At 64.2% G+C, this 68,288-nt stretch overlaps 1 protein-coding gene across 8 annotated transcripts; it reads left to right on the forward strand.

Moving 5' to 3' along the window:
* The first annotated feature begins 4,239 nt into the window (after positions 1 to 4,239).
* Positions 4,240 to 51,231, forward strand: SH3TC1 (SH3 domain and tetratricopeptide repeats 1). 8 transcript variants are annotated; one of them, XM_032593019.1, is made up of 20 exons: positions 18,627 to 18,798; positions 19,255 to 19,344; positions 19,675 to 21,005; positions 24,328 to 24,549; positions 26,196 to 26,270; positions 28,315 to 28,442; positions 29,171 to 29,276; positions 30,029 to 30,175; positions 30,838 to 31,042; positions 31,835 to 31,911; positions 32,644 to 32,839; positions 35,398 to 35,531; positions 37,075 to 37,116; positions 38,810 to 40,468; positions 42,443 to 42,623; positions 43,630 to 43,780; positions 45,480 to 45,602; positions 46,271 to 46,421; positions 47,220 to 47,416; positions 49,788 to 51,231. In XM_032593019.1, the coding sequence occupies exons 4-20, from the start codon at positions 24,360 to 24,362 to the stop codon at positions 50,043 to 50,045; spliced, it is 4,020 nt and encodes a 1,339-aa protein (XP_032448910.1). In that variant the 5' UTR covers positions 18,627 to 18,798; positions 19,255 to 19,344; positions 19,675 to 21,005; positions 24,328 to 24,359; the 3' UTR covers positions 50,046 to 51,231. The 8 variants fall into 8 exon arrangements, with proteins under 8 accessions (XP_030170150.1, XP_030170154.1, XP_032448910.1 ...); XM_030314284.1 differs by lacking the exon at positions 19,675 to 21,005; XM_030314290.2 differs by lacking the exons at positions 18,627 to 18,798; positions 19,255 to 19,344; positions 19,675 to 21,005 and adding an exon at positions 4,240 to 4,365.
* Positions 51,232 to 68,288: the final 17,057 nt, after the last annotated feature.

Below are 68,288 nucleotides of genomic sequence, written 5' to 3' on the forward strand. Positions count from 1 at the left end.
TTTCTCTTCTCCATCACTCAGCTCGCTGCCCGTCTCCAGCGGCTGGGGCTAGCATGCGGCTGTCACCGGGACGCAGTCAGCTGACGACCCTGTGATCCCCACTTTGTGGCTGGTCCCGAGTCCTACCTGTGGGGTCCTGCCTGTGGGGTGAGTGGGCCCCACTCACCAGCTGTGTGAGTTCGGGCTCCCTGCGTCCTCTCTCCACCCTTCACTCTTTTTTTTTTTTAATTTTTTTTTTCTTCAACGTTTTTATTTATTTTTGGGACAGAGAGAGACAGAGCATGAACGGGGGAGGGGCAGAGAGAGAGGGAGACACAGAATCGGAAACAGGCTCCAGGCTCCGAGCCGTCAGCCCAGAGCCCGACGCGGGGCTCGAACTCACGGACCGCGAGATCGTGACCTGGCTGAAGTCGGACGCTTAACCGACTGCGCCACCCAGGCGCCCCTCCACCCTTCACTCTTAAGAGGGTGAGACCAGAAGCCCGACCTCCAGGGGGGCTTTGTGGACAGGTGGGGTGACCCATGTGAGCCCAGGCCGGGGCATTCTCATCCGTCGTTAAGCTAGTAATGCCGTTGTGTGATAAGAGTCGGGGATCCAGGGCGGGGAGAGAACCAAGCGAACCCCAGCCCGCCACTTCCTGGGTGAGCCATTGCTGTCACCAAGGAGGGGCGGTCACAACCACAGGGCCTCCGGCCTCCCCATGGGGGTGGCCCACAGGGGACCCAGAGCCGGTGACCAATATGGTCTCTGTGCTCCGTCTTCTGGTTTTCCACTAGAGGGCAGTGGTGAGTAGGAGCCGTCCCTCTAGGTTTGGACAGACATGGGGACATGGGACCTGCAGAGAGCTGGCCTGATGTCTGGATCTGGACGGGGAATACCGAGGCCCGGTTGCGCGGGGGATTCGTGCCAAGCCACTCGGAGAGAACCGTCCCCCAGGCTCCCCGGGCTCACCCGTGGGCTTGCTCACAATGGTGTCGGGGGCCTCCAGCCTGGGGCCACTGAGGCCGCCGGCTCCAGGAGCCCGAATTTCAAGTCCCTGCTGCATCCTCAGGCTCACAGACCTGCTCAGATCCGCCTTCGTTCACAAACCTGGTGCAAAAGACGGTCTTCATTCTCAGGCTGATCGCTTTCCCTGATGACAGAAATAATCACCTTCAGGTTACGTTGTGAATGTTGTTTTCTCCAGTCTGATTTTGCTGCTTCCTCTAAAGAGCATTTTCAAAAGCAGAAAGGGGCTCCAGTCGTCCGCGGTCCGCCCCACCCCGGAGGATGCTGAGGAGAATGTCCTCCTGGGCTCAGTGACGGGCCAGCCAGGACCCAGCACCCCCGCCCCTCCACTGAGAGTCCCCGGCCCCCGCACAGGGGTGTGGGGAGGACAGCCCTGTGGCCCCATCAGAAGCACCACGCTCCGGCTCCTTGGGGCGTGCAGAACACCCTTTCAAGTGTACAGGTAGTTGTCCCCCTCGTGGTCCCCTGTTCCCGGCCTGTTTGTCTCGCTGGCCGCAGGGAGCTCAGCGCTGTGTATCCCACAGGAAAACAGGTCCGTGCGGCCCTTTCTCCACACACACGCTCATTTCCTGGGATCTCCTGGCTTCTGTGCCTCTCCCTCACTCCGACGTGACCGCATGGGCCCTCAGGGCTGCCCCGTCCAGTCGTGTCCCCTCGGGGGACAGGTGGCCGGGCCAGCCCTTTAGGGCCCCGGCTGCGGAAAGGAAGGTGCCCTTGGCTTTACTGTTAATAAGCAGGATTTCTAATATGGTCTCTAAAGGACGGAGACAATAAATTTAGAGCTTAGGTGACTTGTTTTCAAGGGAGTTCTGGGCCCCCTGGCGCCTGTGCCCGAGGCGAGACGGCGGCCGGCCACCTCATCCACACCAAGGAGGCCCTGGGGCTTCTTACACGCGTCCTCAGCCCATCAACACTAGGTCAGAGGGCCTGTGGGACACCGCTGTGTCGCCGACAGAATTCTCTCTCCAAGAGCAAGGACAGGCATTGGGCCACCCCACACGGGCCCCTCAGCCAGGACCGCGCACGCGCAGATGAGGAGGAGTCGTGACCCCCGTGGTCTGACCCACAGGGCTCCCAGCACAGACACTTCCAGCTTGCAAACAGGGAAACTGAGGCCCAGAGATGGCTGTGTATTGTCTGTATGGAGCCGGGATTAAAATCACAGGGCCCCTGGGGCGCCTGGGGGCTCCGTCGGTGAAGCGTTCCGACCCTTGATCTCGGCTCAGGTCGTGATCTCTCAGTTCGTGAGTTGGAGCCGCACGTCGGGCTCCTTGCTGTCCGTGCAGAGCCTGCTTGGGGATTGTCTCTCTCTCCCTCTCTCTCTCTCTGCCCCTCCCCTGCTCTCTCTCTCTCAAAATAACAATAAACATTAAAAAAAAGTACAGGGGCCCTGACCCAGTGTGGTCCCGTGAGAGAAACTGCGAGGCCGGGGTAGGGGGTGGGCAGAGCTCCTAGACCCCAAGACTCCAGCAGGGGAAAGTCCCACAGTAGGACCCCTGCTTGCAGACTTTCGGGATCAGACTGTATCCACATTGCTGTGTGGCCTGGGGCCTTTATTGTCCCAGCCGGCAGCAGGCCCAGGGCAGACCCGGTGGGGTGCTCAGAGCCTTTGAGATCAAAGGCGTGAGTGGGGTGCTGGCCCCCTGCAGGCCCTCACCCTCACCACCTCTACGCCCCTCCGGGCTGGTGACCGGCATCCTCCCCTGGGCACCGTCCGAGAGCTTGGAGGATCCCCACGGGCCCCAGGACGCCCGACAGGTTCCTGGGGACAGAGCCACGGGGCTTAGCCGCTGGGCCCCCACTAGGCCCGGGAAAGCGGGGTCACAGCTCAGTCCCTGCAAGATGCCACCTAGTGAATCAGTGGAGCCCCCACGTGACCGTGGGCATTGGGAAGCTCCCCGGCCCCGAGTGGGCCAGGCCGGAAAGCCGCCCCATGCAGCCAGGCTCTTGGAGTTTCCGGAACAGCCGGGCGTCTGGCTTCCTCGTGTGATCTCTACCCCCTGGATCCTTGAGAGGAATTCAGAAGTCTCTAGGCTGCACGTGCTGAGGGCAGCTGGCGGTGGGTGGCCCTCACGGGGGTGGCAGCTCTGGGACCCAGCCGTCCTCCCTGGAAGGAGCCCCGTCCTGGGGCAGCACCGGACACACGGACAAGCCCGTGAGGCTTTGCGAGAAGGTCTCTAGACTGGACAACGTCGGGGCCGCCCGGCCGGTGCCATCGGCTGTCAGCCGGCAGGGCCGTGCAGAATCCTACCCCGCGCTCTCGCAAAGCGGAGAACGCCTCAGACACTGCCTAGGTCATTCGTTCACGCGTCCCCACGGGTGACGAGGACGGGCGCTCAGGCCCCACAGCCCAGTGTGTCCCGACTCCTGAGCCAGTGACTCCCTGCCCACCTCTGCCCGTGACAGCAGGAATCACCTCCCGTGGCCGAGAGTCACCGGGATGCCTGGTGAAAATGCACAGCTGGGGTGCCCGCCCCCAACAGTCGCGAGCCACTTATCCTCACGAGCACTGACGAGGTAGGGCAGGTGTCTGCCTCCCTTCGTGGTCAGGGGTCTGCGGAGGGGCCGGGGCCGGGAGGGTCAGCGCCCACCTGTCGCTTAATCTGAAGGTAGGCGTGCCCTTTGGGGACACGGGTGTCAAAGGTCACTTGGGAACTTGTTGAAAATCCAGATTTCTGGGCCGGACCTTGGAGTCTAGACTCCAAATTTAAGGACACGGCAGGTGACTCATCATGAGCAAATATGGGCTTCTCTGGACCCCACACGAGAGACCCTGCCCCCCTTCGCTGACCCACTGCTGGCCTCACGCTGGGCCCGGCACACAGTAGGTGTCCAATAAGTGTTTGCTGAGTGCCCCGGCTGGCTGCCCCCAGGCCCAGCTACAGGAAGCAGGGCCCCCTGGAGGGGCGAGCTCTCTTCAGCCCAGCTAAGCGGTGGGTTGTCCCCGCCCCCTGCAGCCGTGCAGGGGCCAGGCCTCCCTCCTCCTTGAGGGTCCCCCCCCCCCCCTCCTTCCCGCACACCAGGCCTGGAGCCTGCACTTCCCCCCAGGCCACCCCTCCCCTCCCAGCTCGGGAATGCTGACCGGGGACTTCCGAGCAGATGAGGAGGAGGAAGGTCAGGGGGGAGGAGACTCGAGGGGCGGGCCGTAGTCGTGGGCGCCACCAATGACCTGGGCGACTATCGGGCCACCTGATTGGAGCCTGGGGGCCTAAAGCGTGTGCCTCCTGCCCCGGCCGGACCCACCGACCTGTGGGGCCCGGGACCAGGAGGCAAGTGTCCGCGGCAGCCGCAGGTGAGGGACCCAGGCGGCCTCCCTCCCTCCCTTCCTTCGCCGGCAGCGTCTGCCCCCTGGCAGGGTAAGTCCCCAGCCACTGGGCTGCATCTGCCCCGGGAGGAGCCACCCCTACGCGGCGGCAGCCCCCGGCCTGCCTCCGGCTCACCTGTCTGGACAGGTGGGGTCAGGGGAGGGCGTGCGTGGGGCGTGCCCTCCAATCCCGCCTGGTCGGGGAGCAGCAGGGCGGGCGCTGCTTCAGGCCGGGATTCAGGTGGCCAAGAAAGGCCAGCCTGGTGTCCCCACGCCTGAGAAAGGAGCTGAGAGCCGGCAGGTGACGCTGGATGTTGTCGCGGTGGCCACTGTGAGGGGGGGATGTGCCTGCCCCCAGGTTGGGGCCCCGGAGGGCTCAGGAGACAGTGGGCCCAGGGGTTCTGACCCTGGCCCAGCACCTGGGAGCTAGTGACCCTGCCCCTCTGTACCTCAGTGTCCCTGTCTGTAGGGTGAGAGAGTCACGGGGGCCCCGTGCAGGCCCACACTGGGTCAGCGGCCTCCGTCTGTGCTGGTGACCATGGAGAGGAGCCACAGCCCTGGGCTGGTGGCAGGGGCCGGGGTCCTGGCTTTCCCTCGCCCTGGTGCGGCCCTACCTGCCTGGACTTCAGCACCCTGCTCTCTGCCCCCCCTCTTTCTCCAGCCCCCATCTCAGCCCCCAGGGGCCAAAGTCCCTGTCGCCCCGCCGGCCCCAGGGACGACAGCTCCCTCAGAGGTGGGCCTGAGAGAGGCTTGGAGCAGGGAAGGGCCGTGGGGAGAGGAATGGGGCCAGATATGGACGAGACCAGGGAGGGGCCTTGCCCCCACAGTCCTGCGACCCCCGCTGTGGACTTGGCACAGGCTGACCGGGGCGAGGGGCCCCTCCGTGGCCCCAGGTGCTGCTCTGCTCTGAGCCTCAGTTTCTGCACAGGCACAAGGACCCTTGTGACCGTCCCCCTCCCCAGTGGCTGCAGGGTTCTCGGGACGGACCGTGAGGGTTCCTCCTCCTTGACTCACACGGAGAGGCCCGAGGCTCTGGGTGCCGCAACGTGGCCGAGACCCCTGGAGGGTAGCGGCTGGGCTAGGATGGGCCGCCCAAGGCCTGCCTCGGTGTCCTTGAGCCCCGCTGAGGGAGGTGCAGGTGCGGCGCTGGGAGGCTCCTGGGCTGGCCCAGGGCCACAGCAAGTGGACCTGGGACTTCGCCCCAGGCAGTCGGCTGCAGGCCCGGCTGTACCCCCAGTGTGTGTGGGTCTTAATGGTTCCCTCTCCACCCGCATCCTGGTGTTCCACCTTTTTCACCTTTCAGAACAGTTTTAGATTTACAGAACCACTGCCAAGCCAGCACAGAGTTCTCATACCCTCCCACCCAGGCTCCTTGACCGTTGACATCTTACATCAGAAGGGTGCGTTTGCCTCAGCTGGTGCACAAGTAGGGTCCATTGTTCTTTTTTTTTTAATAAACAAAATTTTTTTTGAGAGAGAGCAGGGGAGAGGCAGAGAGAGAGGGAGACACAGACTCCAAAGCAGGTCTCCAGGCTCTGAGCTGTCAGCACAGAGCCCGACACGGGGCTGGAACCCACGAACTGTGAGATCATGACCTGAGCTGAAGTCGGACGCTTAACGGACTGAGCCACCAGACTTTATTCTTAAGTAAAGTCTATCCTTGGCTCGGATTTCCTTACTTCCCCTAATGTCCCCTCCCTGCCCAGGAGCCCGCCCAGGACGTCACGGGACGCTTTGTCCGCCCGTCTCCCGGCTCCTCGGGGCTGGGACGGCTCCTCAGACTTGCCATGTTGCGACGATTTCTGCGAGGAGTCCCGGCCAGGGGTTGTGTGCGAGGTCCCTCGGCCGGGACTCGTCTGATCGTCTCCCGTGCTTACACGGGGATCGCGGGTCCCCGGGAGGAAGACCGGGGTGGTGGAGTGCCCTCTCCTCGCGTCCCGTCAAGGGCACCCGCCGTCACCGGGATGCTGACCTTGACCCCCCGGCCGCGGCCGGGTTTGCCGGGCTTCCCCACGGCACGGCCCCCTCCCCGCCGTCCCGCGCTGCGCTCTTAGCGGGGAGGTCACGGCGCTCGGTGCCCACGTGAGGACTGGGGAGGGGGCCCCCCTCCTCGGGGGTGGTGTCTCCACGTAGATCACTGGAGGTTCATCTGCAGGGGAGAGACCTGTCCCTTCTCTCTCCTTTATGTATTTGCTCATGGATTTATCCTGGATAGACTCATGGATATCTTATAATTTGGGTTCTAATCTGACACTAATTAATTTTGTTACTCTAGCTTTGGCCATTGGGAGCTCTCTCAGTGGGCTCCTGCGTCCCCTCGACTCACCCCGTCCTGGTGGGATTTCATCCATTCGCTCACCCACTCATTCACTTCCTTCCTCTGTGGCGCCACAAGTCAGGCCCCACCCTGGCCCTTTGCTGGCCTGGTCCTAGAGCCGGCCGTTTCTCCAAGGGTCCTGATTCCCTCAGTTGGAGGATGGTCTTAGGACCCAAGATCTGTCCGCACTCTGGGCGTGCTTGCGGCTACCTAGGTCTTCTCTTTTTCACACAGATCTGCAAGTATGAGCGTACTGACCCGTGCGTGTGCACGTATCTGCAAGTCAGCGCGTGCGCGTCTAACCCGTCTACGTACGCGGGTCTAAGTACTTTTTACACACACCGATGTAAGCAGTTCCGTATGCAGAATGTGTCTGTATTAACTGAGACCTGACGTCCCCGCCCGTCATCCATCACCGTATGGATTCTTCCAGCCCCTCTCCTTGATTTTCTGTAACCCTACTCCAACAGTGACAAACCTGGCTTTCACCATCCACCGTCCATTTACTTAATTGTTCAAATTCCAGCGGCTCGGCACCTGTACAGAAGTCTGAGAATTTGTCACCCCTGCCCCGTGCTGAGCGGCGATATCGGCTGGCGCCCGGTGAGAACGCGTGGCTCCTTTTGGCTTCGGTCTGGCCCACCCGCCGCCGCCTTTGGGTGGCTCACGCCTCGGTAACACGGACCCCTGCTCCGCCCCCTGCACCCGTCCCGGCGGCCCCGACCTCCTACCGCGTCCTTATCCGCACACGTGGTGTGCACAAGGTGTCACAGCACCCGGTGACGAGGTTCACCGCCCGGCAAAATGCCCGCGCTTCGCCTACTGAACCCCCCTGCTCCTTTCTTCCCCTCACGGTTTCCCTCCACAAACGCCAGCAAACGCAGATGCGTTCCGACCGCCTTTAGAGCCCAAGACGCAGCATGACGCACATACCCCCGCGCCTCAGTCTCCCCCCTCGCTGGGTCTCGGGGACCTTTCCCTGTTGGCCGCGGGGAGCTTCCCGTTCTGTGCTGCTGGCCGCTGGGTGCTGGCTGGAGCGATGTCAGTCCCACGCCCGGGCTATTCCCCAGATGCAGCTGTTGTAAGGAGCCTGGACGCCCTGGCAGCCCCGACATCTCCTTGGTGGGTGGCCGTGTGCCCGGGGGGAATTCCAGAGGCGGGGCTGCCACTCAGGGCCGCGGTTTTGTTGGTGGCTCGCCCGCCCTCACACTGGTCCCGGGCACCGGCTGACCGAGGCCCGGTCTCGCTGAACCGGGAGGTGACCGAGTCCCTTGGGATCGTTTTGCACGCCTGGCTGGGGAGCTTGAGCATCATTTGCTCTGTCTTAACAGACAGGACCCGGTCCCACTGCTCTTCTGCGGGGTGCTCGGTCTTTCCTCTGGCGCGGCGTAGGGCCCGCATTGAGAGGGCCGGCGCTTCTCAGGCGCGCTTCGGCTAAAAACAGCCGCTGGCAGCGGGGCCCAGGCCTGGCCCGACTCAGCGACAGGTCAGCAGCAGGTTTGGTTGTTGGAAGTGAGAAGGGGCGCCTGGGTGGCTCAGCTGGTTAAGCATCCAACTCTCGATTTCGGCTCAGGGCATGATCTCGCGGTCCGTGAGTTCAAGCCCCGCGTCGGGCTCTGTGCGGACAGCTTAGAGCCTGGAGCCTGCTTTAGATTCTGTGTCTCCCTCTCTCTCTGCTCCTCCCCCCGCTCACACTCTGTCTCTGTCTCTCTCTCTCTCTCAAAAATAAATAAACATTAAAAAAAATTTTTTTTCGGGCTGCCTGGGTGGCTCCGTCGGTTAAGCGTCCGACTTCGGCTCAGGTCGCGATCTCACGGTTCGTGGGTTCAAGCCCCACGTCAGGCCCTGTGCTGACGGCTCGGAGCCTGGAGCCTGCTTCCGATTCTGTGTCTCCTTTTCTCTCTGCCCCTCCCCTGCTCTCTCTCTCTCTCTCTCAAAAATAAATTAAAAAAAAATTTTTTTTGAAATGGGGAAACACCAGACCAATCGCGACGGAAGGACATTCCCCAAACAAGGTTGTGGCCAGTCCTTCCCAAAAGTAAGGTCATGAAGAGCAGGGACACTCAAATGTGGTGGTGCCCTCGGTGGCTCTGAGGACTGGAAGGACATCAGGGTAAAACGGAGGCAATTGAACCAAGTGTGGGCTTTGGTGAATAATGACGAGTCAGTGTGTGACTCGTTCACCAAGTGTGACAAGCGTGCCACAGGCATGGGACGCGTTAACCGCAGGGGACGCCGGGTGTGGGTGTGTGGGAGCTGCGTGCTTTCAGGGCGACGTTTCTCTAAATCTGAACTGTTTTAGATACAATTAGATAAAAAAAGAGGCTGTGTCTGCAGGTGCCCGGCGCTCGGGCCCTGAGCGTGGCCCGGCGTCACCGGGCTCTCTCCCGTAATTATGGGGCACCCACGCCCCCGTCCCAGACCCTGTCCTGCCCACGGATAGGGTGCCTGAGGCTGACAGGCAAATGACTCACCCAAGGCGCCCGTTAGCCTAGGATTCAGGTCAGTGAACAGGACGTCGCCGAGCCCCCGCCAGGCACCGGGCACCCTGTTAGAGGGCACAGTGCCTGTCCGCCCTCAGCCGGCTCTGGGAGACTTGCAGGGGTGCGGTGAGGGCTGAGCTGTGGGAGGGTCGGCTGGGCCCAGGTGGACAGGGCAAAGGCAAAGCGCTCCCTCCCCTCCTCTGCCAACCCCTCCCACAAGCGGGAGCAATCCCAGAAGGCTCCCAGAGGCGGTGAGGGCCGAGTCGTGTTTGGAAGGAGGCGTGAGAGTTCGCCGGGGAGGGAAGACTGTGCTCCAGGCAGAGGAGCATCTCGTGCAAAGCCCTCGCTCACGGCGGGGAAGGGCCGAGAGGGGTGATGTGCGGGCAGCTCCCTGTCCTCCCTGATGGGGTGAGTGGGGTGGGCGATGATGGGGACTCAGAGGAGAGGCCAGGCCCAGCTGAGGATGTTTATTTTATACCTTGGGTTACAACCCGATTCTACTTTATTTTGATGCTCCTAGTGCTCTCGCTTTGGCCATTGGGAGCTCTTAATTGGCTCCTGTGTCCCTTTGACATCATCCCACCAGGGTGGGATCCATCCATCTGTCTGTCCTTTGTCCCTCTCTCCCTCCCACTTCCTACTTTCTGGGGCTATAAGAAGCCCTAGGCTTTGTGTTTAGCTCAAGCTGGGGGATGTAGCTCACGTGCCCAGGCTTGGCTCCGAGCGCCTCCTCCAGGCAGCCTCCCCGGCTGTCCCCAGGCGGGATCCTGGCCGTGTGGTGGCCCCGGCCTCTCTGGGCATCCCCTGTCACGGTCGCTCCGGCTGTGCTGTCCTGTCTCCATACGTTTCGTTGGCTCCTGTCACCAGTAGGCTGAGGGCTCTGCAGGCGGGGCTGTCTGACGCCCTGGGCCGGGCACCGAGTAGGGCCGGCAGGTGCGGGGCTGGGCGGTGCTGCAGCCCCCGAGCCTTGCCCTCATTGTATAGTAATGACCGTAACAGCTCTGCTTTGTGCGACCCTCTCCGCACGCTGCGCACAGCCAGCGTCGGGTCCACGGGAACCGGTGCATGGGGTGGCTGGACCCCAGAGCTACGCTCTCTGCACGCTGGAGAGGGAGGGGGAGGAGGTGCACATCCCACAGCAAGTGAGAGGGGACCCTGGGGGTGGCCGCTAGGCTGTCACGGAAGCCGTGACACGGCCCATGAGAGCTCGCGGCTGGGAGGCCGGCGTGGGACGGGCACAGGTGTGGGGCTCAGAGCCCATGGCGGGCCGTGCGGAGGAGGCTGTGACCCTGACCCCGTCTCTGTGACATGGGTCAGAGGGCACAAGTGCTGTGGCCAGGGCCCGCCCGGTGCCGTTCACACTCGCTTCGGGTCTCGTCCGCCCAGCTGGCCCCCCCCCCCCCGGAGGCCAGGAAGAAAGGGAGCCCCTGGGTAATGGGCAGGTGGAAAAGGTCAGCGTCTGTAGGGCTCAGGGCCTCCGAGGGGCGTCGTTCAGGGATCCGCCCCTTCTGCGCGCCCGGCAGGCAGATCTGTGCTCCCAGGCTGGCGCTCAGGGTCCTGCGGGGCTTGGGCCGCCCACCGCGCCCTTCAGCAGCTCTGTGTCTCCGTCATTTCACAAGCGCGTGTGGGGCCCATCGACGCCCCTGAGGCGCCCCCGTTGTGGGTCCTCGTGTGTTAACCAAGCGACAGCCTCTATGGAGACCCCAGTTACAGTGCAGACGAGCTCAGGGCGCTGGGGGCTGGGGCAGGGGGGGGCTTGTGCCGCTCGGCTCAGGGAGGCTGGAAGGAGGCAGGGCCAGCGGGACGCTTTGGCGAGTGGCGGTCAGAGCCTGGTGGAGAAGCTGACCAGGGAGAGGGACGTGCAAATGCAGGGCCGGGGCCGGGGGCTCAGATGGCCACGAGTGGGGGGCCGTGGGGGGCAGGTGTCCAGGTCCCCCCAAGAGGAGTGCCTTGTGCTCCAGCTCCGCCCCCAGGGCTCAGAGATGGCACCCTGGAACCACCAGTGTGGACAGACAGACGGCTCCAGAAGTCCCCAACTGTGTGAGCGCACAGGGCCGGTGCGGGCGGAGAGGTGTGGCCGGTGCAGGTGCAGAAAGAGGCCTTCGGAGGGGGCATATGGTCCATTGGACCGAGAAAACAGGGAGGCGGACGTGGCGGGAGCCGGTGGCCTGGACGAGGCCGGTTTTGAGGCAGGGGTGGGGGTGGGGGGGCGAGGCCGGGCTGAGCAGGGAAGGAGGTGCTGCTGGGAAGGGAGCAGGAAGAGGGGAAGTAGCCAGACAATACGTGCCCCCCGGATGCCCTCAGCGACCTGGGGGCTGACAGGGCCACCCTCCTGCGTGTCCCAACACAGGCCAAGGGGGCCTCGGGAGTGAGTCCTGCGGAAATTCCCGCCTAAGCCTGCCCCCCCCACCCCCCCAACTGCCCCGACCTGGGCCTGGTTTCCAGGGAGATGGGTCGGGGCTGGGAGGACTTCACCTTCACGCCCGGGAGGCCTTTGGGAAGTGTGTGCTCTGCTGGGTTAATGTTTGCGTAAGCGAGTTTCCAGATCCGCCCCCTGGTGACTGGGCTCCGGGGAATGTCCAGAATTCCAGCCGGGGTCCCACACCCAGAGTCAGGAATGCTGCTGCTCTGGGGAGCAAGGTTCAGTGGGATCAGGGTGTCCCTGGGGTCTCGTCTGTAAGCCGGGGCGACTCGGGCCGCTACTCCCGCCTCCTCCGTGCACCCCGCCCTGGGTCACCCCACGGCCCACAGCCAGACGGTCCTGTGGGTAGGACGCGCCTGTACCGCAAAGGGAGAAACCGGGGTGCTCCTGAGACTTGGCCACTCGCAGCCGTGTGGCCCCTTGGGACCCCATCCCTCGTCGAGGAGGGGGCTACTGAGAGCTGGCGGGCACCGTGGCGCCCCTGCAGGCGTGAGGCACAGGCTCCCTAGGCGGGCAGTGAAGATAGTCTCTATGCCTTCTAACCGGCTTCCTCTGAGGACCCAAGGCGTATTATTTGGGGTGCAAGGAGGGGCACCCCACTTAAGTCTCCGTTTCTGGAAGCACCTGGCCTCCCTGGCCACTCCAGATGCAGGAGCGTGGTCTGGAGGAGCGCCCGGCCAGCTCTCGGGCCGCCCTGCCCGGCCGAGTCAGCGAGTCCCTGGCGTGAAGGCCGGATGGTCATGACCTGGGGGGGGGGGGGGACGGGAGGGAGGAGGCGGGGAGCGTCATCAGTCCCGGCCGAGGCTCGGCAACTGCTGACAGCTTCCTACAGCCTGTGACCCGGCCCGGGGTGGCCGTCAGTCATCACAGGCCTGTTTGGTCCCAATATCCTTGTTTTGCAAAGAGCAGTTCCTGAAATCTCGCCGACTCGAGCTTTGCTCATCTTTGATTGGGGCATTTTCAGCCGCTGAGGCCAAAAATAACAAACACAGGCGGTGCCTTGCTGAGCACGGCCCCCGTTCTGGCCCTTTCTGTGTGGCCGGTGGCAGCTGGGTTGCCAGGCTCCAGGCTCGCGGAGTCTGTCTCCATCCCCGATGCATCTGTCCTCAGACCCGGGCGTGCCGACGGGCATGTCCAGCCCGACCTTCCGGGTTCCTAGACCCGGGTGGGGCTCAGGGACATGGGCCCCGGAGGGTGCGTGCTGCCCCGTCTGTTTGCCTGTCTGGAAAATTGCATTAGGCCGGGTCACATCTGCATCACACAGGTGGGGAGCCAGAGACCGGGAAAGACGACGGGGTGTTCTTAGCGTGGACCACGGGAACGCTGGGGACCCTGTTTCCCGCGACCTTGGCTGAGGGGCGTTCTCTTCCTGAGTCTCGGTTTCTTTCCCCAGTCACCTGGGTTTATTTGACGCTCCTCTCCTACACGCGAAGGACTGGTTCTCGCTAATACTTGACAATTTAACTGTGTTTGCAGGTACAGCCACGACCAGGGGTTGGAGGGGGCAGGACGCAGCTTCATGTACTCTCCCCTGTGGCAGCTCCAAGCCTGTGCCCCGTCCCCGGCGCCAGGACTGGCCCCCACCCCGCGCCGCTTGAACCTTTGTACATCCCAATCCCAGGGCGGCAGGGAACGCCTGTGGGCTGGCTCCTTCCTGCCTCGGGTGTGGGGGGGGGGGAATCCTGAGATGCTTTTCCACGTGTGCCCACCCCACCCATTCTCCAGAGCAGGGCCCACTCTGAGGGCCGGATCCAACCCCTGTTTTGTATACAAGGTCTCACCTGCACAAGGTGCACCTGTTGTGGACCATTTGCGTGAACGCCGCCTACCGCCTACGTGGCATCCTCTGTTTCACGCTCCCCTGGCCTGGACCCGCCTGATGAGAACGCGTTGTCACCTCCGCTCTAGAACTGCCTGTGTGGCCTCAGCGGGTCTTGTTTTCTACCGCCCAGGGCGGCTGGAGAGACCCGGAGCCCAGGGAGTAGGGAGAAGTCGCGCACCCTACCCTACCGCCCCTGGGGGCCTCTGCATTCCTGAGATTCACCATTCTGACCGGCTGTGGATTAACCCTGGGGGCAAGAGCGTGACCTGGCCTCTCCAGCTTCCATAACGCCGCAGAGCTACGTGTCTGGATACGGGTTGTCTAGGTGGAGGCTGGGTTTAAGGGCTCTTCTGTCTGGCCCTGGCCCCGGGAAGACCTCTGCAACACCCCCTCTTGGCCTCGTCTTGAAAGACTCAGCCCAGAGGCCTCCACTTCCAAGAAGTCTTCCTTGATTCTCTCCTCCTCTCCTTTCCGTCCCAGGCTTCCCTTTGCCCCTGTAAGGACCGTGCTACTTTGTCCCAGTCTCTTTCCAGGTCTGTCTCCCCAGTTTGCCTGTGGGACCTGATGGCCGGGAGCCTGGAAGGCAGAGCGGAGATGGGAGGGCCAAGATCGTTGATGCGGGTGGGGGGCGGGTAGCGTCGAACCCCAGAGAGCAGAGCTATCTCAAGATCGAGTAGGGGATCTAGCAAGACGCCGGGCCACGGGCAAGGGAGGGTGTCCTGGGGAGCCCAGCTGGGCCGGGGGAGGCCTGGGTCGCAGTCCCAGAGAACTGGAAATACCTTAGGAGGACGTGACGAAATTCAGAATCGCCTTTTATCTTCACTTGACCACAGCTGTTGCTATCTGCCCCAAGAGCTAAACAATAAGAAATAAGCGAAGGGTGAAAGGCACGGCCCCCTCAGCCCCTGGCGTCCCAGCTCTGGATTGCAGCCCGGGGTTCCATCCCCCCTGAGCAGGGGTGAGTCAGCGCCCCGGGTTCGGCAGGAGCTGCCTAAGGGCTCGGAGGAAAGAAATCTCTGCCTGTATCACAAGGTGGGGTCCAGGGTGGAGTCAGGCGGATTTAGGGCGGGAGAGGGGCCGCCAGGAACCCTGGGAGAGCATCCTGGAAGTTACAGCCGCTGGGCTGGGCTGGGCTGGGCTGGGGGCTTGTAGGTGCAGCTGGTCCCCTGGGTGGTGCAGACTTTCCCAAGGGAAGGACACATAACCGGTTTGGGTACTTCCCAGGGCCACCTGGGACAGCCTCCATCTGGAAGGAAGCCTTAGACTGTCTTCCCTGCAAAGGACACTGGGGAGACAGGGACCGAGTGACAGCGTGTGGTCAAGGGACGTAGAGTGCCAGGCTCCGTGTGCTTCAGCATAACCGTCCACATGACCCCTCGGGGAGGCCCTGCCCGTGCGGCTCCTTCCCCCCGTCCCCTCTCTGAGCCTCCGTGTCCTCCGAGTCCTGTGCGACTCCCCGAGGCCGCACAGAGGACACAGGCCAGGCCAGCCTCCCACCCTGGGCGTGGGCTGTGGTGTGTCAGGCCCCGGCCTTCCGCGGACACGCGTGCTCTCCCGGGTGCGGGGAGTCGTGCCCACGGCTTCCACACTGGCTAGAACACGTGTCTCTTCGTCCCGAGCGGCAAAATGCGGGACACGAGCCATCCCGCTTCCCAAACGTGCTCGCCCCTCTGTCGGGGAAAGCGCCGCCCTCACGGTTTGGTTTGCTTTCCGCCCAGGACCCTCATACCTGCACGCGGGCTTCCTGGAGGAGGGGAAAGGCGGGCCCCAGAGGCAGGTGCTCGGAAAAGCTCTACGGACACTGGAGTCTGTGGCCAGCTGGGCAGCTTCCAGACGTGCCCCCCCGGCACCTTACGATTCAGCGAGACATCGGCCGGTCCCTGTGATGTGAAAAGGGGCAGAATTGCCGTCCGAGAGAATTAAAATCAGACTGTGGTGCTCGAAGCATGGGGTCTGATGACTTGGCAAACGCCGGCCTCGGACCGGACTTGCTCTCCGGGTTCCTGGGAGTCAGGGCATCCACCCCGGTGCTGGGTGGACCTGAGACCCCGGCTGGCGCCACTGCCTGCGGGCCCCGCGACCCTGGGCGGGAGCCGCCTCTGCGTCCAGCGCGTGGCGGTAACACTCACGCCAGGAGGGCTCTAACCCACGCATCTAGCATCTTCTTGGCAAGTGTGATGGGATTTATTACCGCAGCCTTGTTAGGCACCAGAGCCATTGAGGCGTGGGTGGGTGGGGGGAGGGCACTTAGAGACCTCCACGTGGGACTCCACCTTCTGCAAGGGGGGCATCAAGACCCCGGGAGTGACAGGCTCTCCCAGAGGGACTCACAGCCTGGGCAGTGTGGGCCGGCCGCATACCCAGCCTCCACGAGGGACCCTTGTTTGCAAAGTCCCCTGACCTAGAAAGCTCGTGTTCTTCCTCTGGAGGGTTCCTGGGGTGCACTTGCGGAATTGGGGTGCACTCCGGAGTTGGGGGTGCACGGTGCAGAATCCGGCACCCCTGTGCTTAGGGCTGCATTCTCTGGGGTCGGTGCGATCAGCAGAGTCCGGGTGCGCCGTGCAAAGTCGAGACACCGGATTGGGGTGTGCCGTGGGGAATTGGGGTGCATCTTGTGGAGTCTGGGTGCTCTGCAGCGCGGACGAACGCTGGGCACGCTCGGGGAGGCCCTGGGAAACCCCCGCCCCCGGCCTTGGACCAAGAGCGTAGCTGCGGAGACAAACAGGATGCGGGGTCTCGGGCCGCAGCGGGGGACAATGGCCAGGAGAGGAAGTGTGTCCAGACCCTGTTATGGATGTGGAGCCCATCTGAGACCTCGTTCAGCACAATTTCCAGAAAAACAAAGGGAGAAGAGGCCAAGCATCTGGTGTCGTGCGCACGGTGGGGTTCTGGAGCGCAGGCTGGAGAGCCGGGGGTCGCACCTCACGGGCTCGGGGCGGAGGCTGAGAGGAGCAGGGGGATGCGTGGAGGGCACGCAGGGGGCGGAGAGGGAGGTCTCCGTGCTGGTGCCCAGGAGCAGCCCCCGGGGTCCCCCGGGCCGTGGCACAGGCCAACCCCGGGCTGCGAGGGGCATAACGAGGGGTGGGCAGCCGAGAGCTCTCGTTTGCCTGGAGAGCTCTGCCCCTGGTGCCCGTGGGCCTCGGCCACCGGAGAGCCTGGACACGGGCATTTGTAAAATGAACAGACATTTACGTGCAGCTGTAGCAATGGTCTGCACTTGGTCTGTTAGAGCAATTCCTGCGTCTAGTTTCATCCTCACGATGACCGAGACTAAGACCGCAGAATAGCATCTGACCCCGTCTGGGGCTTCCGTGAGAATCCAAAACGCCAAGGTCGTGTGGCCAGCGCGGCAGAGCTGACCTTCAAGGTGCTGTCCACAGATGCAGGTGCCCACCTCCTACCCCTTGTGGTAGGAGCTCTCCCCTCCGGTGAGAAGGCCGGAGGGGTGACAGGGGGGCCCGGGGGTGCTGTGGGCCCATCCGTGGGCATCCGCAGGTGGCCAGCTGCCCTGCAAAGGGGGCTGGGGCCCCTGTGTCTGGATGGGGGAGGCAGGCCCGCCCCGGAGAGTGGCCGCAGGGGAGGAGCACCCATCCTGCAGAGGGGGGGCAAGGAGAATCCAACTTCCAATGCGCGGTGGGTCCTTCACACGGACGAGGGCATCACCGGTCCCCAGGGCTGTGAGGGCAGAGGCACAGGGCGCTGGGCAGGCCCCGCTGGGCTGGGCAGTTTGGAAGCAGAGCTGGAGTGGATGGAGGAGGGTGGGGAAGGAGCCTCGGGAGGGGGCGCAGGCCCGCCCAGGCCTGATTTAGACTTCTGGCCTCCAGACGGGGAGGGACCGAGGCAGCCGGTCTGTGGAGCTCTGTCACGGCAGCCCCAGGACACTGGCAGTGTGACCCTCACAGCTGTCCCGCCAGGGAGACAAGGCCACACCTCCCAGAGGGAAGGAGTTGCCCGAGGAAGCAGCTGTACCCCCTGCTCCGGCCCCTGGGACCCACAGAGGAGCGTCAGATCTGCCCGCGGCCAAGGAGACCGTGAAAACGCCTCCCCCTGACCCTTGGCTCCCGCTGTGGGGTCTCTGTGCAGCGGGCGGGGTGGCCGGGCTGGGCGTGTGCCGGGCATGGCTGTGCCCGTGACCTGCTGGAGCCCCCAGAGGGAGCCCCTCGCCCGCTCTCGGCCTCAGTGGCCGGCTCCACCCAGTGAGTGAGGCACTTGGGCTCTGGCCCCGCAGGGAGGGAGGGGAATTGGTAACTTTTGGTGGCTGTGGGTGACACCAGGAGCTGGTGAGAGGAAGGACAGGTGGGCAGGAGGGTGAGGACCGTTGTCCCCAGGTGACTAACGTCTGGAGATGTGTGTGGCCGTCACAGCTGGGCTGTGGGTGCTACGGGCATCTTGCTGGCCGGGCCGGGATGCTGCTGCAATCCCACGTCTACACAGCAGCCACTCCCCACGGCAAAGAGTGATCGTCCCAAGTGTCAGCAGTGCGGCCCTTAGAAACCCCGGCCTCGGGGCTTTGGCATCTGTCAGACCCGTTCTGGGCTCTTCTAATCGTCACTGGCCTTGGGCATATCACGTGACCTCCCTGAGCCTCAGTTTCACTGTGTGTGAAACAGTCACATTTCTACTGAATTGGAGATTTTTTCCTGGTCTGATCCAGGCCGGTGTGAAAGCCTGGCCCGTCTGAGCACAGGACAGGGGAGAAGGTGGCTTTCGTGCCGTGATTCTTGGGGCCCGGCTGGGGCCGGCGACTGGAGCCGTGCCCCTGCCTCAGTGAGCGCACGGGAGGACGGGGCTGCGGGCTGACCCCAGTTCATTCCCTGCTTAGCTCCCCCCAACCCCTGGTGAGCGGAGCCCAGGTCCCTAGGTGGGGCCCAGAGCCGGTGGGAAGTCAGGGAGCAAGGAGAATTGTGGTCCGACCCCGATCTGTCCCTGGCGAGCCAATGGGCTGGGGTAGCACCTGGCAGAGGGACGGGGCTGCACGTGTGTCCGTGCGTGTGTGTCCGTGTGGGGCAAGTGGAAGAGGAACAGAGCAGGGCTGAGGTTTGGCGGGGCCGCTCGGCCAGCCGCTGGTGCACTTCCCCAAGCCCGGGGCCCAGGCTGGAACCTGGGTGGTTCCCCGGCTCTCACAGCCTGGGGGCTGGGCGGTGGGCAGGCGGCCGGGCCTGGAGCTGGTCCAGGGAGGAGCTAATGATCAACGCCAGGCGCGCTGGGCCAACCTCTCGCCACCGGCCCGGGGCGCAGGGAGGAAGTGTGGCAGGAAGCAGGGGGTGGTGGCAGCCGCGGTGCAGACAGCTGGGCTGTGGGCGGTCGGCCGGCCCGGCTGCCGGGACAGCCCGCGGGGCCAGCCAGCGAGGGGCCGGGAGCCGCCACCGGGTGCCTGCGGTCCTGCCGCACACCCCCCCCCCCCGACCGCGCGGTGAGCGTCGTCTGAGCAGCGGGAGCAGGTATGGGGGGCGCTGGGCCGGGCGGGGCAGGTGTTGGCCCCGGAGCCGGGTCTTGCCGCGCACAGTGGGGTCTGAGAACAGCCTCTCAACTTTGGATTTCTCGAAGCCTTTTCTGCTGTGTTGGGACCGTGGGAGCAGAGCTGTGGCCTGGGGAGCCCGGAGGTCTGGGTCCCGGCTAGTAGACGGCAGCCGGAACTCTGGAACGCTGGCCCAGCCTGGCTTCTGTGAGCTCGCTTGACCCCACTCCGTGCGGGCGCTCAGCTGGCCTGTCCCCCGGCTGAGCACGCGGCCTGCGATAAGGGATTCCGGGTCTCGGGGATCTTGTCCCCCGCCCTGGAACGGTGCCACCTCGGGCACACACCGCAGGGGACGCCCCAAGACAGCCCAGGGTGGCTGTGCAGCGGTGGCCTGGCCACTCCGAGGTCACCAACCCTGGGCCTCTTTCCCGCCAACTAGATGGGGCGAGTGCCCTGACCAGGGGCACCCACCAGACGGTCGTGGGGGAGGACACGGGCCCAGGATTTCCAATGCCAGGTCCTGCCCTGGGTACGTGCTCCCAGCACACCAACTGAGACCCTCTCCCGGCTTCCAGTGACCCCTCCAGGTGCCCCAGGACCCCCAGCTCTGTGGCTGAACTCCTGGCGGGAGGCGGGGCGGGGGCCCGAGACAGGTGCTGCGCTCAGCTCCTCTGGGTTCGAATCCCATGTGTGCCCCCCCCCCCCCCCCCCCGGCCCCGGGGCCGGGTCCCTGGCTGTAAGCCTCAGGTTGGCCACCTGTGAAAAGGGCACAGTGGCAGCCCCCTCCCCCCGCTCCTTGGGTCATTACGAAGATTAAACGGCCGTGCTTGGTTAGCACTTGGGGGTGCTGTCTGTTCAGAACGTCAACACCGCTGTCAGTGACCACGACGCATCCCGTATGGGCCGTTCTGACTTGACTCTCACAAAATCCCATGACGTGGGTGAGCTCCACCCTGCCTCCGTCAGAGAAAGCAGGCGCGGGGGTCACAGGTGAATTAGTTCCCCGGGGCTGCCGCGACACAGCCCCACACGCGGCAGCCGGCGAGGAGACCTGACTCTCTCGCGGTCCAGGGCCCCGAAGTCCAAACTCAAGGTGTCTCCAGGGTCCAGCTCCCTCCAGGGGCTCCAGGGGAGGGAACTTCCCACCTCTTCCTGGGACTCCAGGCGCTCCTGGGCGGTGGGCCGCATCCTCCGTCTGTCCTCTGTGGTCACATGGCCCCCACCCCGTGTCTGTCTGTCTGTGTCCCTCCTCTTCTTATAAGACGCCTTCTGAGGTTCCCTGGTGGGTACGAATCTGGGGGACACTGGTCGCCCCAGTCCCGGGGTGACCAGACAGCTGTGAAGAGATGCTTCTTGGAGCTTGGACAAGGTCTGCGTGGGCCCACAAGGTATTTGTTCAGTACGAGCCCAGTGAATGCTCCGACCAGACCTCCCTGAACGTGTTCCGGGCTGGAAGGGTACGATCTCGCCCTCTGCTAAACCCACACTTGTTAAGTGCCAGCTGCCACCCTGGAGTACCATCTGTTCACTGCGTCGACGTCCCCGTGAGGCGCGAGTTTGCGTTCTCACCCTCCAGGTGGGCTGAGGGGGGCACGCAGGCTTTCCCGGCCCATCGACCCCACGTGTCTGTGCTCTGGGGCCATACTCCCCCCTCCTGGGCTGGGCGCTGGCCAGGGCCTGGGGGCTGCTGCGGACCCAGCAGGTGCCCCCTGGGTTTGTCCCAGATACACCGAACAGAGAGGGAAAGGCCGGAAGGGAGAGTCTGCCGTTGATGGTGACCAGCGAGCAGCCCCCCAAGACCGCAGGTCAGCAGCCCCGGCAGTGTGGGAGCCGCGTCTACGGCAGGAGCCACGGCCTGTGAGGCCAGGCAAGGCCATTATAGGAACCAGCGGGGAGGGAACTCTGGGCAGAGATTGGGCTCACTTCCTCATCTCCGGCCGCGACTAGGAACCCCGGGCTGAGGCCTGTCACTGGGGGCCCCGCCTGCTCGGGCACATCCATCACTGAGCAGGGGGGAGGGTCCGTGAGCCCAGGAAGCCTCCCCTTTCCTCAGGAAGCTGTCCCTGAGGCTGCCGGGAGCCCGGACGATGGCCCGGACGCACACACGGACGGGCGAGTCCTGACCCGCGGGCAGAGGCGGGCAGAACGAAAGGCTGACATCCGGCTGCCGGGGCCCCTCCTGTACCCAAGGTGGGGACGCGGACCTGTCCCCTGAAGGGTGACGTGGCCGGCGGGGTGGGAGGCCTGGGCCCCTGCGTGGGCTTCGCAATGGAAGGGCAGAAGGACGGCGGACTGACCTCAAAGCCCCTTGAGCGCCCCGGTCCTGACATCCACCTGTGGCGGGCAGCGGTGCGGGAGCAGGTGTGGGGAGCAGAGTTGGTGAGGCGAGAAGGGAAAGAATCAACTGGGGCTTGGACGTGGCTGGGGGCTGGGGCGGGCGGCCGGCACGCGGAGCCATATCCAGGAAGATGCGGAGGGGGCCTCGTGCTTTATGAGGAGGGAGACGGCGCGGAGAGCAGGGGGTGCAGGCACCAGGGCCTGAGTGACGAGGCTGTGTGGAGACGGCCCTGGGTGACTGCAGACCCCAGCGGGCTTCTTCCCCTGGGCCCTGGCAGCATCCCTGGAGAGGGGAGGGGCTGCGGGGCCTGGCCGTGTGCGGGGGGGTGGGGTGCTGGCCGCTCCCTGGGTCAGGTGCCTCCTGACCCCCCCAGGCTGTGCCCCTCAGATGGGAATCAGGTCCCGGTTGGAGGAGGGGCAGGGGCATCGCCTCTGTAAGCCTTGGGGGCCTTGGGCTGCTGGGGGAGTGTTGGTCCCTGTGGGGGGGGGAGGGTCCCTGTTTCCCGTAGTGAGGGGCTGTCTGGCAAGGCCACACGAGGGGCACCAGAAACCCGGGGAGCCCTGCCTCTGCAGCTATTGTGGCCGTTCCGACTTTTCCTTCTTTCCGCCTTCGTCGTTCGGATCTTAGAGGCAATCCTGGCTTGGAATGGGCTGAGAAGGCCCCGGCAGGAGTGGCTCTAGCATTTCGGGGAATGAAACGGAGGGTCCGCGGGGCGGTGGGCCGGGCAAAGCCCCTGGGGGCCGAGGCCCCCCCCCCCCGAGTCACCGTCCGGGAGCCTGTGGCGTGCGTGGCCACCGGCCGAGCTGCCACCGCTTACCCAGTGCCCCTGGGACGCCTGCTGGTGCCCAGCCCGTGGAGGACACGTGTGGCTGGACTGAGTGTGTCGGGGGCCGAGCAGGGGCTCCCACGGGAGCCCTGACCACTAATCCCCAAGGCCAGGAAGGAGGGCGGGCGGGGGCCTTACCGGTGACCCTGCTCATCCTGTTCAGCTTGGGAGGAGCACGAGGCGGGAGGGGTCGGCCTGTCCCCTGGGGTCAGGGGGTGGGAGCCTGAGGTCTGGGCCCCCGCCCTCGCTCTCCACTCACCCAGCTGTGAGGCTACTCATGCTTTGCCCCCACTTGGGACAGCAGGGCTGCAGCGACCTCGGACGTCTGGCTGTCTCTGGGGCTCTGCCCCACCGTGCCGTTGGTGACATGGACGGCCACCTGTCAGCCCCTCCACACGCGGTCCCCACCTCCCCCTGCTCCCCTCCTGACTGCCCGGCGCCCTTCCCCTCACCTCCAGCGTCAGGAGAGCTCTCTTTGCCCCGGAACCAGCCCTGGCACGTGCGGGTGGCTTTCCGGGAACCCGGCTCGCTCTCCAGTCCTCGGGTTTGGGGAGTCTGGAGGGAGGCGGGAACAGGGGCTTTGAACGGATGGGGTTCTGTAAATAGTTGTGAAAATATTCCACACTGGGTCTAGTCAAGGTCCAGCTGCCCCTTTGTTTTTGGTGAAAATTTGAGGGGAGGAAATAAACCCGAGGCCCAGGGCGGCCCTGTCTCCACTCTCCTCGGTTCGTTCTGCACAAGTGCCAGAGGGAACTTTCCAAGGCACAGAACCAAACCCGCTACTCCGGGCTTTAAACACTTCAGTGGCTCCTCAGCTTTCGTGGGGGTGCTCAACGCCTCTGGGGGCCTTCACCTCATCTGGGCTGCACCCCAGACCCACGGCGCCTCCCCGGCTGCCCCAGTGTGCGTCCTGCCTCCCGCCATGGGCAGCAGGTGCCTTGGGGAGACAGGGCCGGGGGCCGGTGGGGCTGTCCAGGCTGGGGGCTCCACGCTGCTGCCTCCGAGTTCTCTGTCCGCTGCCCGGGCCCTGCTCCCCAGCATCCGTCGGGAAGGGGGTGGGCCGGGAGGAAGCCACACTGGCATTGTTGTCCCCGGAGAGGGGGGCCGGGGGTGTTTTCCTGTCTCTGTGTGCTCTGTGCAGAGGGATTCCCGCCGGCCTGTTCCGGCTTTGGCTTGAAATCCCATAGCTCATCATCAGGGATCAGGGAGGCCCGAAATAAGGGGGATTCCCTTAATTGTGCGTCCTAGCATTGTTTCAGCAACCTCCATGTGAAACGTGACCGAGCAGGGCCATCCCTTGCCACCTGTGTCCCCAAGACCTGGCTGCACCCGGTCCCAATGGCCACAGCTGGGAGTCCTCCCCTCCCTTCCTCAGCCCTGGCCCTGCCACCACCCCCCCTTCCTTTGGAAAGGGGACTCTGTGTTGCCCTGTGTCCTGAGTGGTGACAGAGCTCCCACCCCAGGAGCACCGTGTGTCCATTTGTAACAGCCTCTCATCTCTGACCCCAGGCACGAGTGAAGCTTGATGACAGTTCCTGGTGGGGGGGCGGTCGGGGGAGGGAGGCTGGGAGGCCCAAGGGCGCCCGGAGTGGGGAGCAGTGGCCCGATCCACCTCGGTTCTGCCTCGGCCACTTCCTCCTTCCCTGCCGTCCCCCACCTGCTTCCTTTCCTCCGCGGCGGCCCGGAACCTGGCCCATTTCCTGACCAGTGGGATGGGACCGCGTTCCAGCGGCCCCACGAGAGCCCAGGCCGAGCCCGCTGAGCCAGCTGGAGCCGAGGGGGTCGCTGTAAGGGGCAACGGGATCTCTTGGGAACTCACAGCGACACTGAGGCTTGTGCGAGTCGGACCCGAGTGACTGCCTCTGGGGGAGTCCGTCTCAGCGCTAGCTGGACGGGACACGAGGGGGGACTCATCTCAAATGCAAGGTGCCGGGTGCCCCGCGAGGACTTCTCTGCTCCCTGTTCCCACACATCCATCCAGCGCTTGCAGGGATGTTCGAGCACCAGGACGGGTCGGGCTCTGAGCTATTTCCTAGTGGCCCGTGGGCCGGCAAGAACGGGGCCCCGTCTGTCCACCTGCAGGCGAGGCCGGTGTTGGCCTCCTCACCGGGCAAACGCCGCACGCGTCTCGGGAAGAGCACGTGGCTGGGGGCTTGGGGGTTCGGAGGGTCGTCCTAGCCGGGGAGGCAGTGACGCACAGACGGACAGACCTCTGAAAGGAAGCAGACACCCTCCAGGCAAAGCAGAGGCTTCTCTCCTGATCCCGGCCCCCGTGGCGGCCTCTCCGTGGGCACCCGTGTTCCCGGAGAGGCCTCAGCGCTGACCACCACCCTCTCCTCTCCCCACAGCGGCCAGCGGGCATGCGGAGCCCCCGGTGCTGATGGTGCCGCCGCCCGTCATGGAGGGCCCAGGGGACGCGGCTGGCGAGGGGCCGGCCCCGATGGGGAGGAGGCCTGCGGGGCCCTCAGGAGGCGGTGGCCGCGGCCACGAGGTCCAGAGAGTGGCCGTGAGCTCGTCGGTCGCCTGGGAGCGCGTGGGGCCCGAGGAAGCCCAGGCTGTGGTCAGAGGTGGTGAGTACAGCTCGGACCGTCCTCCCTGTTGTCCAGCCGCCCGCGGACGGAGCCGTGTCTGCGGCCAGGGTGTGTGTCGAAACAGAGTCCCGTGCCCAGTGAGTGCCCTCTCACCCTGCGAGAGACGGGGGCCCAGCTAGTGTGTCTCCAGGGGCGCGTGTCCGCGATAGCAGAACTTGGCGTGGCGAAGGGGAAGGGGGCTGGGAAAGTTCTAGAACGGCTGCACCTCGATGAATGGCTCTGTTACAAACCTTTGCGTTCCCGCAGTCCTGCTTTGTCCTCAGGACATAAAGCCCTGGGGTTGCTCAGCATGGGACGGCCCCATTCCTCTGAGGAGGACGCCCTGGGAGGGGCCCAGTGGCCAGGAAGGACCGGGCAAGGACCAGTCCGGGCCTCTTTCGGTGGGGGGGGAGATGAACCCAGAGACATGGGCTCAGGAGGCTGTTCTGAGAAGCATGGCCACGCTCCTGCCCGGGCCCTGGTGTAATCCTGATTGTCACTGGCTTGACTTGGGCCTCGGTTTCCCCACTTGGGAACCTGAGGGGTGGCAAGGGGATCTCCAGGACCCCGCTGTCTACCTCCTTGGGCTCTGGAGATGAGGGAAGGAGGGGAAAGACCCTCCCCGAGGCAGGGACGGCCTGTGCCTCCTACCCTTCCCCAGGCTCCCCTGTCCTCATGTCTCCTCCCTCCTCCCGGTCCCCCGCCTGGCTGCCCGTTGGGGGTCTCCCAAAGGGGGCTTGCCCAAGGAGATGCCCAGCTGAGTGGCCAGTGGATGATGGATGCGCTGGGAGGATGGGAACAGAGCTTCACAAGGCACATCACGTCTGTCATCTCGGTCCTTCCGGGTGTGAGGGACACGGAAGGGGCCAGGGTGGCCCTCCTGGGTACCCAAGGGGGAGGGGTCCTGCAGTCAGACACCTGCCCGGTCAGCAGACTCCTGGCTGTCGCTCAGTTGCAGAGCCCGTCCTCCCTTCTGGCCCCCGCGTGAGCCCCCTCCACCGACCCTGCACTTCGGGGTGTCTCCACAACCCTAGCCGGGTTGTCAGCCGCGCCCTACTCACCTCACGAGGCCGAGGGGGCGCGGTTCACCCTCGGTCAGCGACTGGTGCAGACTCAGCAGGACACAGCCTTGTCTGCCCCGGACTCTGGGTTCCTTCCGGGCTGTCACCTCTCCTCTGGGGTCGGCAGAACGGTGGCCCCAAAGAAGTCCACGTCCTAATCCCCAGAACGTATGGCAGAAGTGATTTTAGGGGTGGGGGTAAGTCGAGGATCCCGAGATGGGAAGAAAACCTCAGGGTCAGAATCAGAGACACTGAGGCTGCCGGGCTTCTGGCTCTGAGACTGGAGGAAGAACCAGAGATCGAGGGGGGCGGACGAGCTGGAGACAGACCACCCCCCCCACCCCACCCCCCGGAGCCTCCAGCAGGAGCCCGCTCTGCCGAAACCTTGGTTTTAGCCGGTGAGAACTTTCTAGACTCCGGCACAGCAAGACAACACTCGTGCCGTTTGTTGCAGCACAGGGAGACCCTCACACCCGCCCCGTCCTCGTCCCCTCGCAGGTGTGCGGACACACCTCTTTTCCTCCAGAAGTATTGGGGGGGTTTGTGCCTGTTCTGACCTTGAACCCCAAACCTGCTGTGTTGCAGATGCCTCCCCGGCCCCTGGCGGCTCTGGGCCGGCTGCTGGGACCCCTCCCGGCCAGATGGGAACCTGCCCCACAGGTAGATGTCCTCACATGCCACATGGCGCCACAGGGTTCAGTGTGGGTGGGGACGTGAATGTGGGCTCCCTGGGCGCCCCCCCTTGCGCCCTCACTGTCCCATGGCCTGCGGGTTCAGGAAAGTCTGACGCAGAGATTTTCTCTTCTTCTTTTTTTTTTTTTAATGTTTATTTATTTTTGAGACAGAAAGAAACAGAGTGTGAGCAGGGCAGGGACAGAGAGAGAGAGAGAGAGAGGGAGGGAGACACAGAATCCCAAGCAGGCTCCGGGCTCTGAGCTGTCAGCACAGAGCCCAGTGCAGGGCTCAAACTCACGGACCGTGAGATCGTGACCTGAGCTGAAGTCAGACGCTTAGCCACCCAGGCGCCCCTAACCCAGTGATTTTCAAAGTGTGGTCCCCAGACTTCCCGCCTGAGGATGGCTGTGGGGGTAGGGAGACTGCCTAGATGCAGATGGCCGGGTCCCGTGCCCAGGTCCCCATCCAGCCCCGCTGGGGGAGGGCCCAGGACTCTGCATGTCCACTTGGGGCCCGAAGGCTGGAGTTTGTCTGCCTTTGGAAAGGGCTTCTGTGGAGCCTGTGTTTGCATCTGCCCGAGGAGGGGACACGGCCCAGTAGGCTGGACCACATGCAGGGGAAGCGACACTCTGGGGAGGCGTCACAGGTGGGACATGACCGGGTTAGGGACGCAGAGGAAGGAGCAGGGCCCTTGGGAGCGGCGGCCGAGGACTGACTTCTGGGGAGGGGGCCCCGAGGGCCAGGGGGGCTTTCTGCGGGGCGCAAATGCGGGAGGCAGCCCTGGGTGGTGGGGGGGGAGGGGCGGGCAGAAGCCCCCTACCCCTGAGCCCCTGCTCCTGACCCCCAGCTGTGGTGGCACGGGAACCCCGGCGCTGTTAGTGGCTCACCTTTGCCTCGCCACCCTCCTCTTCCGACTTTCCTTCCGGGCAGCCGGCTCTGCCTTGTGGTCACTCGGGATGACCGGGCGCGTTGAGCAAGCGGCAGATTATTTCTGGGTCTGGTTTGCAGCCCCGCCCTCTTACGGGAGCAGGGGCTCATCTCAGAACCAGTTGTGAAATGTCGGCCACGCTTCCTGCTGGGGGAGTGGGGCCGATTCCAGGTTCCAGAGGTCTCCATACCGCCCTTCTCTCCCCTCCCTTCCCCTGTACTCCCCTCCCCATCTCCCTTCTTCTCTTTCTCCGCCCCCACCTTTCTCTCTCCCTTCCCCCTGCCTTCTCCTCCTGCATCATCCCCCTCCACCTCTTTGGAGCAGTCCATGCCCCGGGGATCTCAGCCTGGTTCGGAGGCCTCTTAGGAGGACAGGGGTGGGGGTGGGCTTGGGGCACTTGAGCCGAGATCTGAATTGTAGGGCAGCCAGGCAGGCAGGCCAGGATTTGATCTGGGAGAGAGTGCTGTAGGTGGAGGATGTGGTGAGTGCAAAGGCCCTGGGGCAGGGTGGGGGATGTCCTGATGTCCTAGGACCGCAGGCTAGATGGGAGGGACAGAAGAGGCTGGGGGGGAGCTTTTGTTCCGATTTAACTTAAATAAAATTTAAAATCTAGTTCCCACGGATGCACTGGCCACATTTCAAGAGCTCGATGGCCCCACATGGCTGGCGGCCGCCCTTCAGGACACTGGACGGCACTGCCTGGGGGGTGCCGAGAGCTGGGGCAGACAGCGAGCCAGAGCTCAGTGTCAGGGACCCCCCGGCTCTCCGTGGACCAGAGAATGGTCTGGAGGGAGGGCGTGACCCGGGGCCCCGGGGAGGGGTGCCACGGTGGGTTGGGCCTGGTTTTACAGCTCACTGGTGGACCCACGTGCCGTATGGTGCAGGGAGGTGTCCTTGGTCTGCAGGGAGGAGGCTGGGGGCCCTTCTGGAAATGGGACAGAGGCGGAAGGGTCAGTTTGGGGGCAGGACGGTGGGTTCTGGGGTGCCTGCTGACACTCGAACGCCCCCGTCTGGAGCTCGGCGGTGGGAGAGGTCGGGGCTGGAGGTCACGGTGACTCCCGTGACTTTGCTGAGTGCTCGCTGGGCGCTGGCCCCTTCCAGACCTGACCCTGCAGCTGCTGGCCGTGCGGAGGAAGACGGGGCTTCCAGACCCCAGCCTGCAGCGGGCAATGCGGGCCCGGCTCCGCCTGCTGGAAAATGACAGCCGGGAAGTGGCCAGCGTGCTGGGGGTGAGTCTGGCTCCTCTGGGAGGAAAACGAGCCCGCGTGAGCGAAGGTGCGGGGGCCCCGGGCTTGAGAACGGGGACAGAGGCCAGGGGTGGCCCCGGGAGGAGGGGGAGGTCCAGACGGCACGCGAGCACCAGCGCGGTGCCCCGGGACTGGCCGCCCTTCGTGGGGCCAGGCAAGCGGCCGAATCCCGCGGGCCGCTTACCGAGGGTCGGGCTCCAGATTAGAAGAGTGGCTTCCATCGTCAGCGTGTCAGGTGGGGCCCTGGTAGCTCCCCTTCCCCGGGACACACGACGCTGTGCCTTGTACCTGCTGGTGTTATTCCAATGCCCCATCACCAGCAGGGGAGTTAGTTCACGGGACGGGGGTCAGAGGAGACGGGTGCAGGGTGAGCGTGGACATCTGCATCAGTGCCGCGGGAGGGGCTGGGAGACAAGGGGCTGCACGGGGCTGAGAGCGCAGCCTGCCTGAGAGCCTGCTGTCCCTGGTGCGGAGTCACCGAGAGCGAGGCCCAGAGTCTGAGCCCCCAGGGGCTCAGGGAAGGAGCGGGGCTGGGCAGAGGCACCGGGGAGCCACGGCTGGCTCGAGGGCCCCGGCCTCGGGCTGTCAAGGAATCGGCTCTGTGCTTCCGCCCCTGCCTGGGTCATTTATCACCATGTTTCTGTCGAGCAGCTCCGTCCTCCCGGCCGTCAGATGCCTGACGGCCCCCGGGACTGTTTCTTCCCCATAAGGAGTTATCGGCCAGGCTGCTGTCTATCCACAGTGACCAGGACCGGATTGTGGTGTCGTTTAAGACTTTCGAAGAGATCTGGAAGTTCTCCACTTACCACGCTCTTGGTAAGGTGGTGACCTTCTCAGAGCTGGTTATGGGGACCCCCCGCCCCCCGAGGACACTTGTCACACGCCTAGCATGTTATATCATAGATCAGGCTTCAGGTTAGGGTTGCTCACGACGGCCTGGGCAGTGGGGCTCGCTCACCTGCTCTCGGGGGGGGGGGGGGAAATGGTGTGATGGGTGGGGACACAGAGGCACGCCCATCTGTTCCCGCATTTGGGCCGCGCTCCGAGTTCCTCCCGGCGCTGCACCGTGTGGTAGCTTTGCACGGCCAGACCTCGGGGGACGCTGAGCTCAGACTGGCTGAGCGCAGACCGGGTTATTTCCAGCTCATCCAAAGCGCTCTGTTTCTAAAGCGCCCCCAGCCTGCTGGGAGGCATCCGCAAGGGTCTGGCCGCGTCCTCTCGGGGACCTCGCCCCACCACCTGGGTCTGAGGACGGACAGAGTGGACAATGAGAGCAACGGCGTCTTGCACACCTTGAGCAGGGCTGTGCCAACCCCCCAGCACACTCGACCTCGAAGGCTCTTGTCCCGTCTCAGAGACGAGGAGACTGAGGGTCACAGAAGGCCAGTGTGTCGCCCACAGTCACGGCCGGTCCACTCACAGCCCAGGTGGTCAGACCTGGGGCTGCCTGGGTTGTAGACGGCACCTCGAGACCCCAGGGCAGGGCAGGGCTCCCCCCGCGCCGGCCTGTGAAGGTTTCCGCGTCTCCCTTTGGGGCCTGCCGGTCACCAGGCCCGTCTGGCCCCCAGGCTTCACTCACCACTGCCTGGAAAACCTGCTCGTGGACCAGGCCTTCTGGCTGCTTGCGCCCAGCGAAGACGAGGAGACGACCATCCAAGTCCACGTGGACCAGGAAGCCTTGACACGGACACAGGAGATTCTCCTCGCCCAGGAGGGTGAGCGCTGCATGATGACGGTGACGTCGGCCGGGGGCACACCATGCTGGGGCCACGGGGGCCACGGGCCGCAGGAGGGTCCTGGAGGCCCCGGCGTGCACGCCGGGACGGACGGGGGCTTCGTGCAGGGAGGAGCATGCGGGGGGTGGGGGGGACCCCAGCCATGAAGCGCCCAGGCCCTGTCACTTCGCTGTAGAAACCTGGCCAGGCCCCCAGGAAAGAAGAGAAAAAGCGTTTCTGCCAAGTGGCACCGCCATCCCGGGGTCCTGACCCGACGCGGTCTTGCTTTGAGCGCCGAGGTGGCCTCGTCATCGGGTCGGGTCAGCAGCAAACAGGACTCGCAGCTGCCGGTCTCACCCTGGCTGCGGACGCGAAGAAAGGCGGCCGGCTGTGGCCGGGCTCCCGGCGGTGGTCCTGGCAGACAGGACCCTGGGGACCACAGGAAGGGAAACTGAGGCCCCCGGGCAGGTTCAGCGAGGCTCCCCGGGCAGGTGTGAGCAGAGCTGGGACTCCAGGCCGGCGCCGGCCTTCCAGTCTGGGGGGGGGGGGGGGGGGGCGGCAGAGACCGGGGCTGGGGAGACCCCGCAGGACTGCCTTCACGCGTGCGGCCTGGCGGGGACGGGTGGGTCCCACACTGAAGGCCACTGTCTGTCACTTCGAAGGCCCTTTCTTTGTCCTGTGTCCCGACCGCCACGTGAGAGTGACCACCAGCCCCCGGGGCGCAGGCCCGCAGCCCCTGGGGCGAGCCGCGGGGGTCCCCCAGGGAGACGCAGCCCCGGCAGCGGACTCTAAGGCGCCCAGCCCCGGCACGTGCTCCCAGGACACGGCAGCGGTGGCCGCTCCGGAACCTCTGATTCCATTTCATCAGTAGGTACCGACCTTTGTGTCTCCGCTTCCGGCCGGTCCCGTCCTGTGTGTCGTCAGGCCTCCTGGAGCCCCCACCGCGCCCCCCGCCCCCAGGCGCTGGTCCAGCCTCAGCCAGAGGGGCTGGACGGTGCTCCAGGCAGACCCGGTCCTGACCCTGTCTGTTGCTTCCGGTGTGTGGCCGTGACAGTGAGCCCAGCTCTGGGCCTCAGGGCTGCGAGCTGCCCGGGGACGCTGACATTCCCTGGCAGGGCTGGCATTCGATGGCACCAGGCTGTGCAGCGTGGAGCCCTTGCTTCGTGTTCTGGCTCGTTCTGAAAAGCTTTTGAGGGAGCCAGCTGCCTACCGTGCACCTGTAGGAAGGAGGCATGTGGAAATCTGTACAAATGAAAACCAAGGCAGAGGAAGCTTGGGTAGCATGCCAGTTCTTGCTCAGGAGCTGAGCGTGGGGCGTTAACTTGGCTTGGAGCTTCCTGGCAGCCAAAGCAAAGAGAGAAAGTCGATGACCTGATGTTTAGAATCTGTGAAGTAGTTGGCAATGGCTTGGCTGCTGCCCCGGGCTAATGGAGGGAGGTTTCTCAGGAGGCCAGCCGGAGGACGGGCAGGGGACGCCCTGCAGGCACGGCCACATGCCGAGGTCTGAGGCTGCCCACCTGGGCAGGTGTGTGTGTGCCTGTATGTGCATAGTGGTGGCAAGTGGTGAAATTTACTTGGGTCCCTGGGGGCTGCTGACTTATCCCGTCTACGCATCGTCCACTCGCCTCACATCTGAAATCCTCTCATGTCTCCCTCCAGGTGGGCCCTCAGGGTCGCCTGGGACCCCATCGACGACTCCGTGAGCGGCCCTGTGACGTCAGACGTTCCTCTGATGGGTAAATGCTTTCGCTGGCCTTTCTCCCCTGGGAAAGGCGTGGGCAAGGAGGGGCAGGCACCCGCATTCTGGAAGCTTCTGTGCTGGCCCTGAATCCTCCCCAAGCCAGAGGGGGTAGCTAGAATCCCCTGCAGCTCATGCTAAGACAACGAAGCTCAGAGAGGTCCACCGGCTGGCCCGGATTTTGTCGCACGGGGTGCGGGGAAGCCGGGCCGCGTCCCCGTCGCTGCCTCCGGGGAGCCCCGAGGGTCCCGTTCACAGAGCACCCATCAAGCACTGCTTTCTCTCCAGCCGCACTTGAGACACCTCAGAGGGCCCTGGGACGGGTGGGCTAGGCTCCCGCTGATGTTGCCGCGTGAGCTCATGAGGGTCTGGAGGCTTAGGTGCTGGGTCTTCTCCCGAAAGGCCAGAGTGGGGCTCTGACTTGGGCTCCTGGTCCAGTGCTCTCTGCTCTGCCCCAAGCTGGCAGGGCCCTGTATACCTGTGACGTGGCTGCGAGGCCCCGAGGGAGAGGGATGTATGTTTACAGACGGCCCCGGGCCAAGTTAGTTAATGTCTCTGGGCCTCAGTTTCCCATGCTCGCTGTGCGGAGGAAGCGCCCCCTCCGGGGGCCCCTAGATGTCCAGCCCCTTGCGTGCAGTGGCCACATTTCGCTGCAACCCTGACCAGCTGTTCTTGGACAAGAGCCCCGGGGTGCGCCCCCAGCACTGACTTCGTGGCCTCCTTTCCGCAGCCGTGGGCCTGGCCTCAGCAGTGGCAGACTACCAGGGCTCCGGTCCTGAAGAGCTGAGCTTCCGAGGCGGTGACGTCATCGAGGTCCTGGGCGCCCGGGTGCCCGGCCTGCCCTGGTGCCTGGGCCGGCACACGGCCTCGGGCCAGGTCGGGTTTGTGCGCACGAGTGACATCAGTGTGCAGGGCCAAGTGTCTGAGTGAGTGGCTGAGGCCCTGCCCTCTCCCGAGCCCTCTCCCCTACCCCCGGGGGCAGCCTGGTGACACACGTGGACGAGGTCCCGGATGGCACCCCTGACCCTCCCCCTCGCCACCGCCCGGGCACCTGTTCCCTTGTCCCCAGGGCTGGCGTCAGCCTCCTACCTGGACCCCTCGTGTCCCTCCTCCAAGTGCAGCCCGGGGCTGTTCTCTGAACTACACGGCATCCCACGCGGGGGGCTTAGCTCAGCAGGTGGAGATTCCGTCCCAGCCCACGGGGCCAGGAGTCCAGAGTCAAGGTGCCACAGGGCCCCACTTTCTCTGGAGGCGCCCTCCTTACAGCTCCTGGTGGCCACGTCACCCCCGTCTCTGCCTCCGTCTTCCCACGGCCTCCTCACCCCAGCACGTGTCTCCGAGCCTCGTCCTATAAGGACACCAGTCTCTGGATTAGGGCCCACCCTACCCCAGTGTGACCCCCACCTCAACTGGTTATATCTGCAAAGACCCTTCATTGAATAAATCACCTCCCTAGGTGGACATGAATTTTGAGGGACACTATTCATCCCCATACACCTTGCCACTCCCTTTTCTTTTCTTTTCTTTTCTTTTCTTTTCTTTTCTTTTCTCTTCTCTTCTCTTCTCTTCTCTTCTCTTCTCTTCTCTTCTTTATGTTTAAATTTGAGAGAGGAAGAGACAGAGTGTGAGCAGGGGAGGGGCAGAGAGAGGGAGACACAGAATCTGAAACAGGTTCCAGGCTCCGAGCTGTCAGCACAGAGCCCGACGCGGGGCTCGAACTCACAGACCACGACATCATGACCTGAGCCGAAGTCAGGTGCCCGAGATTCTAGGCCTGGCCTTTAAGGCCCCCCACGACACAGACCCTGGTGACCGCGATGTCAAAGGCTGCCCCTTGCCGTCAGGCCCCTTCCGGAACGAGTCCGCTTTGACACGTGTGCCCCTACGTGAGACACCCCCTCCATCCCTGACCTCCAGTTTTCCTGGGGCTCTCACTGGCCCCCAGGCCCCGTCTCCGACGGCTCATCCCTGGGGACCTGCTCCTCTCCCTGTGGGACCCCCCACACCCTGCTGGTGACATGCCCGCCCCTGCCCTTCTGAGAATTCTGAGTGTCCCCACGGTGCGGCCCTGGGCAGCAGCAGGGGTGTCCTTGGGGGAGCGGTCAGTGGGCACAGCTGTGCCCATCCTTGGGTGGCAATTCCGTTCCCCTGGGCTTGAAGCATCGTTGTCAAGACCTCAGTCATGAGCCCAGAGAAGGTGGGCGTAGGGACAGGGCCTTTACTGGGTCTGGACCTGGCCTCCCACGCCCGTCTTCAGGGGTCCTCTGGCCCTGACGTCCCGCGGCCTGGGCAGGAAGCCTGGAAAAGCCCCGCGGACCCCCTCGTTCGCTCCACAAACATCGACTGCACATCTTCCCTGTTCCAGACCCTGGGTTTTCATCCTTTGTTTAATGAACCACCTCCTGGTGCCTCTGCTCTTTTCCTTTATTTTGGCAAAATTTCAGATTTAGGGAGGTTGCAAGACGAGCGTCAGATTCCCGTAATCCCTTCCCCCCGATCACCCAAGGGTTGGCACGTTGTCACATTCGTCTTCCGCTTTTCCTTCTCGTACTGACGCCGTCGGGGGTGGGTTGTAAGCAGGATACCCCTTTCCCGGCGAGTGGCGCGGCGCGTGCCTCCTGAAGCCAGGACGCCCGCCTGGGCACCGCCGCGCGCCCTTCGGGATGGGGACGGTGACGGAACAGCGCCCTGCGGGCCACACTCGGGGTTTGCCAGCGTCCCAGTCGTGTCCTGGACAACCAGAGAAAGTTCCAGGCCTCGTGCCACCAGCCTCTCCTCCCTCGTCTCGTGGTCCTTTAGGACACTGACGTTTTTGAGGCACACGGGCCTGTTCTGTTGAATGTACCAGAAGCTACTCTGAGATTTTCTTTAACGTCTCAAAATAGCTCCTTCCAGTTTCCAGGCGCATTTCAGAGTTTCACGTAACGCTGGTGATTTAGTCCCACGGGCGAAAAATGCCTGTTCCTTCTCTCCCTTCTCCCCTTCCCGTTTTTCATCTCCCTGACTTGGCGGGGACAGGAGCGCCCCGTTTCTGTGCTGGGCGTCGTGGGGAGCCCGGGAGCTCGTGACGCGAAGGGGTTGACCCGTACATCCACACGTGCACACGCACACATTTGTAACGCGTACTTGTGCACGCCCACGTGCACACCCGCGTACGTGCGATACGTACATTCTGCCTGCAGCTGTCACAACCCGCCTCACAGGGGAAGGGGCACTTGAAGCGGGGCTTTGGAGGCTGCCCAGGAGCTCACCTTCCCCGGCTGCCACGACCCGCCGTGTCTGTAGCAGCCTCTCCCGCTCCTGGCCGTCTGCCTGCAGCTGGACCAGGCGGGCCTTGCGGGCCGGATCTATTTTGTTTCTGTCCCGGCGACCTGGCCGCCGGGCACAGAGCAGGTGTGACGGGGGTGTCTGTCACACCAGAGAGTAGATGGGGGTCTCGGGCAGGAAACGTGCTGTTGTACATAAAGCGCCTTCTTTTCTCCAGGCTGGAAAACGTGATTTTTCTCGATGAGGAAGAAAGGTCGTTCTTCAGCAACGAAGGGCGCTTCTCGGACGAGGACGCCAGGCAGTTGCTGAGGAGGATGTCCGGCGCGGACACGCGCACCGTGTACAGCCTGGGTAGGTGTGAGGGCGCCGCGGGGGCGGGGGGCACGGCTCCTCCCTCCCCTCCCCCTGGCCGCGGGGACGTCGCAGGACCTGCGTCGGACCCTGGGTGCTTAGGACGGTTTCTGTGGGCAGGTTCCCAGAAGGACAAGAGGGTCTGCAGCTGAACCGGGAGACCCCGAGACCCGGCCGGCCGGCACCGGGCCTGCTCGGGCTCCTGTCCCCTCCGCGGAGCGCGGACTGTTCTGGCCCCCGTGCTCCCCTCCGGACGCCCCTCCCCGTGTCCCTTCAAGAAGGCCCGCCCCGGGGCTCCTAAAGGTGACCGCACAGGTGCCGCTGCTGCCTGAGGGGCCCGTAGGGACGGCAGCGGGCCAGAGGCAGAGAGGGGGACGGGGCGAGCGGCAGGGAGATGCCCGCAGTGGCCGCGAGGCGTGCCCGCCGTCCACCGGGGCCCGGCCCGCCGCCCACGCGCTGCCGCTCCGCCAGTCTGGGTGACAGCGACCGCCCTCCGTGACAGGACCAGGAGCCCGGGCTCGCGTGGCTGTGGGCTGGCCTGGTTGCCGGACCCCAGGGCCACCAGCCCCTAAAGACGGTGCTGCTCCCTCTCCCCGCGCTGCCCTGCGCTCAGGAAGGACCCTCTGTCGGCTGCCGTGCAGGGGGCGCGGGGGCGGGAGCCGTGTCATCGGCAACAGAGGCGACAGGGGAACAGACCCGCTGGGGGACCGCCTGGGGCGGGGGGTGCTCTCTAGCCGGTTCCTTCATCCTGTGCACGGAGGTGAACGCGCGTGCGCACACACGCTTACACACACGCTCACACACACACACAGTATACACGTGCGCACACGCGTTCACACATATGTGCAGCACACGCATGTGCACCCACGCTTACACATACATGTGGCATGCATGTGCACGCTTACAATACACGCAGCACACTCATATGAAGCACACGCGCACACACTTACACACGTGCACACACTTACACACGTGCACACTCAAATAAGGCAGCACACACATGCACGCGCACACATCCACACGCACATACACCTACACATCCATGCACACACACGAGCACAGTTACACGTATGTGCACACACACACACACACTCCTCACGGCCCTGGAGCAGACACGACTTGCACATCAGGAACTTTTCCACCAGAACAGAGTTAAACTTTCCAGGTCCCACAAATTGGTTTCTCTTGCTAAACAGGCAAACTTAAATTTGACCTTAGCACCTATGTCAGCCCCCCACTAGGGGGGACGTTCTGGGGGCCCCCTTCCGCCGGGCGCCCCTTAGCTTCCCGGAGCCTGTGCATTTGTCAGAGTTGGCATCACACTTCACACGTCTTTTCCCAGCAAATTAGCGTCAGCCCATTTTCAGGAGGCGGAAACTGAGGCTTAGGGAAGGGCTTGGCCTCTTGACCAGGGGATCCCCCCAGCCCTGCAGCCCCTCAGGTCACTGGAGTGTGTCTGTCCGGGTGTCCCCACCCATCCCGACATGGCCCCGACCTGGAGGTGCTGGCCGGAGGGTGATGCCTCTGTTCTCTCCCTTCTCAGACAGATTAGAAGAGACCGACTTTGAGCCGCCGGAAGAACAAGGTGGGTTCTCCCCACACGGCACCGTCCCTCCGGGCAAGGGGCTGGACCCGGGGGTATGACGCCCGGCAGAAGCCACAGAGCTGGGTGTGGATGGGGCTCTGTGCGGGGACCTCACACCTCCGTCGGGGAAGGCGGGAGGGGGTCCGTCCTGCAGGGGGAGGGGATGAGGTGAGGGCAAAGCTCCCCCCTGCTGTGGTAGTGGTCCCTGCAAACACACCAGCCCTCCAGCTAAGGGGGGGGGTCCCCTCCACTGCCCGGGCCGTGGCTGTCCCCCGCTCTGTCCCCAGCTGAGGTGGGGGTCCTGGGCCTGTACTTGGCCATGGGTTCTTTTCTTGAAACCTAGAGCATCTGAAACTCTCGGCTTTGAGAAAGTGAAATGCTGGGTTTGGAGGGCGAAGGGGGTGCGGGGGCTGGATTTGGAGTCTCACGCTAGAGAAGCCCCTCAAAGATTTGCTTCTTCCCCTGGGAGCTGGTAAGGGAGACCCCCTCCTTCTCCCTCCACACCTCCATCTTGACCCCCCCCCCCCACAGAAGGTCTGCCTCGGGGAGAACCTGGGGACTTGAATGCCCGAGGACCCTTTGGGGTCCACCTAAGCGCAGACAGGGAAGGGCCACTTGGGGTACTCGATGGGGAGGCTCAGGACGTCCGGGGCCATTCCGGGCCCTCCGTCCAGCCCGGGCCTCTGCTGGGTGAGGAGGGCAGGACTCGCCGGGATGGGAGGGGGTGGGGGCGGCGAGGTTGGGGGGGCGCATTCGCACCTACACGTCGGATTAGTCAGGTCAGACGTTTGCTGCTGAACCACAGTGAATTCTTTTTTATTCCTCGACTTTACGGACGAATAAAGAGCGCGTTCGTTTTGAACATGTTTTTTATGTGAGCTCGAAACAGAAGAGTCTTTAGATTCTGGTTCTTCCCTTGCAAACAAATTCCCCTTTAAGCTCGTGTTTTTCCAGCAGGAAGTGTAGCTGTTTGCGCGTTGGCTGTGTCTTTGGGTACTGACCCCATCCAAAGCCGACAGCCCAAAGCACACGGGCACTTTTGGGTACGGGTGCCCCCAGGTTCTCCAGCGCCTCGTCCCTTTCCTTCTTAACCCTTTAGTAACTGTGGGCCTCAGATTCTCGAAGCAGCCAGGGTGAAGGTGGAGACCCAGGGGGTCCTAGCTGACGTGGTCCCAGGCGAGAGCTGGACCAGGGACCCAAACATTGTCCTCCATCGAGGCGGGTTTCATCAGTTCTGGGCGTGGCTTCTGAGCACGTGCTGCCCCATAGCTCTGGTTGGCCCATGATGATGTCACGGGAGTCCTGCACCCGACGGGAGACCCCCAAGTGCTGGGGAAATCCCACAGAGGCGGGGGCAGCCAGGAATGTGGACGTGTCCATCCGTTAAGTGGCTTTTCCTGGAGGGGAAAGGACGCTGATCGCTGAGCGGTGCTCTCAAACAGGAAGCATCAGAAGGGGTTACTCGGCAAAAAGCTCGGCCAGATCGATCCCTATTCTCATAACCACGACCGAGTCCCCACCGGGTGCGAGGCGCTGGGCTCGGCATTGCGCATAAATCTTGGGCTTCAGGTAGGGGAGGCTCGGGCAGCAGCTGACAGGGGTGCCGAGGCTTGGAGGGAGGGATGTCTGTCCCTTACCCCGGCGTAGGCCCAGGTCGGCCTCTCATCCACCCGGGGGTTTTGGTGATTTGCAGAATCACCTCACCTGGACCCAGAGCCACGCGAGACCCTACAGAAGGTGAAGAACATTCTGGAAGAATTCAAGTCCCGCCAGGACTGCCCCGAGGAGCCGGAGTCCTGGGGTCTCTGCGCGGCCTCCGGCGGCGCGAGCCCACCGGACCCTGAGGAGCCCCCCTTCTGCTTGGACGCGGGGGCCGACCGGACCGACCCGGAGGCCCTGGGCTCGCTGCTGCTGTTCCTGGACGCGCCCGGCTACAAGGCCTGCTTCCGCGGCCTGTACGACCTCTCCCTGCCGGGGCTGAGCGCCCTGTGCGGCGGCCGCACCGACGAGGAGGAGCTGGCCGGGCTCCTGGCGCGGGCGCGGGGGGCGGCCAAGAAGGCCGGCCTCCCCATGGCCCTCGCCAGAGTCTGCTTCCTCCTGGGGCGGCTGTGCGTGCGCCGGCTCAAGCTGTCCCAGGCCCGGGTGTACTTCGAGGAGGCGCTGGGCGCCCTCGGGGGCCGCTTCGGCGACCTCTTCCTGGTGGCGGCCGCGTACTGCAGCCTGGCCACCATCCACCTGAAGCAGAGGAACAGAGACAGGTGCGCGCAGGTGACGCCCAAGGCCGCGGCCCTGCTGCTGGGGACGCCCGGCCACGGCTGCGGCACCGAGGCCGGGTCGGAGCTGCTGGCGCACGCCCTGCGGCGGGCCGTGGCCGGCCGGAGCCCGCAGGCCGAGGCCCGGGCCTGCTTCCTGCTGGCCAGGCACCACGCCCGCCTGCGGCGGCCGGAGGAGGCCCTGCCCTTCCTGGAGCGGCTACTGCTCCTGCACGAGGCCTGGGGCTCCCCGGAGGCCGCCTGGCCCGCCGACTGCTACCTGCTCCTGGCCGACACCTACAGCCGGCGGTGCCTGCCGCGCCTGGCGCTGGGCTGCGTCAGGGCGGCCTCGCTGCGGGCCCGGGCCTCGCTGCGCGGCTCGCTCCGGAGCGTGGACCTGGTCCTGCGCAACGCCCCCCGCCTGCCCCGCCCGCCCTCCCAGGCCGCGCCCCTCCTCCGGCGGGCGCTGGCCTCCCTGGGCCCGGGCGCGGGCCGGGCGCTGCGCGGGCCCCTGTGCGCCAGCCTGGCCCGGCTGCACAGCGGCCACGGCCAGCACGGCAGGGCCGTCGCCCTGATGGCGCAGGCCGCGGAGGCGGCCGCCGGGGCCGGGAGCCGCCTGGCGCTGGACTACCTGCTGGCGCTCGCCTGGCTGCACGTGCTCGGCGGCCGGAGCCCGGCGGCCCTGGGCGTCCTCGAGTGCGTGCGGGACGGGGCGCTGGCCGGCGCGGAGCGGGAGGGCGTGATGGCCAACATGGCGGCCGTGGCGCTGACGAGGACGGGCAGGACCCGGCAGGCGGCCGAGGGCTACTACCGCGCCCTGCGGGTGGCGCGGGGCCGGGGCCGGCGGAGGAACCAGGCGGTGGCGCTGGCCAACCTGGGGGCCCTGTGCCTGCGGGCCGGCGCCGGCGGCCTGGCCCAGCACTACTGCCGGGAGGCCGTGAAGCTCTTCTCGCGGCTGCCCGGCGGGGAGGGCGGCCAGGACTTCACCTGCGTGCTCCTGCGGCTGGGCCGCCTGTGCGCCCGCAGGGCCCGCGCCCGGCAGGCCAAGTGCTACTACGAGTGGGCCTTTCTGGTCGCCGCGGAGATGGACCACCTGGAAGGTGAGTGGCGGCCACGCTGGCTTCGCGGAAAGAAAACGCGTCTTCTCCCCACGTCCGTCCAGAGCGCGCCCGGGGCTCTCGACTCTCCCGCCGTCGAGAGTGTCGAATGGCGGGAACCCGCAGGCACTTGCGGGTGTGCCTCCGAGGCCGGCTGCGGGGCGGCTCTCGTGGGAGCACGCCCGCCAGGCTCTGTGCAGGCTCCAGCCACAAACGGCACCCGTGCGGTCCTCACGGGGGCCGGCCGCCAAGTGCGGGAAACAGATGCCCGGGTCACGGGAGCCGCGACGACGGGGGCTCCCGGTCCCGACTAGTGGGACCTCCGTGTGGAGGAGGGTTTAGCCAAGCATAGGATGGAGGGCAGGCAGACGGTGAAGCCCGTGCAAAGGCCCTGGGGGTAGCTGGGCCATGCAGGGAGATGCAGAGTTTGGGGTGGGTGCCTCGGGTGGTGGGTGGCGAGCACCTTGGCTGGGGGCGCTAGGCAGGGGCCAGGGACCCCAGGCTGCGGTTTGGCATTTTTCCCGAGAGCCCCGGGGAGCCGTTGAGGGTTGTAGAACACTCGGACGCTCACGGAGCCTGGAAGGGGACCCTGTGGATCTCCAGAAAGAAGCAAGAGCTGGGTCCCCAGATGTGCCCGGTGGCCTCGGGCGGGTCCCGTCTGTGCTCACGGGCCTGTTGTCCCCTCTGCCCCGTGCTGAACCTCGAGGAGCCTGGGGGCCCCTCTGCTCCTTTTTGAGTTGGCTTTGGCAGCTTGGGTCTCCCCGGGTTCATCCGTTGTTTCTGGGTTGCCCTTTGTTGGCATAAACCCTTCTGTAAGGCCGGTGCCACGGCTAATCCCGACCATTTATGCCTTTTCTCCTCAGTCTGACTGCAGATGAGTCCATTTTGTGAATCTTCTCAAAGATCCGTCATTCAGTTTCATTCGTTTCCCTCTCTTGTTTTGTCGATTCTCAACGCCACTATTTTATCTTTACTCTTGAATCTTTATTTTTCCTTCCTTTTGCTCACTTTGGATGTAGTTACCTCCTGTCTCTCGTTCCTCAAGGCGGAAGCTTAAACTTTGTGTCTGAAAATTTTCTTCTTTTCTAAGGTAGGCATTTACGGCTAGAAAGTCCCTCTAAACACGGCTGTCCCGCGTCCCGCATCCCGCAGGGTCAGGCTCTGCCGTGCGTTTACTTCCGCTCATCTCAGAGTACCTTCCGGTTCCCGTCGCGATTTCTCCCGCGACCCCCGGCCGTCTGGCAGTGCGTTTGTCACGTCCACGTATGCGTGGATTTCCCGATCTCCCGTCCGTTACCGATTCCTGGTTTCATCCCGCTGTCGCCGGAGATCATGCTCTGTAAGACGTCAGGCTCTCACATGTACTGAGCGTCGCCCGGTGATTTGGCGACTGAGAACGCGATATGTGCGGTCTCCCCGGTCACCGTGTTGTTCTGATCTTCTGTGCCCTTGTCGGTGGTCCGCTTGGCGGGGAGCGCGTCCGGCCGTTCTCGGCCGGAGCCTGGCTTCGCGAGGGAGCGCTGGCTCCGGGACGCCGGGAGCTGGGTTTGAATCGCAGCCCCACTGCGTGCTGTGTGCCCCAGACTCAGTGTGCCCGCCTGCGGCATGGGCAGCCCGGTGCTCCCTGCCTCGTCGGCGTGGGGTGAAGGCAGCCCCCGTCCGTCACCCCAGGAGGGGTTTTGTGTAGCAGAAGCAGGCAGCCCGGTGCGGTGGGAGAGGCTGGCCAGGACCCCCGGGCCCGGGACGTGTAGACGCGGTCAGCGCCGTGTCTGTGACGTGCCCCAGCGGGCTCGTCACGGCGTGCTCTTGGCTGTGCGGCCCGGGGCGGATCGCGTAGCCGGTCTGGACTCAGTTTCCCCGCTGCACTGACCCCACTAGAGTCACGGAGGAGGCAGGCACACGGCAGGGGCCTTCAAACCCTGCAGATGTCACCGCCGTGCGTGACGGCGATGCCTTCCTCTCGTTCTCCCCGCCCAGGCCAGCTGCGTGCCGTCCAGAGGCTTTGTCACTTCTACAGCACGGTCATGCCCAGTGAGGCCCAGTGCGTCGTCTACCACGAGTTCCAGCTGTCGCTGGCCCGCAGGGTGGCGGACAAGGTGCTGGAGGGGCAGCTCCTGGAGACCATCGGCCGGCTCTACCTGTCCCTGGGCACCGAGCGGTGAGGGCCGGTTCCGCGGGCGGGACGGGGAGGACCCCGGCCCTGGTCCTGGGGTGGCCCCTCCTCAGGGACCACTTCATTCCTTAGTGTCAGATAAGCTCCGAGCTGGCCGGCCTGGGGGTGTCCCCACCAGCGCTCGTGGCACAGGGTTCCCCTGAAGGGTGTCCCCTCGTCTCCACGCACACACCACAGTGGAGGCAGACCGTGCGTTTCTGGGCCATTCTTCGTGACACGGTGGCTTTTGTAAGCTGACCTCTGCCTGCCCTGAGTGTCCACCAGCCAGCCCAGCTCTGGGCCAGGCAGTCTGTTCCCAGCCGTCCCCTCAGATGTGAGGACAGTGGCCACGTGTACCTGAAGGATTCTCATCCGCAGGGAAATACCTGGCTGTCCCACCTGCTTCTTCGGGGCAGGGTTTCAGGGTCCTCTGTCCCCTGTGACGCCCACACTGACCATCCCGATCAGATGGACGGTCCCGGGAACGTCACTGGTAACACCCCTCCCGGCTGGGGACTCACTGAGAGGCAGGGAAGGAGCCAGGTTTCCACAGGACTTGGGGGGCCTCTGCCCCTCCCACCTGGGCCTCAGTTTCACAGCACGACCGACGGGCAGTGACCTTGATCGCTGCTTCTCAAAGTGGGGGAGAATATCGCCCGGGAGCTCGCCGCAAAAGCACATTCTCGGGCCCCACCCCAGACCTGCTGCGGCAGAAACCCTGGGAATAGGGTCCCGCGGCCACACTGGGGTTTGAGAACCACTGGCCTAGGTTGTCTCTCAATTTCTGCCCACACACACGTTCCCCGCTGCACCCAGAGAGGTCGCGCCCGAGTCCGGGGAGTGGGGCAGGGACAGAATGGCCCGCTCCCCGTCCCCGTTTCCTTCCAAAAAGCCTCCCTTACTTTCCCCGGGCGAGCCGAAGCCGACAGACGGGCACCAGGAAGAGCCTGGTCCGCTCCCCCGGGGACAGCCGGCCCGGGAGCGCGCGCTCTGACCCCCGCTCTAATCCCAGGGCCTACAGGTCCGCGCTGGACTACACCAAGCGCAGTCTGGGCATTTTCATCGACCTGCAGAAGAAGGAGAAGGAGGCGCACGCGTGGCTGCAGGCGGGGAAGATCTATTACATCCTCCGGCAGAACGAGCTGGTAGACGTGTACCTCCAGGTGCTGGGGCGCCCTGTCCTTCATCCCCTCCCCCTGCTTGTGTGGGGCTGCTTGTGCGGCCCCAGCCCTGGACCCCTAGCCCAGGAGCCCCCAGGCCTGGACCCCCATTCCTGTATTCCCAGCCCAGGACCACCACCCTGTACCCCCAGCCCTGCCCCCCCCCCCAGGCCTAGACCCCCAACCCTGTATTCTCAACCCTGGACCCCTAGCCTTGGGCCCCTAGCCCTGGACCCCCAGCCCTGGAGCCCCCAGCCCTGAACCCCTAGCCCTGGACCCCAGTCCTGGACCCCAACCCTGGACCCCCAGCCCTGGGACCCCAGCCCTGGAGCCCTCAGCCCTGGACCCCCATTCCTGTATTCCCAGCCCAGGAACACCACCCTGTACCCCCAGCCCGGCCCCCCCCAGGCCTAGACCCCCAGCCCTGTATTCCCAGCCCTGGACCCCCACCCTGGACCCCCAGCCCTGGGCCCCCAGCCTTGCCCCACCACCCCTGGACCCCCACCCTGAACCCCCAGCCCTGGGCCCCGAGCCCTGGACCCCTAGCCCTGGACTGCCACCCCTGGACCCTCAGCCCTGGATTCCCAGCCTGGACCGCCACCCCTGGACCCCCCAGCCCTAGACCCCCATCCCTGGATTCCCAGCCCTGGACCCCCAGCCCTGGACCCCCAGCCCTGGACCCCCACTGCCCGGCATCTTCCACAACAATCTGAGCCCTCCCAAGGGGCCGGAGGCGTGTGCCCCTCACCAGGCCACCACCGTGTTGGTACACAGCAAGCGCACAATAAATGTGCAAATGACGCGTCCACCGCGTTGGCACACAGAAGAATTTTCTTCAGTGGCAAATGGCGTGCCTCCTTAAAAAACCCACTTATCACAGAAGCTCCGTTTCCAGTTGCGTTCCAAGCTTGACATGACTTGGAATAGATTGAGAGGCTCATGAGGCCAATGAGTGTTTTCACTTTTGAGCGCTTACTGTGTACTTCCCTGGGCCATGGGCCGAGGGTCCCGGGGCTCACCGCTGACGGGGGGGGAGGCGCCTCGGGGCTGCGGGCAGAGCTGCGGGCAGGGGTGCGGTTGTGCACAGAGGGGCCGGGAGGGTGAGCTCCGGTCGGTTTGGGGTGCAGGGTGCGTGGGGCCAGTGCCCAACTGGGAAGAGGGCTTTCCGGCAGCAGGGGATTCACAGGGGCAGAGGCCGAAGGTTCATGGGACTGTGGAAGGTTCTGGACTGCCGGCAGGGCTAGGCCACTCTTGTCCACTCAGCTGGTGTTTGTTGAGCACCTATTATGGGCCAGGCACCGTGCTGGGCCCCAGATGCAGCAGAGAAGCAGCAGTCTTAGTCGTCTGCTCGGAGAGACAGGCAGGTGTTGCTAAGGGCCACGGAGGGACACAGTGGAGGGGACCCCAGCGGAGAGAATGCCGGGGTCCGGGTGTGACCGCCGGGACCCGGAGGCCACCTCTGAGCTGGCTCCCAAACTCCTCAGCAGCCCGCACTTGCGGACCCCCGGCGCCCTAGCTGGACGGGCCTCCCCATGGGACATAGTGGGAAATGATGTCCCCAGCTGCACAGGGACTGAACAAGGCCAGTCCCTCTGGAGGGAGAGGAAAGAGTCACCCAGAGCACGTGTTGTGGGTCCTCGGGGTTGCCTCGAGGGTCTGGGGGAGCCCTGTGGGTCTCACGAGAGCTTCTGCACGCCCGCAGGTGGCCCAGAACGCAGCCCTGTACACGGGGGACCCCAACCTGGGGCTGGAGCTGTTTGAAGCGGCTGGGGACATCTTCTTCAACGGGACCTGGGAGCGGGAGAAAGCCGTGTCCTTCTACCGGGTGAGCCGGGCGGTGAGGGTGGGCCTCAGGGGTGGGGGCGCCTTCCATGGGAGTTTGGGGGGGGGGGGCGGCGGAGGCCTCCCGCCAGGAGGGAGGACTGCCCCACGCACCCGCTTACTTGCTTGGTGGTTTCGCCTGGGATGATCTTGTCCCCCACCCTCACCTGGGAGGGACAGAGAAAGGAGAGGCCGTTTGAGGGACGGAGGCAGCTTTAGGCTTACAGCACCTCAAACCTCAGGGAGGCCAGTCCTGTTCCACTTCGCAGATGAGGAAACTGAGGCTCAGAGAGGCACAGGGGTGTATCACGGGACACACAGCCCCGGGGCCCAGGTCTGCGTGTGCCTGCCCGCCCAGCTCACGGCCTGCGGCTCAGCCCTGGGGAACAGAGAAACGTGCGTGTTTAGAGCGCGGGGTTGGGCCCTCCTGGTCAGGCTCTCACCGCCCGGGGACGGGCTGGTCCCAGGCTGCTGAGACAGATGGGCTGCAGGCCACATCCCAGCTCGCTGGTGGCTCGGTGCCCTGGGGCTGCCAGGACCTCTCTGAGCCGAACACAGATACAGCGGGATGATGGGGAGGACGCTCCCGGCGTGCGGTCGGGGCTCTGAGGGGGGGGTTGGCCCCGGGCCGGCCGCCGCGGGTGAGGCCTGACCCACCCGCCCGTGTGGCAGGATCGGGCGCTGCCCTTGGCCTCCACCACAGGGAACCAGGAGGCCGAGCTGCGTCTGTGCAACAAGCTGGTGGCATTGCTGGCCGAGCTGGACGCGCCCCGGGAGGGCCTGGAGTTCGCCCACATGGCCCTGGCGCTCAGCATCACCCTGGGTAAGCCCTGCACCCCGGCCCCGGCGGGGGAGACCTGGAGGGTGGGCGCAGAAGGCCCGAGGCCGTGGAACCCGGCCCGCGTGCGGGGCCGCTTCCGTCTGCAAGCCGCCTCCTCCGTGCAGGCGGGCCGGGATGCCCCGGGGGACACGTCACACTCACGGGGTGGCTGGGCTTTCTTGGCCAGCTGACCACCAAGGCCGGCCACCGTGCCCCGCGGTCTGGACACCCCGGCTTGTCACCAGCCCCGGCACGCGCCTGTCTGCGTGCCGTCCCTTACCCTTGTTCCTCGCCACACTCAGCCAGCCCCGCTGTCACCTGGCTGGCGAGATCCCCTCACTGCCGGGCACCTCGTGTCCCAGCACCTAACTGTGCTGTTCCCAGCCACCTGCCTTCCCCTCGGAGACAGGACTGGGTGTGCAGACCCCACAGTGCTCGCCTGGAAGGGGGACGATCTGGAGACATCCGGAGGGCATCGGGGGGTGGGGGGCAGCAGCTCATACACCAGGAAGGGTGAGCGTCGTCGTGTGTGCGGGTGGACCGAACCCCGGGGTTTGCGACTGCCTGACTTTGGGGCTCCCCGTCACCCCTCCCAGGCGCCACGGGCAGGTACAGAGCAGGCCCCATGGGCAGGTCCACCTTCCTGAGGCGGACAGCGAGCCTGCGACATCAGGCCCATTGTGCAGATGGGAAGAGTGAGTCTCGGGACAGGAAGCGGCCGGCTTGGGGGCCGGAGCCGGCCTGTGCCCGCCGCCACCCGCAGCCGTAGCCTCACGCGTGCCCCCTCCCCTGCGACCCTAGGGGACCGGCTGAACGAGAGAGTGGCCTACCACCGGCTGGCCGCCCTGCACCACCGGCTGGGCCACGGCGAGCTGGCGGAGCATTTCTACCTCAAGGCCCTGTCGCTCTGCAGCTCGCCCCTGCAGTTCGCCGAGGAGACGCTGTACTACGTGAAAGTGTACCTGGTGCTCGGGGACATCATCTTCTACGACCTGAAGGTGGGCGCGGGCGGGGGGGGGGGGGGAGGCGGGGCTCGGGCGCGTCGGGAGCCCTTGCCCCCGCGTGGAGGGGGACCGCACACGGGCCCCGGGGCCCCGGCGTCTCCGGGCCTGGCTCTGCGGCACAGGCAAGGTCAGCAGACGCCGTCGGAGCTCCCCCAGCCCGTGGGGGCGGCTGACGTGTGAACGGACCCTGGCAGCCACTGGGTCAGAGCAGACACGGCCGTGTAGTCGGGGGAGCCTCCCGGGCACGGTAACGGCAAAGCCGAGTCGTGACGGTCAAGCAGGAGTTAGCCGCCGAGGCAGTAGGAGGGGGACGGGACGTTCCGGGGGCAGGGGGACGAGTCACTAGAGACCCACCAGAGACCCAGGTTGTAGGGTGCTACCCAGATCCCGGCCCCTCCTCCAGGAAGCCGACCACTGTGGGCAGAGCGACTCCTTCCTGGAATCCCGAGTCCCCTTTAATCCTCACGTCCCCCGGGGGTTTGTAGCAGGGACACCACTCCGGGTAGTTCCTGCCCTGTGGGGGCTGGAGGCGCTCGAGCTGGGACCTCACAGACCAGAACCCGGAGATGTCTCTCCATCACTCGCCTGCGCAGGCAGGGGCCCCCGTCACCCCACCCGGGGCCTAGCGTCGTCCCTGCGCGGTGTCCCTGCTCCGTGCCGGCTGAAGGGCGGGTGCCCGAGCCCAGGGGCCGACTTCTCCCTCCCCCTCCCCACTGAATGGCCCCTCGGGGCTGGGGTGGCGCCAGAAGACCCCCACCCGGTTGGTAGCCCCCAACCCCCTTCCCCGGGGCAGCCTTGGCTGTGCACCGATGACACCTGGTGGTCACAAGTGGTCACTACAGCCTCCCGTGCCCGCTGGGTGGTTCTTGGGGAGCCTGTCGGCAGGGGCGGGGGGTGGGGTACTGCAACGTAGCCTCACTACCTTCCAGTCCGTGTGACCCAGGCTCCGTGTGACCCAGGCTCTGTGTGGTTGGTTCTGCCTGCGAACGCTTTACTGTTCTAGAAGAGTGGAGCCCCCTCGAGGCAGGGCAGAGGCTGAGGGCCAGGCACGGTCAGTTGACCAGGGTAGGATTAGCAGAGCTCCGTGGGGCTCCAGTGCCCGGGATCCTAGAACCCACGAGCCTCTGACCCTGCGACCTGCATACGTGTCTATGTCCCAGGCTGGGCTCTGGGCCGGGCCCTCCCCTGTGTCGGGGCCACGGAGCCTGGCGGTGGGGCAGGACTGTGGCCAGCCTCACCTGAGCTCTTACACCCAGAGCCCTCTGTCGTCTGCGATACATGCCCCTGACCCCTGGCCCATCCGAGGGGGGGGGGGGCCTGCCCTGGGTCCCGTGTGACTGATTCCTAAGCAGCTCTGTACACGAGGGGGAAACAGGCTGGGAGGCAAAAAAGGTGTCCAAGATGGGGGTCGGGGGCCGGGCCGGGGGCAGCTGCAGGCCCAGAGGTAGCTGATCTGACGCCCAGGCCCTGGGGACGGGGACCTTATCTCTCCACGGTGTCACGGGGCAGGGCTGCAGCTGAGAAGCCCAGGTCCCTGAGCCCGAGAGGCTGGGACCAGGCAGCTTGCCAGCCGCACCATGGCCGCTCTGTCGACAGCACGTCCGTCCTCACCGTGACGACGTCTTGGAAATCCCGTCAGGGGCCACGGGCCGACTTCACACCGTCAGCCACGTGCCCAGGAGGGCGAGAGATTCCTCCGAGCCCCCTTTACGGGACAGGCCTGGGCAAGTGCCGCTCTAGAGGTTGGGGGGCCACGGGCATCTTTGCCAATGGCCTCCCTGAATCGAGGTCATCTGTACGCGGGGCCTCAGGGACGAAAGAACAAGGCTGGAACGGGACAGATTTGGGCGTGAATCCTGTTTGCCGCCCACTGGCTGCTCTAGGCACAGGTGTGCACGTCCACACGCACACACACGCACACACATGCACACGGATACACAACTCCCAACCACCCGCTTTGGCCAGCTCCTTAGTGAAGCTGTCCCCTCCTCCAGGCAGCCCTCCAAGTCCACCTCGGGCTGACTCAGGTGCCACCCGGGGCTGCCACCGGCTGCCGGTCACCCCCGTGGTCGACGTGGCCCCAGAGTCAGCCGTGGCTCCCGCCCTGCACGGGGTCCAGTGCCTGGTAGGGGCTCGGGAGTGTTTGTTTGTTGAACTGCTCTGCGTACCTGCTTTTATCCTCTCTCTGTGTGGGGGCAGGGAGGAGCCAGGGCTGCTGAACTGGGGCTTGTCCCAGTTAGAGTGGTCCCTCGGGAGGGACTGGGTGGAGGTGATGGGGGGCTGGGCACGGAGCAGCCTCTGGGGACACAGGCCGGCCAGCCCCTGCCTGCAGCCAGGGGGCGTGTTAATGTCGGGCCTCCTTCAGGACCCCTTCGACGCGGCGGGGTACTACCAGCTGGCCTTGGCAGCGGCCGTGGACCTCGGCAACAAGAAGGCCCAGATGAAGATCTACACGCGCCTGGCCACCATCTACCACAACTTCCTCCTGGACCGCGAGAAGTCCCTCTTCTTCTACCAGAAGGCCAGGACCTTCGCCACCGAGCTCAACATCCGCAGAGTCAACCTGGCCCCGGGCCGGTGCTGGGGGCGGGCGCCCTGGCTGGCCCCCGGCCCCTCGCCCTGAGGACGCCTGTCTGCCCGGCTGGCCCCCGGCCCCTCGCCCTGAGGACGCCTGTCCGCCCTGGCTGGCCCCCGGCCCCTCGCCCTGAGGTCCCCTGTCCGCCCTGGCTGGCCCCCGGCCCCTCGCCCTGAGGTCCCCTGTCCGCCCCGGCTGGCCCCCGGCCCCTTGCCCTGAGGACGCCTGTCCGCCCGGCTGGCCCCCGGCCCCTCGCCCTGAGGTCCCCTGTCCTCGCCTCTCCTAGTGTCTCTGGGAGGCTCATTTTCTGGGAAACAGAGGCAGGACGGTAAGGGTCTGATAGCAATAAACGATTTTGCGGCACCCTGCCAAAGCCCGCAAGGCCCCCTCCCCTGGCCTACCGCCTGGGGAGCGTCCAGGGACCAAGCCCTGTCCCCGGGGGCCCGCCCTGCTGCTGTGAGCTGGAAGGACTGAGTCGGACCGACCCGGGCCAGGTCCCCCTGCCGGCCCCGCGCGGTGTGGCCTCAGGCAAATCACGCCCCTCGCACCCATTTCCTGGCCCGTCAGAGCGGAAGGCGGTGGTGGGATCCCCTGGGCATCTTCCCCCTTCCCCGTGCCCTCACTGTGTGTCAGGCTCTGTGCTCTGCCTTTAACCCTCACGCCGACCTCACCGGGCCCGCACCGTTGGGTCTGTTATCGTCTCCATTTCCGGCCGAGGCACAGAGAGGGTAGGTGCCCTGCCCGCCGTCACACAGCAGGTAGGTGGGGCAGAGCCGTAACCACTGTACCACCAGCCCGCCTGCCTCGGGGGGATGTGTCAGCATCAGGACCCAGGGGCGCGTCCTGGAAGAAGGTGTTAGCACGTCATTGCACCTCTGCCCCTTCCTGCGTCCCGAAGGCGAGCGAGGGGAACGCGGCCCACACGCTCCGTCACCTGAGAGTCCTCTGGCCCAGCCCGGCCGGTCCCACCTGCACCCGCCAGCCAGCCAGGCCGGGAGGGGGGTGGCCTCCAGCCCTGTGCGGAATGTGCTGCTGTGTGTGCGTCTAGGGGCTCATCTGGGCCCCCACGTGCCAGGAACCCTCCACTTACAGTCAGGGAAACTGAGGCTCAGAGAGGCCGTGGGCGTCCCAAGTGGTTCTCACCCGCACGGCACTGTTCCGATCTCTTTTTCTTTAATTTATTTTGTTAAACAAGGTGACATTCACGTAAGATAAAATGAACCATTGAAAGTGACCGACTCAGAGGCGTTTTGTGCAGGTAGATGTGGTTCAGCCACCCGCCTGTGCCTGGTTCGGATACGTTTTCGTCTCCCCACAGACACCGCCCATGTCACTTCTCCTTCTCACACCCCCCCCCACGACCCTCCTTTAGCAGAAGGGGAAACTGAGGCCGGCAGGGGCTCTCCACTATCCTTCCTGCCTCTGCCGCTGGGGTCTGGGGGAGTCCCCCGCTCCTGCCCGGCTCAGCGGCGGCCTGCAGGCCCCGCCCCGGCCTCTCCCACCAGGGGGCAGCAGAGAGCCTTCCAGAAGCGGGCGCAGAAGCCGGGGAAGCTTCTAACCTTGACCCCAAACTGGCTTCTCGCGGTCGCTGGGAGGGGAACATGGGAGGAGACCGCGCTGTAATTGAAAACAGGACGACCTGACGACCCGCGCTGGGCCTGCAGCCTCCCCGTGTCGGGTCGGACTGTTGGGCAGGTCACTCGGGGGCCACCACCTGCCTCAGAACCCGCGCCTTCCCTGACCTCCAGCTGTGGCCCTCACCCCTCCCGCCCCGGGTTCCCAGCGCCCCACCCCTGCCTGCTGGGACCTCCCCGTTGCCCTGGGGCAACAGGCCTGGTGGCCCCAAGGGCACGTTCTGTCGGTCAGCTCCTGGCTTCCACACCCAGCCCCCCACTCAGAGGCTGGGGATTTGGGGTGAGTTCATTGGAGCCCCAGTTTTGGTCGAAAGTAAAACGAGACCGATGGCCCCCGTACGGGGGTCGAGGGAGGACTCACGGAGCCGAGGGCTCGGTGCCGGACCCCGGGCTAAGAGTTGCCTGCTTCCTTCTGATGCGCCACGGGATGCGCTCCAACAACCACAGGCTCCGGAACTCTGAACCAAAGGCTGAGTCACTGGTCGAGTCTCTTCGCGTCTCAGACCCTCAGTCTCTTCTTCATCTGTCACCAAAACCAAACCTACCGCAAGGTCCTGAGGAAGAAGAGAGAGCACATGCCAGGCACAGAGCTGGGCGGCCAGTCCCTCATTTTCGGCCAGAGCAAGGAGGGGGCGGGCAGCGGGGGGGGGGGGGGGGCCCTTCAGAGACCAGGGCCCCAGGCGGTAACCCCGGAGCCCCTCTTGGAGCAGAGCGCGTGTGAGACGGGCACGTGCCTGGCACCCGTGCGCCGAATGGGCACGCAGCCCAGGAGCCCCGCTGCCCCAGCCGTAGAAGGAGGCGTCTCCACCAGGCCCGTTCGGGGACCCGCGTGCGGGGTCACCAGCTGCCGCAGGCCGTGCTCAGGGCTGAGCCACGTGGGGTCGATGAGGGGGGACAAATGGCCCCTCCTGCAGGAGGAGCCCCCGGGCCAGGGATAAAACCACTCCTTGCCAGGGGTCCCTGGAGACTCCCATCCACCTCCCCTAACAGGGAAGGCAACCCCCCCAGGGTCACACAGCCCCACTTCCCAACTTCAGGGTCCCGGACGTCCCCACCCCGGCTTGGCCGTCTCTGCCTCCGTGGAGACCACCTCTTTCTGGGCACCGGGTTCTTACGAGGGACAAATGTTGACCCAAGCGTAGGCGGGCCCTGGCTTTGGATAGGGAAACTGAAGCTGAGAGAGGGATAGCGACCGTCCCAAGGACACACAGCATCCGTCATCCTCTTCGTCACCGTGGAGCGACGGCAGCCCCATCACCTGCGAACAGGGAGCGGGCGGGAGCTGCGGGGGGTGGTCGTGCCTGGTGTGAGGCTGGGCGCTCTCCCAGGCCAGGTCTCTGGCGACGGGAGGGCCCCCTCAGGGAGACCTGGACCCCCGGCTGCAGAGGGCCCTCCCTCGCCAAGGAGAGGTGTCTCGGCGGCCCTGACATTCTGCTGGGGACAAGAAGGTCTGAGTGGCCCGTGGTCGCAGCTGCGTTTGGGGGGGGTCAGCCCGAGCTTCCTGGGCCGCGTGCACCTGGCCTGGGAGGGGGTCTGTCGGCCACCGGCTGCACGGCTCGGGGAACCTGTCTGCCGGCCGCGGGGCGGGGGGTCTGTGCGAGCCCAGGCTTTGCTTCCCTCCGCCCCTGTGTGACCCGGAACGCCCGGCAAAGTCACGTGTGCCGATGGGCCTTGCCCTCCGCGAGCCTCAGCTTTCTGTACGCGAAGGACGAGAGAAGTTCCGTGCCAAGGTGTTAGGAGGGTTGACGGCGGCTTTCGAAACACTGGTGCCGTAACAAACGGGGGCTTATTGGGGTCACCACGGCCGACGTGACAAGGTGAAAGAGGACAGGGTGTGCTTTCCCCCAGACGGAAGGCAGAATTCCAAAACGGCCCTGGAGAACCCCCTTCCCTGAGTGAGCTGCAGCCATGGGGTTTCACTCCTAGAAGTAGGTTATGTTCCATGGAAAACGTGAAGTGGGTTGCAGATGTAATTATGTCTCATCAGCGGACGGGGTTACTCAAACAGGAGAGTATCCCGGTGGGCCTGACCTAACCAGGCGATCTCTCTAACAGAGGGTCCAGCCTTCCCTGCAAGGAGAGATCTAAGCTGCTCTCCTTGTGGCCCTGAGAAAGCAAACAGCCACGGTGTGAACTTCCCGTAGAGGGGCCACATGCAAGGAGCTCCGGGGTCCCCTGCGGCTGCCCTCGAGCACGGGGACCTCAGTCCTGCAACCACAAGGAACTGAGTTCTGCCAACGACCATGTGGTTTGGGAGGCGTCCCCGATCCTCAGCTCAAATCACAGCCCCCGCGGACACCTTGACTGCAGCCGGCTGAGACCCTGAGCAGAGAGCCGGGCCCAACTCCTGACCCCCAGAAAGTGTGAAGCAGCAAATGCGTGCAGTTTTCAGCCGATAAGCTCGTGATCATTTGCTACGAGGCTCGGATAACACGCACCGAGGCCAAAGGCCAGGCGGCCCAGCAGCCTGACCCCACCTTGCAGGGGCCGCGTTCAGCCTCGCCGCTGGCTGCCCTCCCCAGCGCCGTCCTCGCCTGTGCACCTGAGCGCCCGCCTGTCCGTGCTCTCCGGGCTCCACTCGTCCACGTGTGAGGCCTGGGCCTGGCTCCCGCACCTGCAGTAAAGGAAGGAGAGACGGGGAGGGCCGGGCGTCGGGACCCCGGGCTCTCAGCCGCCCTCTGCAGACAGTCTGGGTCCCCCCGAGCAGAGGGCGATCTTCCGGGTGGGCCTGCGCCCCTGGACACGAGGGGCCTTGCCGTCGCCCCGGGGCAGCCGTTTCCACCCTCGCCTGTGCTCCCCAGGCCGGCCCTCACCTCCAGCCAGAAACGAAAGCATTTCACAACCTCTGTGGCTTTGGGCCGGGTTTGCATGGCGTCCCGGGGAAGAGGGAACACGGGGCCGGGGTGTCTCCGGGAAACAGGGGCGTCCCCCCCAGAACACGCAGGGTGGGCTCCGTGTCTGTGACGGCTCTGGTGCGCCTGTCTGCAGGGCGGGGGAGCCTCTCTGGAGACCCATCAATTTGGGGAAGTGGTGAGGCCAGGGGAGGGCTGGGCGGGGTTTTCAGAGAAGGGCAAGGGAGGGAGCCGAAGCTGTCTCAGGTTCCAGAACAGGCCCCACCCCTGGGGCAGGACAGGGCGCGGGGCGGGGGGGTAGGGGGGGGACAGGCCCAGAGCAGGCCCCTCTCCTCACATTCTGCACCACCCCGCCCCATGGGGGCAGCCCCTGTGCACATCCGGCCCTGAGCCCGTCCTTACCCAGGCTCAAGGCCCGCGGGCCAGCAGGGAGGACCCTGCAGAGTGCGGTCACGGCTGATGCCCCCCGGAATTCTCGGTCCAGCGCGACAGACACCCGCTCCTGCCCCGGCCTGGATCCTGGAGCCCAGTGCGAGGTTGGGGGGGCCCTGACCAAAGGGACATCTGCTTTCCAGGACACGGCCCAGACGGTCCTGCCTGGGCAGGGTCGCCTCCCACTTCTGCCTGGCCCCGGGGGACGGTCCTCCCGGTGCAGGAAGGGACCTTCTTGGGCAGCCAGAGCACTCCGGACTCAGCCGCTCATCGGGCTGCACCCCAATGTCCGCCCACACCGTGGGGCAGACCCGCAGAGGACCCCGGAGCCACTCGGCGGATGCAGGAAGGCATTCCGCGTCCTCCCAGCCCCACCCCCGGGGATAAACGCCCTCGGCAAGTGAGACCCGCCCCAGCTCACGAGGGCTTTCTCCCCTCCCAGGAGCCTGAACGGGTTCCGTGTGGGTCCAAGGGGGGCCGGGTGGTGCCCCCCCACTTCTAGCCCACCTGGTCCTGAAGGTCACAGAAAACCATCAAACCAAGGAAAATAAACGAGCGGGGGCCACCCGGGGGGCTCAGTCGGTGAAGCGTCCAGCTCGTGACTTCGGCTCAGGTTGTGATCTTATTGCTCGTGGGTTTGAGCCCCACAGTGGGCTCTCCGCTCCTCTCCGATTTCTACTCTCTCTTTCAAAAATAAGTAAACTTAAAAAAAAATTGAATGGTTTTATTTATTTATTTATTTATTTATTTATTTTAATTTTTTTTTTTTCAACATTTATTTATTTTTGGGACAGAGAGAGACAGAGCATGAACGGGGCAGGGGCAGAGAGAGAGGGAGACACAGAATCGGAAACAGGCTCCAGGCTCCGAGCCGTCAGCCCGGAGCCCGACGCGGGGCTCGAACTCACGGACCGCGAGATCGTGACCTGGCTGAAGTCGGACGCTCAACCGACTGCGCCACCCAGGCGCCCTGGTTTTATTTATTTTTTAAGAGAGAGAGACAGAGAGAGAGAGAGAGAGAGAGGGAGACACAGAATCCGAAGCAGGCTCCAGGCTCTGAGCTGTCGGCACAGAGCCCGACGCGGGGCTCGAACCCACGGACCGAGAGAGCGTGACCTGAGCCCGAGTCGGACGCTTCACAACCGACTGAGCCCCCCAGGCGACCCTAAATAAACATTTTTAAGAAGTGATAAGTCATCCTGCGAGAAAAGACATCACGGACATGGTGGTAAGACAAGACACAGACTTGGAGAAGACACCTGCATGCGTCCCGAGCGGGGGTAACTCTGTGTGTGTGTGTGTGTGTGTTTACTATATGTGATACGTAAGGCATATATATGCACGTGTATACAATGTAACCACACACACACACACACACACACACACACACAGGGTGGACCGTTTTAAATAAAGGGGCAAATGCCACAGCAGACGTGCACACACAGTCCCCGGCCAGCCTCACGCAGGCGCCCCGGGAGACGTCCAGGTTCGTGCCGAAGCACCCTTTGTGTCGGCAGACGTGATAGGAGGTCGGGTACCGTCTTCCCTGCAGAGACGGCGTCTCCTCCCCCCTGAGCGGCTCTGGCCGGTGCACATGAGCGTGCAGGACGCAGGCAGAGGCTTGGAAAGCGTGGCTGCACGCTCGGGGCTCGGCTGCTTACCGCGGGCCGGGAGCCCCGAGGCCTCCGCGTAGCCAGCCGAGCCCCCTTGGCGAACACGAGGCCGCCGGCAGGAGAAACAAGGTGCCCCCGACGACCGCCATCCTGATTCGACTCACGTGAGGTTTGCCACCTTGAGGCTGATTCCCGCGGAGGGGACCCTCCCAGCCTGGCCAATCCCGGGGGCCCACCCGAGGTCACTGAAGGCAGCTCTGGGAGCAGACGCCGCTGTCCGGCTGTCCTGAGCCTGTAGCAGCCTCCCCGGCACCCCTCACCCCTTCTCCCTTCTCCCGTCCCGGCCCCGCTCGGCAGCCCTCGACATCGGGTGGGTTTTGTTTTTAATTCCAGGAGGGCCGGGCTCGTAGGGCTCAGAGCAAAGTCTGGAGGCCATCAAGCGGGCAAGAGACCCGGAGGAAGTGTGGACGCGCACGACTGAGGGCAAGCGGCCAGTCTGAAAAGGCTGCACGCCGTGTGGCCGACCATCCACGGGACATTCCGGAACAGGCAGGACGGCGGGGACGGTAAGATCAGCGGTGGCCGGGGGCTGGGGGCCGGGGAGGGCAGAACAGGTCGGAGCCCAGGGGTGTTGAGGGCAGTGGGCCGCGCCGGGCGAGACCACAACGGCGGGTCTGCCTGCGATCACACGTGTGTCCGAGCCCGCGGAAGGCACACGCCGAGAGGGACCTTGACGTGAACTGGGGGCTGCGTACCCACGCGGGTTCACCAATTTAACAAAAGCACCCTCTCGTGGGGGCGCTGGGAGGGGAGTGGGGGAGGCTCTGGGCCAAGGGGGGGGACTTTGACTACAAAGGGCCCCTTCTGCCGTGGGGCCCCCGAACTCCCTTAGGGAATCAGATCGGGGTGGTGCGAAAAATGTTATCCGACGCGGCTCCAGCAACAGAGCGACTCTGGCCGAGGGCGACTGCCTGTCAGACCCCCCGGCGTGGAGGCCGTGGACGTGTTGAGAGTCCTCTGGGGGGCACCCGGCTGGCAGCCCCCTCGAGGAGGGTGTGAGCGAGGGCCGGCAGGATGGGACACCCCGCCTCCAGCACCAGACCCCGCGGCCAGCAGGGGCGTCCAGGGCTGGGGGTGTCTCCTCGGCAGCTGAGCCAACCGTTACCCCTGAGAACCGAGGGCAAGGGGAGGAACATCCCCAGTTGGCCAAGTTCCCATCCTAAGGTGGCCACACTTAAAACCAAAGTGAGGGGCGCCTGGGGGGCTCAGTTGGTGAAGCATCTGACTTCAGCTCACGTCGTGATCTCACGGTACGTGAGTTTGAGCCCCACCTCGGGCTCTCTGCTGTCCTGCTGGACATCCTCTGTCCCCCCTCTCTGTCCCCCCCGTCCCCCCCTCTGTCCCCCCCGTCCCCTGCTGCGCACTCTGACTCAAAAATGAGTAAACAGTAAAAATACATACACAAATAAAACCAAAGTGATCGGGTCCCTACGAATGGAGAGAACACGGTCTCTGCAGTCACTGGGGCCCGACTTTCTTGTCATTTGGCCCGAGGTGGAGACCCGGCATTGGAATTTTTGAAAGCCCACAGAGTCTAGCGGGCAGTCTTGGGGACCACCGAGGGACTGAGTCTCCGCTCGTCCGACCCCTCCCGCTGCCCGGGTTTCCCGCGCTGGTGGGCTTGGTCCCGGCACGTCCCTCTCTTCCGCGGGCTGGGTGGGTCCTTTGGGGGAAGGGGCAGGGGTGAGGGAAACGCGGCAGGTGGACGTAGGGGTCTGGACTGCGAGTCAGTATTTCAGGATTTTTTTTAACTTCGTATTCATTTGTTCAAGGGTAAGAGTGCGTTAGCTTCCTGTGGCGGCTGTAACACACGCGGGGGGGCTTAAAACGACAGAAATTACCCTCTCACCGTCTGGGGGCCAGACTCTGAAATGGGGGAGTCGGCAGGGGCTCCTCCCTCCGGGGGCCCGGGGAGAATGGCTTCCTGCCCTTTCCGGCTTCGGGAGCTGGGCTGCCGCACCGCTGGGCCGGTGGCTGTGTCTCTGGAACCTTCCAGGGTGCATCCTGGAAACCTCCCCCATCACCCCCCACCGCCCCGTGTGTGCCCTCACTCTCTGCTCCCCCCACCCCCGAGAAGGACGCTTGCGAACCCAGGTCGGACCCACCAGCTAATCCGGGATAACCCCCCTCTTCATATCCTTCACGTAAACCCATCTCCAAACTCCTTGTTTTGCCGTATGAGGCCACGTTCGCACGATCCAAGGTTAGGACGTGGACATTTCTGGGGGGGGTCGTCTTCCTGCCGCTCCCACCTGTCGAGGGCCATTCAGCCCCCCTCCATTGCCCCATAGAGGGCAGTGAGGGAGGTGGGACTGTGGGTGTAATGTCAGATAGACCCCTGGCTGTGGCCCCTCACCAAACACAGACGGAGGCGGGCAGGGGGCGCCGGTCCCCTCCACAGCAGCCGCCCGAGTCCCCCCCGAGGGAGGGACGGGGGAAGCCTGTCCTGGAGCCCGGGAAGGAGACCGGAGACCGGCTTCCTGGCAGTGGTGGGTCCCTGGGAAGGTTGGTCCGTGTGAGCGCGGCTGGCCCTGTGGGAGGCAGGAGCCCGGGCGGAAGCTGGCGGTTTCCTCCGGGGAAGCCGGCGGCTCAGGGCCTCCACGGTGTGTGTGATCCTGTCTCCCCCCGAGGGCTCCTTTGTTCTGGGTCTGGGGTCTGGATTCTGAGAGCTGGGTTTCCTTTCCTTTGGGAGGGGTGAGGGGAGGACCCGCCCCCATCACCAGTGTCTGTTTTGACGCTTTGCTTAGTCACTAATGGCTCGTTTCTTTCACGTTCATGAGGGCCGCAGGCCTGCAGCTGGGGGACAGAAGCGGCACCGGGAATGGGGGGGAGGTCGAGAAATGAACAGCAAGTGCTATTTGCCAACAGGCTGAAAATCTGGCTCGGGAGCCTGGAAAGAGCCTGAGGACAGGGAACGGGTTGAATAGCGTCCCCCCAAATCACGTCCACCTGGAGCCTGGGGTGGTGGCAAAGCTCTGAGCCCAGGAGTCCGTGCCCCGCGGCCGCTCACCAGCTCCGTGATTTGGGCAAGTTTCATGCTCTCCCTGGGCCTCAGTTTCCACATCTGTACAATGGAGGCGGCTGCTTCCCGGCCCGGCCAAGCTCTGCTCCTCTGCGGTGACAGATGGGAAAGTGAGTGTTTTCCCCCGAGGTTGTTGGTGGACCTGACCTTCCGTCTTCCGGGCGCCGGAGGTCAGTCCTGAGCTCTGAGCATCCCAGACGCCCGCCGGCCACCAGCTGGAGGCGGCCAGCCCCCCTCCCCCCTCCGGAAACAACCCCAGGACCGCAAGTCTGGGAAGAACCCTCCTCCTGGCCCTGGGAATGGCCCTGGGGACCAGGCCTGTCTGCTGGAGAAGACAGTGACCGGCCTATAAACACTGACACGCAGCCAGACGGAGCAACGTTCCCACAACACCTGCCCACACCGCTCGAACTCACACGATGTGCACACAGGTGTGTGCATGCACATCCACGCCTACATGGCACACGCGCACACCCGCACACACGTGTGCGCACACACGAACACGGCTCCAAAGTAACTCTCGACCGTCGTACCCTCAGTACGTGTCTGTGTGGAGAAAGGCAATCATTAAAGGAAAAATCAGCCCGAGTCCCGCCTCCGAGAGGCGCAGTTTGGAGAATCTCCTTCCAGACCCGGATAGGAGGGACGAGTAGGCACATACCCTTTCTGATTTTTACAAAAAGGCATCATACGGCCCTTCCGTGCATATTGTCGTCTCTTTCACCCCGGGGACACCCTCTTCACGAAGCATGAAGCCTTCGTGCCCCGTGGGACACACTTCCTTGAGCAACGGCCGTGTGGCCTCCGAGGCGATCCCAGCGCTCGGCGGACCGAAAGGGCCGTGGGGAGAAACACCCCCAGCTAAGCGCTATGTGAAGCCTTCTTCCTCAGGAGAGGTCCTGGGAGCCCTGGAGCCCGGCGGCGAGCAGCTCTCTCTGCAGGGGAGTCTGTCCCTGTCTGTGCGTCCGGCTCTCCCCGCCCCACCCTGAAAGAGCGAGCCGCGGGCTGGGGTGAGCGGGCAGGGACCTTGCCCTGAAGCCTCACTCGGTTTGGTACGAGAGACCACGCGGCTGTCCTTGCACGGGGACACCCTGAATCACTTCTGCTTGTCACCGGGCTGCAAAGGGCAGCTTTGCTGGAGAGCAGCCCCAGGGGGCCACGTTCACGGAAACGTGGCCTTATAACACCCTCCTTCCAGTGGACTCGGTGGCCGCAGTGAACACAGAACGAGGCTCTGGGCACCTGGCACGGTTGAGACCCTCCCGGTGCCACACCACCCAGGACGCAGCTACGTGCCCGGGAGCAGGTGCCCAGGGAGGGCTGGGGAGGCTGGGCGTGGGTGAGAAACACTGGCGTCAGACCTACCCTGGGCACTAGCCTGCCCGGTGACCCCAGAATGGGGTCCCGAGTACAACTGTGTGGGTGGAGGACAGGACCTTGAGCCGGGCCTTAGGGACAGGGGCAGGTGGAAGGAAGGCGGCCGTGCAGAAGGACAGTGTGGGCACAGGCCTGAGGTGGGGACCGGGAAGGGGTCGCATGGGATGGCCGAGGCTGACCTTGGCTAGAGCACGGGACCATTCCGTCCTGTTAAAGGAGCTGTGATGTCTTTTTAATTGTAGTGAAATATATTTAAGATAAAATTTACCTTTGAACCATTTTTAGGTATACAGTTCGGCAGCAATGAGTGCATTCATAACGTGCAACCACCAGCATCTCCAGAGCGTGGTCACCTCCCCCGTGCACTCTGGACACTCGCCCCTCGTCAGATGTGCCACCAGCAGGTGTATGTGTCGGTCGCCTGTTCCCTCTGTTGACCGATTGTGTCCTTGACATACAAGGGGTTTCGTTTTGACGGAGGCCTGTTCCCTTGGTGTCCTATCCAAGAAACAGTCACCAAATTCAACGTCACGAAGCTTTTCTCTAATTTTTCTCCCAAGAGGTTTATTGTCTTACTGTTATGTTTAGGTCTTTGATCCACGTTGAGTGAATGTTTGGATATGGTGTGAGGTAGGGGTCCAGCTTCACTCTTTTGCATAGGATGTAAAAAGGCTTGTTAAATTTCTTTTATTTTTTTAAGTGTGTTTATTTATTTTGAGAGAGACAGAGAGAGCAGGGGAGGGCCAGAGAGAGGGGGGAGAGAGAGATTCCCAGGCAGGCTCTGTGCTGTCAGCATGCAGCCCGATGCAGGGCTCAAACCGACGAACCTCGAGATCATGACCTGAGCCGAAATCAAGAGTCAGATGCTCAACTGACTGAGCCTCCCAGGCACCCAGAGAAGGATTTTTTAAAAGGAAATTTAATATATATATATATATATATGCTGCTTGCCGAAGCAGTTAAGAAACATTTCTTGGGTAGAAAAGTACTCAAAAAGAACATTCGAACCACAGACCATGTACAGAGAAGTGACAACTTCAAACATTTCCTCCTGTAAAAACTGTGTGTGTGTGTGCGTGTGTGTGTGTGTGTGTGTGTGTGTGTGTTGTAATGTCGCAATCATATAACACGCAGAATTTCCAAACCTGCTCTCCTCCCACCGTATCTGGGAGGCGGAGGCTCCCACTTTCCCTCACACCTCCCGAGCTCTGTGTCCTGTAGTCCCGGCCCCCGGCCCCACGAGCCCACAGGGATCCCGTGCTCCTCCCTCCACACCAATCCCTTCCTGCATCTTAACATAACCTGGTGTTTCAGGCCAAGACACGCTATTGGTTTTTGCTCTTTTCTTAGTTTTCTCTCTGCCGCTCTTTAGAGCAAAACTGCAGGTAAACATCGTCCCTTCCCTCTGCCCCCTCCACCCCCCTCCCAGCTCTCAGACCCCCAACAAGGCTGTCTGGTCAGCGGCCAGCAACCAGACCTCCTCCAAGCAGTCCAGAGCACTCCAAACATCCCCTCGCCTCAGGGCCTTTGCACAGGCCCTCCCTGCTGCCTGCAGCCCTCCTCTCCACAAACCTGCAGAATCCCTCTTCCTTCACCTCCTTCCCGTCGGGGCTGAGTGTCCCCCTCCCGGGGAGGCCTTCCCAGCTGCCTCAGTGCAAGTGCAGTCCCCGCACGGCCCCCTCCCGCTCAGCTGGCTTATGTTTCCCAGAGCGGTCACACCACCAGACACGTGTTACGCTTACTCGTTCGTTGCCCGCCTGCTCCGTTTGACCTCAGCCCCGCACAGCAGGGACTCTGTCCACTGACCTAAGACCGGCCCCTGCCCGCTGTCCTCTGCAATGTTTACTATTTGCCGAATGAACGCGTGACAGATACAACTTTGCCTTTAGGACTAAATTTGGCACTTGTCGTTTTGGGACTGATGTGTCATTACCTCCCTGACTCTGTGGTTCAACCACCTTCAGAAGCTGCTTCCAGTCCTTTTATGCCACATGCTACGAACTGCCAGGCACATGACTCCACTCACCTCTGAGGCATTAGCTCATCTGGGGACGGTCTTTCGCAGCGAGAGTACATGGGCGTACCTTTCCCAGCCCTCAAAGATCTAAAGCACGGGTATGTTTCTTTCACAAACTAGAGGAACTTGATTGGAATGAAATTTGGGGGGGAGGGCAGAGCTTTTCCTCAAAATTCTACATATTGTCCCATTGCCTCCTGAGATTTAGAACCACTGAGCCTGGTGTGCAGAGCCGTGGTGTGCAAAGCCTCCTGAGACTTAGAAACACTGAGCCTGCTGTGCAGAGCCTGGTGTGCAAAGCTCAGTGTGCAAAGCCCCAGTGTGCAGAGCCTGGTGTGCAGAGCCCTGGTGTGCAAAGCCCCCTGAGACTTAGAAACACTGAGCCTGGTGTGCAGAGCCTGGTGTGCAAAGCTCAGTGTGCAAAGCCCCAGTGTGCAGAGCCCGGTGTGCAGAGCCCTGGTGTGCAAAGCCTCCTGAGATGTAGAACCACTGAGCCCAGTGTGCACCCCGTGTGAGGAGCCCAGTGTGCAGGGGCCTGAGGACCGGCGGGAGCTGTCTCCCTGAGGCCACACGAAGGCCAAGACCAACACCTAGGGTGTGGGGTCTGTATCACGTCCTGGCACCTGCAGGAGTGGGTGGCCGCTCATCACCGAGATGAGCCCGCGCGGTACGGGCGGGCGGGGACGCTCACCTCCCTCCCGACACACAATCACCACTTCTGTCCGTGTGTTCGTGGGGAGAACTTTAAGAGCTGCTCTGTGCAACCCCCAAGTAAACGGTGCGGCCACCGCGCCGTGGGGTGGGGCCCCCACATTCGCCTGCTCGCTGAAGTTCGTGTCCCCGGACCAGCGTCTCCCCACCCCCACCGCCCTCAGCGCAGGCAGCGCCCGCTCTGCTCTCCGCCCCGACGAACTCGGCCTCCCTAGACCCCCATACGGGCAACGTCGTGCGCTGTTTGTCTCTCTCCGCGCGACTCAGGTCCGTCCGTGTCGTCGCAAGCGCCGGCAGTTCGTCTGTCTCACGGCTGAGTCACGCCCCATCGTCCTCACTCGCCACATCCCCCTACCCGCTCGTCCCTCGGTGGACGCTGGGGTTGCGTCCGTGTCTCGGCTGCGTGAATGATGCTGCCAAGACCACGGGGGCGCAGAGAACCCTCCGTAGCCCGCTCGCACTTCCTTTAGGTCCATCCCTGAAGCGGGTCGTAGGGTAGTTCTGTTTTGACCTTTGTGAGGACCCCACACTGTTCTCCAGAGCAGCTGCACCAGTGTGCGTTCCCACCAACAGCGCACGAGGGTTCCCCTTTCTCCGCATCCTCGTCTACACCTGTTGTTGCCTGAGTTGCTGACTTTCGCCATTCTGACAGGTGGGAGGTGCTATCTAACCGTGGTTTTGATTTGTGTTTTCTGATGATGACTGGTGCTGAGCATCTTTCGTGTGTCTGCTGGCCATCTGTGTCTTCTTTGGGTGCAGGGGGTGCAGGGGTGCAGGGGATGCCGGGGGTGCAGGGGGTGCAGGGGTGCAGGGGGGATGCATGTGGGTGCAGCAGGACCCCTACCTCACACGACACACAGAATGACCCGAAGGGGTCCCAGGCCCATAGACAAGCATCAAGGTTTTATCGCCCTTAGAGAAAAACACAGGTGTCCTCGTGACGTTGGGGTAGGCTAGGCCTTCTCAGATATGACACCTAAGATCACAAGCAAACAAACACAAGAACGGACAAATTGGGCTTTATCAAAATTAGACTTTTGTGCCTCAAGGACACCGGTTAAAATACAACCCATAGAACGGGAGAGAACTGCTCACAAATCATATATTCGATAAGGGACTTTTATGCAGAACATACAGGTAACTCCTGCGACTCAGTGATTTCAAAAGGCCCCCCAGTTTAAGGACGGGCAAAGGATCTGAACAGACATTTCTCCAAGGAAAACATACAAATGGCCGAAAAGCACACGGACATCATGAGCCGTCAGGGAAATGCAAACCGAAACCACAAAGAGACGCCCTTCACATATATTAGGGTGACTTTTAATGCATTTTTAGGAGACGGAAAAGTAGCAAGGGTTGGCAAGGAGGCAGAGGGCGGGAGCCCGGGGCGCTGCTGGCGGGGGCGAAGGGCACTGCGGTCACCAGGGAAGACGGGCTGGCGGCTCCTCCGGAGGTCGGTCCGCGAGCCCCGGCAACTCTGCTCCCGGGAGTGCGCTCCCAAATGCTCCTTGACGGTGACTGGATGAACCAAGCGTCGCGTGTCCGTGCGGTGGACCCCCTGTGCAGCCGTGAAAGGGGACAGAGCGCCGACAGGTGCCACACCTTGTAGGGCTCCATGTGCCTGACATGTCCGGAGAGGGCGGGTCTGCGGGGACGGAGGAGGCACATTACTGGTTGCTGGGGGGGGGGGGGGGGGGGGGAGTGGCAGCTAACGGGCGCAGGGTTTGTTCGGGGGCGTCCTAAAATTAAGTGTGGGGACGCCTGCACACGTCTGTGAACACATGAAAACGCACTGACGCGTGTCCTTTGTGCGGCGTGTGAATCACGTGTCACTGAAGCCGGTACAGTTTTCCAAACCGGAGATGCCAGCGATGGGGCGTGCAGTCGGAACCCCGGAGGGACGGAGGAGGAAGTCCCCGCTGTGAGGCGTCCTGGGAACGAGGGGGTGCCAGCCAGGACCTGGGGCAGGGGCAGGGCGGGTCGGAGGGCGGATGAAAGCCAAAGGCGGGACAGGTAGGCGGAGGGCAGAGACCGTCGTCCAGGAGGGTGGGAGGCGTGGGGCGCAGCTGCCCTCAAGGAGGGGGGCACTCAGTGCCCGGGGCCCCGGTCTCTGCCGGCTGGTCGGCTGGTGCCCTGGCAGCCTCCGAGAGGCACAGTGCACAAGAGTGCGGAGGCCAGGTGTGCCCGTGCGAAGGAGGAGAGACGGGGCTCTGACAGTCACATGGCAGGCAGGACGCGTCAGAGCCTGAGCACGCGGGGTCGGGAGCCGGCTGCGTCACGGAGCTGGCTCGCGGTTACACCGTGCGCCCCCCGCGAGCTCCGGGCGCCAGCCATGCCCGCGCCTCCCGCCTGCAGCCAGATGCTCCCGGTTCCAGATGTCCAGCGAGGCCGGGCTCTGGGCCGCCGCTGGGGTCGGGCCGCCTGGGGAGGGGGAACCACACAGGCTCTGGGTGAGACAAAGCAGGGGCCAAGCCCCAGCCGCCATTTCACAGGCCTCAGCCTCAGGTCCCCACGCGTAAAGTGCGGGCCCGGTGTGCACATAAAGGGGACAGTGCCCAGCGCATCATGGGTGCTCTGTAAACAGTAGGTGCATAACCCCCACCCTGGGCTGAGTGCTCCTTGTGAATCTGTATTTACTGTCGGGGTCCGGCTGCACACGGCCTCTGTGCACCAATCTAAGTTGCGGGTAACCACAGGACACCCGACCCAGCTGATTATTGACTTAATTCACTGAGAACAGAGTACAGCTTCAGGCGTGGCATGATCCAGGATCCAGGCTCTGCTTTTTCTCTCCTCTCAGTTCCACTTCTCATGTGGCTTCGTGCCAAGGCAGACACTCCCCTCAAGGTCATCGGATGGTTACAGAGTCACGGGTCCTGATTCTCACATCTGAAGAAAGAAAAAGACTGGGCTGGAGGAAAAAAAATCTCCTCCAGCCGGAAGCTCAGGCAACTGGCTCCTTAAGTGGAATTGACTCTCATGGGTTAGGGGACCCACGCCTGAACCAATCACCGTGGAAGGGGGGCGGGACAAGCCCATGTGCTGGGCCAATCAGGGCCTACCCTTGAAAGGCGCTAGGACCTGAAACTTGGCTCCTGTGGACTGGGAAAGTGGGGAGCAGTTCCAGGAAGACAGCGTGACCTGCGGCCCGAGCCTGAAACGGCTGCAGGGTGGGCGCTGGGTCCAGGCTGAGAGGCCCAGGGAGCTGTGGGGACCCCAGCCTGGCAGGACAACGTGGGGCGTGGGGCGCTGCCGACAGAGGAGATGCTGGAGGAACGAGGCAGGCAGGCTGCCCCGGGGGGTGTGTGAGAGGCGCTCCCTTCCCGGAAGGTGTGCAAGCCCCTTGGGACGACCCCTGGGTGTGGGGGCGGGGGGCTCTAGCTCTGGCCCGGAGCACGTCACTTTGTGACCGCGTGACCCCAGCCTCCAACTGGGCACCTTCGGTATTCCCCAGCCCACACCGCCCCCCAAATCAGGGCCCGCTGTGTGACCTGGGGCGAGTCACTTAAGCTCTCTGAGCCTCGGTGTTCTTCCCTGTGACGTGGCAATGGTCGGAGACCCTCCACCGGGACACGTGGGGACTCAAACTACAGGGAACACAGCAGTCGCCCAGAAATGACTTGGCGCTGGGACCGTTGGAGGGGGGCTCCTGGGGGCACCTGTGTCCTGTCACCACGTGAAAGCTTTGAGGGGGGCCCCAGACGGCCATCAGCGCCCCCCTCGCCCTCAGCTCTGAGCTACTTTGTCTCTGGCTCACCTTCAGCACAGCTGGCCCGCGGGGACCCCGGAGGACACAGCTCACGGGGTCTGAAGAGCGGCTCGGCCCAGGGGCGCAGGGAAAGGGGTTCCAGACTCCTGCCCGTGGCTCCTGCCAGGTTTGCCCATGCCTGACACCCTGGACGGCCAGAGTGACTGTCCCGGGGCATCGCCCGGCCCGAGGCTCCCACGAGGCCGGAGAAGGGCCTCGGGGCCTGAAGGCCGGACGGCTCCCGGGAGGCAGGCGGTGGAGGCCCGCGGCCACCAGCCCGGTGGGTGGGGCTGGCGGTCCTGAGAGCAGCCGAGCCTGACGGAACAGACAGGCCGCACCCTCCCAGGAGAGGGGTCACGTCCAACACCTCCCCCGTGGGGGATGGGGCAGGGTGGGGTGATTTCCAAGAAGGGCCTGGGCTTCAGACAAAGCTGAGGGTTGTTGTCTTAAAAGAAAGAGCCCAAGCCCTGCTGGCCGGGGGCCCCGATTTCATCATTTCCATCAGCCGGGCCCCTACCCTGCCCATCTTGGCTCAGCCTCCCCGCCTGGGCCTCGGCGTCGGCCGGTTCCCAACCAACTTGCGCACGAGAGGTTCCAGTCCCGCTGCCTGGGTTTGAATCCGGATTCTGTGGCTCGCTTGCCGTGTGACCTCGGGACGTCATTGGACCTCTCTGGGCCCCGCTTTCTTAATGTGTGAAACGAGCACGTCAGTAACAGCAGCTGCTTCGGAGGACGTGGTGAAAGGGTTCGCACCGCTGCAGGGGAGAGGCTCAGTCCCTGTGACCTTCTGTCGATTAGCCTGGTTGTCTCAGCAACGCACTTGCC

Source organism: Lynx canadensis, chromosome B1 (assembly GCF_007474595.2).
Source record: "Lynx canadensis isolate LIC74 chromosome B1, mLynCan4.pri.v2, whole genome shotgun sequence".
Classification (NCBI taxonomy): domain Eukaryota; kingdom Metazoa; phylum Chordata; class Mammalia; order Carnivora; family Felidae; genus Lynx; species Lynx canadensis.

Excerpts from the sequence above, each read along its gene's own strand:
- SH3TC1 (XM_030314284.1), top strand. Across the intron at positions 28,443-29,170 it reads AAGTGGCCAGCGTGCTGGGG|GAGTTATCGGCCAGGCTGCT; the intron begins GTGAGTCTGGCT and ends CTTCCCCATAAG. Across the intron at positions 30,176-30,837 it reads GATTCTCCTCGCCCAGGAGG|GCCCTTTCTTTGTCCTGTGT; the intron begins GTGAGCGCTGCA and ends GTCACTTCGAAG.